Source organism: Ruditapes philippinarum, unplaced genomic scaffold, assembly GCF_026571515.1.
Source record: "Ruditapes philippinarum isolate M1 unplaced genomic scaffold, ASM2657151v2 ctg3180_1_1_1_1, whole genome shotgun sequence".
Classification (NCBI taxonomy): domain Eukaryota; kingdom Metazoa; phylum Mollusca; class Bivalvia; order Venerida; family Veneridae; genus Ruditapes; species Ruditapes philippinarum.
The window spans coordinates 169870-224082 of record NW_026865826.1 but is presented as its reverse complement, the minus strand read 5'-3'; the positions used below and the strand labels follow the sequence as shown (position 1 = coordinate 224082).

Genomic DNA, 54213 nt, shown 5'->3' with positions numbered 1-54213 from the left:
TTCTTACACAAGTTACACCTTTTCAATGAAGACAATACACACCAAAAATCCGATCGCAGAATTTTCGTCAATAAATTAGCTGTAGCCGTCGTCCTTAGTAACGTACCGGAAACAGTTCAAAATGGCATCATGAAACGAAAGTGGGAGCACGTTTTTCTAAGAAAACGGATCATAACTACAAAAATACATGGAATTAAACATTGTTACTTGGCAAAACAGTGACTTAAATAATTTACAAACAATAACAATAGGATTTATAATCACAGGTAACGAGTGAAAGTGACAATTCCCCTCAGAAGTTAGATTGAGCTGCACATCGTGAAATGGAGGATAAACAAGGAAAACATGTTGGATAAAAAGGATAGATAAAATCTGGCTCATAACCCGTATACATGGGTTGGTGTTTTGATTTCTAGTAAAACACAGCTCATTATAAGTTTTATGGCTAGAAAATGTCAACATATCCTCACTATTAAAGATTAGAAGAAAAGTAATTTCTCAAGTTCAAGTCAATTAAGGTAAGGAGTTGAGTTCATGCAGTTCAGTTATGTTACAGTTATAGTTGAAAATTTCAGATCACTACAATATTTGCAAGAATAACATTTTTGACACTATTTCTAGGTCCATACCGTTTATAATTCTAACAGTTTTATTTTGATAATTTTGAAGCTTACTTTTAAAACTTGTTCAGACTCGGGTACCAAGAAGAACATGCATAATCGAGGTGACAGTGTACTAATGCTGAGCATAAATATTTTCTAGTCCTAAAATCTAAAACATTTGCTTGCCTATACAAAAACTTAAGACGTGTAAAGACGTGTATTTACCTTTGTAAGAATACTATTTACAATAGACTCACCTGACAAAGAATCGTCAATATTTAAACCTAGATATTTGACAGATTTTGTGGAGTCAATAATAACAAACAATTTTAAACTTGTTTCAGTTAACGTTTGGAACAAAACATTAGGCATTTAGTCTTTCCTGGATGAAGTGACAATTTGTTATCTACAAGCCAAGATGAATAAAACTCTAGTGTTTGTCCAAGATTTTGAGAAATAATACTTATATTTTTGTTAGCAAAAATTATTGCACTGTCATCGGCATACAGAATAAGCTTACATTATTTATCTATATTAATTCTCATGTCATTTCTATAGCACAAAAAAGAGGACACAGGATGCTACCATGGGGAACCCCACATGTAACAGGCATATAATCTGATAAAATATTATCAACACCAACAGTTTGTTTTCTACCTTTAAGATAATATATAAACCAGTCAGTATTTGAGATACCCATCAATTTCAGTTTTCCATATAAAATATCATGGTCAACAAAATCAAATGCTTTTTGTAGGTTTAACATTACCACGCCTGTATATAAACTTTTTGAATTATTACTTCTGATGTGATCCATATGATGGATAAGAAAAGTGTCAGTGGAATAGGAATTTCTAAAACCTGACTGTATTTCATACAATAAACCATTATCAACTAAAAACGTTTCAAGTTTATAAGAATTAAATCATGTTCCAATGAGTATTAAAAAAACAAATACGACTTGAATACTTTTATACAGACACCAATTCATAAAAGTCACTAGGCTGAAAAGATTCGAAATATATTATTTTCATAGTTTATTTAGAAGGAAGAAGGGATAATAAAGATGTAAGTTAGGTAGTTTATACAGAACTTTATTTTGCTTTTAGGTAGTTTTTATTCTTTTATTATTAACTTTTTGTGTGTGGGCGTGCGTGTGCCTGGTGGAGCGTAAAGCTGATAGAAACACTTTCGAATACAGAGCAATGCCTTGCCACTAACAGGGTTTGAACCCAAACGGCTAATCTTTAGATTACTGGTCCGATGCAAAGACAATCGTCGCTATTCGACCACACACTGTGTATATTTTTTGCAGACTGTAACAATGGGTTTTTTGGAAGATATGGCTGTGAGAATTGCAGCGAAAACTGTAGTGAAACTCATTACAAGGAACAAATGACGTGCAATTTACTCGATGGGGGTTGCTTGGATGGTTGTAAGGCTGGCTGGACAGGTTACCGCTGTGAAAATGGTATACTTTTAATCACTTCCCTGCTTGTTTTTCGAGCAAGTAATCAAAATTTGAAACCACCGCTAAATTTTGTAGTGTTAACGAAAACAATCATTTCATAAATAGAATATATAAAAAGAAGTAAACGAAACTTAGAAAAATTATGAAAGTATATGAATCGAAATTCTTTAGACTCTTTAGTGAATTAATAGTCAAATATCGATAACAAATAAACTAGCGAAGAAATCACCAACCATACAAGCGAAATTGATTGTACTTATAAACACTCATTCCTACATGTCCTATGATAAGCAAGTTATAACCATTACAAGAATGATCACGTCTTATCTGTAATATGCAGGTTTCGTAACCCCTGATCCCCTTCCAAAATTCCATTATTATATTCTCGTGTAGGACACACGCATGGTTTTACTCGAGAACCACATGCCGCTTTTGATGAAATGGCATTAATGTGTTACATTGAAGGTTCCATGATAACCGCCACACGAACACATCTGTGGATGTTTAAAACTCTTAAACATTTTCACCAGTTCATGTTGAATTCTGTAAATGCAAGGGAGCACGGGCGGTAACTTGCACTTTCCATTACCGTTCATGGACAATGCTCAATCAAACCGAACTTGCCAAATTGTCTCTGTTATTTTCGTTTCGGGCGTACTTTAGGGATTCTGTTTTTCTCAATTTTGCTTATTTGGTTATTATGCGTTACTACTTAATCAAAGAACAGAATTTAAATGACATTATCCAAATTCCATGCTATTCACTTATTGTTCTGTGCCCTGTAGATATTTGTATCTATACAAAATATACAAATGAAAATGTGATAATATCTCAATTGAACAAAAATGTTATTTCTGGTTTGGAAAAAGCGCACGGGTGCGGCATTTCATTTTTGGAAAACAAACATATTGTATTTATCACTGGCTCTAGATTGCATGCGTTCTTTATAACTGTGTTCAAAGGAAACAGAAAAAATAATTTAAAAATAATAAAAAAAACATTATGTATGTTTTTTAAGATTTTTCATTGTTTCTCAGGGGGGTGCTAATGACGAACCTTTATAACCGTTATTTGTCTGCCCTTCATCTATTTCCATAATAATATTGAGTTATGTAACTTAAGCCATATCATAGTCCATTTGTTACAGAATGTGACGATGGTAAATGGGGCACAAACTGTACAAATGATTGTGGAAGCTGTTTGTCCTTACCATGTAACCATGTGAATGGAAGTTGTCAAGGCGGGTGTAGTTCTGGGTACAAGTCGACATTAAAATGTGACATAGGTAATGTTAAGATCTAATTATACGTTATTGCGGTTCTTGGTAATATGTTGTATATTTATATTTGATATAATTCTAATAATCATTTCAGCTACAATTATTCGTTCATTACAAACCTTTTACGTAAAAGATAGATCTTACTAGCAAGATAAAGAAAATTAAGATATGTGTCATCTTTGTATCATTCATGTGAAATTCTCATGCCTCATATTCATGTCTTTTTTATCTCAAATGCCATGAGCGGAGATTTGGTGCTTGGGTGTAAAGGATTTGCAGTGTCTATTTCAATAAACAAAAATTGTCATTACAATGGGGGCTTCTTACTAACCATCCATTTTAAGTTACATTTAAGGATGATGCAGTAGTGATAAGAGCTGTTGAAGGTTTAAGTTGAAAACACCATTAAATTTATATTTTCATTTAATATTTTGTTTCTTTTCAGAGTGTGATCCGGCTTATTATCGGATAAAGATTGCATAGAGCAAAATGTAATCGTACATGTTCTGAGAACTGGGGATGCGTTGTGCAATAGCGTATCGGGCACTCCTGCATCAAACGGCTGTCATAGCCGGGTATTGGAGGCTCTATACATTGTGCCAATTGGGTAATGATTTCTTTGTTTAATCAAATGCATGCTACATATTTTCATTTTTTTCTGAATTTGTCAATTGATTTTGGATTTTGAATCATATTAATCAGGTGTAATAAAGGTAAAGTATTTACATCTAAGACAAACAATTTAAAGCCAAGTAATATTTCTATGCTTTATTTAACAAATTAAAGGGGAGCGGTGGCTGTGGTAAGGTGTCTGCCATCTCAACCCAGGAGATCATCGGGTTCGAGCCTACTCCGGGTCACGACAATACGTTTTCCATATGACACCATAACTGGGTGGTTTCCAGAAGCGGACCTCGAAAGTGATTAATATAAGTTGCAAGAACTTGTTTCGCAATCGAGCTTAAATAAATATGTTTAAACCAACAAATTAAAAAATAATTTCAGACATAAGTTTGTAATTGCTGAATACGGCTAATGAATCGGTCATAATTATATTGTATCAGGGACTAATAAGAGTACTTCCGACGGTGCAGATGGTCTGTATAGTTGTAATTGCTGACATCATTTTTTCTTTTTAAGATGGACCTTAAACTTTGAAATTTGCGCTGAAATCATATAAATGCTGCGTACTTTTAATTACGTGGGCTCTTTATGTCAAAAAGTCGTTAAAGTAACAGTTTGTGTAAGTTTAAACTTGGTGAAAGCCAACAGAGTTCTCAATAATAATCATATTACACTGTGGTTTAACGGCCTCACCATTTTTCAGCAGAAACATCCATTGATGTCGCCCCAGCCGGTGTTATATCCTCATTACTAACTGTGTCATGTACTATAACTATTACATATATAAATTATCCCCACCAGTAAAGCTTGATAGTAGACATAGTAGACTTGTACTTTTTTTGTGACGTAAATCCCATTGTAAACATGTAATTCATGAGACAATAGCTAAATATATATTCAAATACAACGTCCGTTAACAGCTATCAGTTTAAATTCTTGCAACAAGCATATGATGTAATGAATGTCATAACGGTAACATTTAAAGTTTAAGACAGAGCTTTATGCATTACAGACCCGAGTAGTAAAGATGATGAAGCATCAAAACTGAAACTAGTTTTGATATGTCTGGGGAGCTTTTGTTTGATTATTGTTGTATACGCAACAGTAATAACGATATTGTTCAAACGTAGGACGACAAAAAGTGGTATGTTATTACATGTATCATTATTTTAAACATAAAAAGAGCTTTCTTTCATGAAGTTAATCTAAATACTTAGTCAGTAATGAATCCTGTAAACACTGTCCATTTTAATGTTAATCAAATATTAATTGTGATGATAACCTGAAATCTTCACTCGTTATTATAATTTAAGTTGTACAGTACAGTTATTATATCACCGATTTTCAACAACAAAAGAACAACAAAATTTACCAAATGTTTTACTTATCTATAAGAGACACATGTTGACATGTAATATAAGTCATTTGTTAAAATTCAAATAAGTTAATTTTTTAATTATTTTTTTAAGAAAATGACGAAACTGGTGGGGCTTTTAATCGACCTTTAAGGTAAGCACATTATGTCTCTCTGTCTCCTATAAGTTCACTTTTGTATAGTTTTTGTTCTTATCGGTTTTAACTCTAACTAATGGATATACCTTCACCAAACTGGACTTGCTTTATCGTTTTCAAAACTGAAACTACTTAAATGCTGTACAGTCATTTTCGAATTTAAGTTTCCTTGTGACTGATGGGTGCCTTTAAGTGTCGAAGCATCAGAATTGCAGCCACCGTTTATCCCTGCGTGATCGTAAGAGGCGACAAAATTGGTGCAGACCGCTGGAGTATGTGCGCCTCTTACCTCCAGCAGGTGAGGTGGTTTTGACCTCTGATGTTGCTTTAAGTTAGTAACATCCGAAATTAACTAAATCATATTTCCTGTTTCTGCACTATATGGCATAATTTGTGTTGGTGCGGCGTAGTAAAACAAAACAATCAAATTCATGATCGAGTCTTCCATTTTTATCGTTTGTCCCAATCAACTAACTTTATTATTCATTATAATTTTCGGTATTTTTCTGTGGATATATCTTAAATTATACAGAACAGCATTTTATCTGTTATTCAAAGCTTTCTTATTTATTACATAACGATTTTTGTAATTATATATTTTTCAGCATATATGCATGTACAGAGGATACCTTTCAAGCAACAATTGCAGCAACATCTGCAGCAAAAGGAACTGATCCATCTGTATACAATAGAGAATCCAATCTCTACAAAAATATTTTTCCCAAAACAGAAAACGACGAAGAGACATACGACGCTGTCGAACTAGAATGATCAGTTAATGTTAACCTGTAACAAACTGAAAATGAAAGTGATTTGTTATAGCCACCATTTATAGCCATTATTGATTAGACTCTATACTTACGGCTGACTAACTTTGAATCTTCATCTTGATAACCCCAAATCCGTAATGAAAAGTCCGGAACACAGAAGATGTGCTTTTTAGAAAAACATAATCCCTAAAAAAACGCCCAAAACGACAAAATGTAAATGTTGCAGGCTCCGTTTGATTGAGCGTGTTTATGGGCGGTACTGGAAAATGCAAGTTACGGTCACCGCTCACTAGCACCGGCTTAATCAGAATTTAACATTTAAACACGAAATTGGTGTAAATTTGAATTTAGAAACATTCGCATATGTGTTCATACGACGGGAAGCCACTCTTATAAACATTAAATATGGCATGCATCAAAAAAGAATATTTTACAATCAATAACTTGTATTGCATTGTAAAATATACATGTATATCTTTAAGTATCAAGTGGTGGGTTGATAAATTTTCCTTTCAGTACTTTACTATTACCGTATGTGACTGTCTATGCAAGTTATTATTGTAAGTAAATATGTCTTCTTCTCAGCTAATACTGCATTATCTTTTACGTTTCCACAATCCTGTCGGCATCGTTATGTTCATATTGTAAATACACCAGCAGAAAAATTTTATTAACTCATCGAGACCTATCATTGTTAATATCTTATCATGTTTTTGCTACTGAGACCACGAACAATTCTTGCATGGTGAACTATGGACAGGTTTTTAAAGATATTTCGACCATCGTAAAAAAGTTGTCTTTGCATATCCCATAACATGTTTAAATTCTTAAATGGCCTTTTTTATTCTATTCTTCATCAATGTCCATTGCCTGGTAGGACATGTGCGTTATCATCTTGATCTATATTGGTTGAAAAGGCCTATAACTTATGGCATCAGAGGGATAAAAGTTAGGTCAACTGATGACTATCCCATAAGATTGTAAACTTAGTTTTCAGCTCTTTACTTTTTATGCATAAAAATTATTATCATTATTAAATTTTTAATTTTTGTTCAATAATGAATGTATATATGTTTTGATTTTGTCTTTGTTACTTTAACGTTTTAGATAATGCATTCTGATTGTTGCCCTCACGTTACCAGTACATACATGATGAAATCTGTTATGATTTAGTTTAGTCAATGTGAAATATAAGAAGAGCTACTAACTTTAAAGAATATGGTCAGACTGAACTGGTAATAAAGGTTTAAAGTCTAGGTTCCAGCACGTGGAGGATTAAAACGAAGCGAACACTTTATCATTTCAGTTGAAGTCACATTTACCATTATTGCCGCCTCAACAATATTATACTTTATTGACTACAATGCTTGATCTTGTTCTCACAGTGGCGCAATCTTTCATATTTGTCCTGTTAGGCACTGCTTAAGAATTATCAAGTGTATTTGCAAATTTATATTCTTAACATATATAATATATAATTTGTCTTTGAAACCATTATTTGTTTGTTTGAATAATCTCTACATAGATTTACCTTCTAAAACTAACGTGTTCAAGAAAGAAGCTGTATGGAATATAGTTACCATTGTAGATCTGCACTTATTTTTTGGATACAGGCGTAGAAAAAGTCAATAAATGAATGAACACTAGAGTAGATTTATATTTATTTTATTTCATTTAAATAAAAAGTTCAATACGCAAAGAGAAATCGCTTGCTTGTCTTTTTTACCTTAAGCAGGTAAAGCATCGTGCCTCCAGATTCATTATAATTATCGTGATTTTTTTTTGAAATGTATTTAAATATATACTATGCTCTTCCTTGAGTAGAATATTTTAATCACAGAAATTCATTGAAATTTATGTAATTCTTACTGAATATGTCAAATGAGAATAAAAGAACAAATAAACTACGTATGGGAAGCTACGTTACTTGTTACAAGTCAAATAAAGTTGGTCGTTTCTTTTAAAAACAGTTTTTTTAATGACACTTGTCTATATATTTATATTGTGGCAACCTATAGTGTGTAGACTTTAAAACATAACATATCTACTTTGTGTGAAGTCAAAACATGTTTATTTTATAATTGTAGCAATTATCAATATCAAATTTGAGCAGAGTATATCTTTAGAAATAAACTAGTGTCAACAGAAGAAAAAAAGTAATTTGCACATTGGAAACGGCACTTACAATATACAAAAAATAACCTAATGTAGGTCGGAATATCCAAAGATAATTCTTTATGTATCAGTCAAGCAGTAGAAATATTGTGATAAATGTTGCAAAATCAGTCATTGGTTGCATATAACATGTAAATTAAGGTTGAAAATCAATTTTTTGCTGATCGTTCTCAATATTCGCATTTTGATTAAAACCATATCAGCAGCGGTTTGACAAATCAAACATTTATTTGATGAAAGCAAATTTAGTTTCAATGAAATGATTAAATATAATTCCTTGCATTAATGTCAATGAACATTGTTTTTGGATATGCACACAATTATCAATCAATTTAAATTGAAATTCTTTAAACAAATGATGTTTATGTTACAAATAAGAAATTATGTATAGCAACTTATTGGTATTATTAATATAAAGTTATGTAGTAACAAGAAAAATCATTTAACATGCATAGCATATGTATTAATATTAATATGATACTTAATAGGCAATTAAAAAATATAACCATCTATATTACCATTAAATTGTCTTGAAATATTTATTTTAAAAAAAATAAAGTATTAATACACCAATAACAGAAAAGAAAACAAAAAACATAATTCCGTAAATATGTAAAGTTTAAATCGTAAGTTTCTAAATATCCGAACGGAAGAACAAGATAAGAGGTGAATCTCATTTATAAACAGACTAAACAAATGTTTGTGTACATATATTTTTAAGGACATGTTAACAAGAGAGCCATGATGGCCTGGATCGCTTACGTGAGCTATGTTCAATGCTTGAAATAGTCACAATTGTTATTTTTCTATTTTAAAGTCACTTATGAGGTCAGATTAGGTTTGTCATTTTTACCCAAACTACATAATTTTTAACTATCTGTAGATGTCTGCTTTTGGCATTATCATTTCAAACAATAAGACTGTGTATTTACTTTGTAAGTCTATATTAACTATGTGACAACCGGGCCAAAACTAATTTTGACCCCAGGAACTCCTCGTAAACGACCACAAGGTAATATGTGCAAAATATCTAAACTCTGGACATTTTACCTTTTTTTAGAGAAGAAAATTTTCAAGACATTTTGCTATAGACTAAGTGACCTCCATGGCGTTGCAATTTTGACTGTACATGACTTATATATAATTTTGAAGCAATGTACTAGGCAATGCTACATGTCCAATATTTATGCTCTTCGTATTGTAGCTTAATAGTAAATTTTAATGTATTTTCTTAAGCATAAGTCTTTAGAAATTTAAATTACCCCAAATGCAAAAATGTTATCCCCTGGGACATAGCTTTTTAGCTCACGAGAGCCGAAGGCTCAGGGTGAGCTATTAGTATCAAAGGGGATACTCCGGCGTCCGTCATCCGTCGTCATGCGTCAACAATCGCCTTCTTCTCTGAAACTGCTGGGCAAATTTACCTAAAATTTGGTCTGTAGCATCCTTGTGCCAGTCACACTTGAATTTGCTCATGTCATTTCAATTCGCCCCTTTAAGGGGTCAACAGAGCTAAAAATAGAAAAACCTTTAAACATCTTCTACTACAGAACTAAAAAATGGATGATCACCAAACTTTGCCTGTAGCATTCTTGGGTAGTTTTTTATCAAGTTTGCTCATATTAATTTTATTTGCCCCTTTAAGGGGTCTCTAGGACTAAAAATAGAAAAACCTTTAAACATATTCTACAGAACTAATTGATGGATGATCACCAAACTTTGTCTGAAGCAATCTTGGGAAGTCTTTTATCAAATTTGCTCATATTAATTTGATTGGCCCCTTTTAGGGGCCGCTATAGCTAAAAATAGAAATACCTTTAAACGTCTACTTCTACAGAACTAATTGATGGATGATCACCAAACTTTGTCTGTAGCATTCTTAGGTAGTCTTTTATCAAGTTGCTCATATTAATTTCATTGGCCCCTTTTAGGGGTCTCTAGAGCTAAAACTAGAAAAACCTTTAGACATCTTCTTCAACAGAACTAATTGATAGATGATAATCAAACTTTGTCTGTAGCATTCTTGGGTAGTCTTTTATCAAGTTTGCTCATATTAATTTGATTGGCCCCTTGTAGGGGCCGCTAAAGCTAAAAATAGAAATACCTTTAAATGTCTTCTTCTACAGCACTAATTGGTGGATGATCACCAAACTTTGTCTGTAGCATTCTTACGTAGTCTTTTATTAAGTTTGCTCATGTTAATTTGAATGGCCCCTTTTAGGGGCCTCTAAAGCTAAAAAAGAAAATCTTTAAACATCTCCTTCTGCAGAACTAATCGATGGATTATCACCAAACTTTGTCTGTAGCGTTCTTGGGTAGTCTTTTATCAAGTTTGCTCATATGAATTGATTGGCACCTTTTTGGGGCCTCCAAAGCTAAAATTGTAAAAACCGTTAAACATCATTTCCTACTGAAATCACCAAACTTTGTCTGTTGCATTCTTAGGTAGTCTTTTATCAAGTTTGTTCAAATTAATTTGAGTGGCCCCTTTAAGGGGCCCCTAAACCTAAAAATAGAAAAACCTTGAACATAATCTCATACTGAAATATTTGATGGATGATCACCAAACTTTGTCTGTAGCATTCTAGGTAGTCTTTTATCAAGTTTGCTCATATTAATTTGATTGGCCCTGTTTAAGCTTAGAAAGCTTAAATACCCCAGGTCATGGCATTTCTTCAAATTATAGTTTAAAGATATTCTATGCTCAAATTTAATATTAGAAAATATTGACAATGGATGCACAGTCTCTTTATAAATATAAAATAAACGTGTTTTGACTTCACACAAAGTATATATGTTATGTTTTAAACTATTCACACTTTATGTGGTCACAGTATAAATACAGCATAATGATAGTGTCATTAAAAAACTGTTTTTTTTATTTATATAGAAAAGACCAACTTTACTTGACCTATAATAGGATATGCAGCTTCCGATACATAGTTTATTCTTTCTTTTATCCAAATTAGACATTTCCAGTTAGAATTTCACAAATTTCAATAAATTTCTATGATCATAATGAAAGGGAAACAACTCATATTGGAATGTATGTTAAAAGATATCCAATGGCTTGGAGAAAGTCTTAATGCCATGACCTGTTTATGATGTGTAAATATCTTTCAGCTCTAGAATTTCGACATCATATTGTATCATTGTCAGTTGTAGGTCATTAACCAGTAAAAAAATTGGCCTAAAGAAACATTACATTTGTTTAACAAAGATGAGTTTGTATGCTCATTTTTTTTATTGAATGTCGTTAAAAATTGTAATTATTTCATTTTTTGTTGAATTGGATTTAAACTTGGAGAAAGCACATTTCAATAAATTTTGGAACATACTGTTGAAACTGAGTTTCATGTGCATAATTGAATTTTGGCATCACTTGAGCTGTTTTGGATATTTTTGAAACCATTGCACATACTTTCTTGTTTTTGATGTACAAAGAGTCAGAGACTTGTAATTTGAACCAGGAATGTAATTTCTGATGCGAATTGAATTAAGATATCGACTGACTACTTTTGAAATTATCATTTGATATTGTTTGACCTACTTTGTCGTTTTTGATGTACCTGCTGGAATTTGGACAATGGGTTAAAATTCTGATCCTGAATTGAGTTTTGATATGAACTGGCCTACTTTTGATATATTTAATGTCACTTTACCTACTTTTTTGTCTTTTATGTACAGACTTGAAATTTGGACCAGGGGTTTAATTTGTGTAATTTCTGACCTACTTTTGATATTTTTGATATAATTTGACCTTCATTTTTGTGTTTTTTTTACATACATTTTGAAATTTGGATTATGGGTGTGATTTCTGATGCTGAATTGAATTTTAATATCAACTGGCCTACTTTTCATATTTTTTACAATGTTTGACATATTGTCTTTTTTGAGGTACAGTTATGTTACCATACAGAATGTATAAAAAATTTGTTGTCCCAAACTGTAAACTTCAAACATCTACACCTTACATGTTTTGCATGTGACATTTTGTGTTCTCATTTAAAAAAGTGATAAAAAAACATTGTCCAGTCAAAATTAATCCTGCTCTAGTGGTCATTTATTTTGCATTTATTCTACATAGTCTCATAGGAACCCACTTGCAACATACATATTTTTAACAAAGCCTTTCCAAAATATTAGGGCAAAATATTTCAATTTATATACAGTGAATAGTGAATAATGAAACAATGGGTTAGATGAGTGATCTTGGGCCATCTTAGTGGCCCTAGTTTATTATGCAAAAATAAAGCTTAAACATTATCAGTGTTGTGAAAGTATATTACTAGAGGGGCAAGTTAAAGTTGAGCTGAACTTGCTGAAAGAGCTGGACGTCATTGTAACTATATAAGTCTATGTAAATTACGTAAGTGACCCCAAGTCGGGCAATTATTAACCAAAAGTGACATGTCTGATATAACTTTTGTATAGATCCAGTAGGCAATACTTCATGACAATATGAAAATATTGCTGCTCGTATTGGTCGTATTGTAGCTTCGAATAAAAAGTCTTTTCCTATACAGATCTGTAAAAAAATTAGTGACCCTCGGGTAGGGACTACTTTTGACCCAAAGGGCACACATTTTATAATATCTGTAGAGGACTACAAGATGATGCGTCATGTAAAATATCTAAACTCTCAGGATTGGACTTTCAGAGAAGAAGATTTGTACTGTTCGTGTAGTTGTCATAGATTCTTCCATCAATGTTTATTAACGTTTTGTTGATAGAAACATTTCTTTTCTATGTATTGGCATACGTCGCACAATCTTCAATATGACGCTTTACTACTTCATAGCAGAACTTAAACTGATCCTGAAAACCGAAAACAATATGTGTTAAAAGACTATAAGATTATACATAAAAGATGTGATATTTAAACAATAAATCTTAACATGTTTTAGTTATGTAATCAAAATATCTGTATACAAATTTATAAGTGAAAAATGACGTTGCAAACGTTCAATATTATAAAAAAAACTATATACACGTCACGATTATCCAATGAAAAGCGTCGTTACAAACATGCAGTATTATAATTTGATATGTTACATTGTAACAGAAACAAACATAAATTATTTGACATTTAAACTTCTTTCTCAACTTAGAACCACGTCTACTGTTATAGTTTGTTTGTTATTTCTTTGTTTAAATTATACGTTTATGTGAACAAGCATAAACGGCTTTCGTTGCTACAAATATTAAATATCAATAACAATTGTCACCGTAATAGAAGTTTTTCTACGAATTAATTTTATTTCTAAGAAGAACTTAAATGTTACATATGTTGAAATGATTGGATAAAACATACACATCTAGTGCAACTTACAAAATGTTGTACTATGTGACCTTGGAAACTCCTCAGTTGTTGTATCACCTGTGGAATAGACACTTCATTGTCAAATTTGATTCGCTCGAAAATATTCACCAGGACTACTATCAGGCCGCCTCTTTCATTCGCGTCCCTGAAGATGTTTATAAAGTATAAGTGCATACACATTTGTATTAGTATAAGGGTATAAATTGTATTATCTATATTATGAAAAAAAAAGAGAAGAACACTCGAGGGCAATTGCAACACGAAGTGAATGCATCTGCGTCTGAACATCCTAGCAAAATGCAACATGTTATACCGGTTTCTGTTGGCTTAAGCACACGATTTCATTCTTGAAACTAAATAAATATATAGTGAAATACATATATATTTTTGCAAAGGAAGAATCAATTTTTTAAAACATTTCAAAAATTGAGTTATAGTAGATGAAAACATAAATTTTTGCGTGTGAATTTTGAGAAAAGCAGAAAATGACATGGGAAAGCCTCGTACGTTATTTATTTAAACATCATATGGTACAAAGGAAAAAAATAGAAATAACTGTTTTAGTTTTCAATTTATATAAGGACCACTTTCAGGCCACCTCTTTCATTCACGTCCCTGAAGTTGTTTATAAAGTATAAGTGCATACACGTTTGTATTAGTATAAGGGTATGAATTGTATTATATATATATTGAAAAGAAAGAGCAGAATACTCGAGGGCAATTGCAACAGAAGTGAATGCATCTGCGTATGAACATCCTAGCAAAATGCAACATGATATGCCCGTTACTGTCGGCTTAAGCACACGATTTCATTCTTGAAACTACATGTAAAATAAATATATAGTAAAATACATATATATTTTTGCAAAGGAAGAATCAATTTTTAATACATTTCAAAAATTGAGTTATATGTAGATGAAAACATATATTTTTGCGTGTGAATTTTGAGAGAAGCAGAAAATGACATGGGAAAGCTTCGTACGTTATTCACTTTAACATCATATGGTACAAAGGAAAACAATAGAAATAACTGTTTTATTTTTCAATTTATATATTTTAACAGCAACCTGACTACTGCCACATTGTAATAGTTACCCGCTTTACTGATTTTGATTGGTGAGGGAGATGGGATGGAAAGGGCCGCCAATGATGGGATTGGGCACAAAACGTACACGAATACTGTACAAAATTTAAGATACGTTTAAAAGGGAGTCTACTAGTGTCAATAATAAAAATTAAAGATACACTCACAAGCTTTGTATCAGTGTTCGCTTTGTTTTATCTTCATCTCTAATGATGTTGATTGCCTGTATAAATCGGAGCATATCAAGTGGATCACTCGGATATGCAGAGCTATTATATTCAAGCTGTTTTATGACACGTTCCTTAAATATAGAAACAACAATTATACTATTTCTATCAATTAATATAAAATACATTGTATAAACTATCTAAAATAATATATTACCGTTTAACAAAGAGAAAAAATACCGATATTTGTTATAATCATATATTTGCTTGACGAACCGAGAAAGCGGTCTCTTTAGAATATATTCAACAGTCTTATTCTCTGTTATTTTATACATGTATTTTAATTAGTTATCCTGTCTTTGACTTCATTTGTAAGCGGCCAAAGGCACTTTGAAATCTGCATTGTAAATGAAATGTGTTTTTAATAATTATAAATTATGCGAATCATAACATATCCCTTTATACTAAAGAGCAGTTTTGAGCCAGTTAAATCGTTTGAATTTGAAAGAATATAAAAACAGTTAATTGTTTAACATTTGTTACCATTGTAACGCTATTAAAACTGTTTGATCGCTTGTGTGAGTTTAAAAAGTGTGTTGATGATCGCAAAGCTTGTACGTTTTCTAAATATTAATTCAATACCTGAGAGTTGACCTTAAAAGAGTACCATCTTTCTGTGTAAATACTATCGTATTTTGTCGATATCACCGATATCGTATAAGGACCTATGTTTCGGGGATCCTTGGCAGGTGATAATATCTTACTCTGTAAGTATAATTGAGATGAACTACTAATAAACATATAAATCTTTTATTTTTTAAGTACAAAATATTAAGAATATGAATTATATAAATGGCACAAAAGGACTACTACATATTTGATAAGGATTTGAAGCGTACCTTACAGAAGATTTCTAAACAAAAAATAATTATGATACTTTCACTCAGATTTCACTAAGACCGAAGTAACATAATCATTAATGTCACGAAAATTCATAATCTTATTTAAGTTGTATTTGCTTTTCAAGTACCTCAGATCATGAAAATGTCAACTCACTGCATTACTTATCATTAAAATCTTCACTGACAAAAGCAATTATCCCCTAAATGACATATGATCAAAGTATATATACAATGTCAGTCATGATTAGGCATCAGAATGTACAATGGTATACCTCCCCCTTCATGCCTTTGGATAAAGCAACTATTAGATTAACCTCCTGTTTGTCTACTAACTGCAAGTATTGGACCGAATTGCTGTCAAATGGCAAGAAGATAAAGCTGTTATCTGTCGTGTAACTCTGTTTAATAACAATAATATTTTCAACTTACTTCAAATGCAGATTTATACAAGTATACAACAAAATAATTGTGATGATATTATACATCAATTTAGATTCTAATCAGATGTTCTAACAAACTACTTTTTCACCGTAAAACTTTGGCAAATGTCTCATTTCCTTAATATTTTTCAGTATATGAGTACATGTATATAAACTGTAGGCGATTTTCTGCCCAAATGTCATTGCTGCTCCCATAAAAGATGATAACAAAAAAAAGCTGTAAATTATGCCGCATTTTCATGACTGAATGAATGCATACATTTGGCGACGCGTTCTATTATACTATAATTTTTAAATTTAATATGCGAATTTTAGTATCGACCTTAAGGGGGGGGGGCAAATTTAATATAACGCAGTGTCAGGGAGTATCTAGCCACACAAAGCTTCTAAAGAGGCATTCCATTAGGCATCCTTCAGAAAAGGGGAAATTTACGGGATAAAAAAGAGTGCAAACGAATGACAGATATCCAAATTTTATATGTTAAGAAAATGTATTATTCTTTTACCGGCAAATATAATACTTTGATATCAGAAGGCCTTCCATCTTCATCATCAATTTCTTCATATACTGAAATTTATTGACAAACCATTTTCAGTAGGACAAAACAATATTCTTAACTAAGGATGTTTATAATGTGATGCTGTCATGATAATGCAAAAGAAAAACTTATTTGTAAATTACCTGATCATCAGGTTGGACAAAATTTATTTTTAATCTACTTTTAATTTACTTTTATCCAGAACAATAACTGCGTTTTTATATTGATTGTTGACCGCCAATGATACAAATAAAATATGTATAAAAATGGACAAAATTAAAAAGGAGCAAAGTCATGACAAACAGGGCACAGACACATATATAATACAATTTTATCAAAATATTAGAAAAAGGTAATGTTACCTTCTACTGACTGACTTTCTATTAATGTGTAATCTTTTAAAGCCTATTTAAAATGAAAAAAGAAAGCAATATGACTGTTCATAAGCAAATTCTAACAAAATGATCTTCCTGCATACATAAACATATATGAAACTATGCATGCTTTATAATATAAATAACAATTTGTATCAGAACTAAAAATGAGAAAATAACATAGGACTTCAATGATAATGCATGTTTCATATTTTTACATGTACATTTATATTACTTTTATTACATATCTTTGTTTTTCTCGAAAAAAAATTGTGTCTACGCTTGATTTTTTCCTAAAAACCTACAAACATTTAACCATTTAGGCCAGAAATTCGGTAGGTGGGTCAGTTAACCAAAACACCGCCTTACGTCTATAACATGACAAAAATATTTTTTAACATTTACTTATAGATAAGAAAGGTAGCAAACCTCAAATTGCAACAACAGTTTTGTTTTGTGCGTCACGTCATCTTCTTTAGTAAGCTCAGCATACGCATCAATAAACTCTTCACATTTTACGGGAGGTGACCACAATACCAAAATCTCTAACATGATTTTGTGTAAAAACATGTACTGATTCTAACAAAATGAAACATTTAATACTAGAAAATCAAATGTTACTGCAAATTCCGATTAAAGTTTTTTTAAAAACGCATTTTAAATAGCAGCTAAACTGTCTTTGTAGAGTAAAACATTTATCTTTGTGCTGATCAAAAAAAGTCTTAACCGTTGTATAAGTAAATTTATTAGATATTAATTAAAAATTTGAGGAATAAGAAATGAACACAAAACATTTGGGAAAAAAATGTTCAGAAATTTTCATAACTCAACTGAACAGAATAAAATAAAGTGCTCTTGAAAAGACAGGCGTATTGAGAAACTGAGAAATATGTAAACCTTTGTCTGGACCATATTAACTCTTTGCTCTCTTAAATCTTTCACACATTGAAATATGTCTATAAACCCTTGATCGATGGCCTGATCATATAGCTTGTCTATTGCAATAAATGTCCCAGTACGTCCGACTCCAGCACTGAAATAAAATTATTATATCTTTGTTCTGACTTTTTTTCTTTTATTTAAAGTTGAACGTTGAATATTGCTAAGTCGGTGACAGTGAATCTTTAAATTGTCTCTCTGTTCACTTTCTCTATTGAACTGTCTCAATCAATCAAGCACCCACCGAGTTAGTCTGCAGTTATTAATTTTTGAATGTGTTTCATCTGCTCCTAACAGATCATCTCTTTTATAACGTTCAGGTATGTTAACCTTTACACCTATTTATATTGTATTGATTCAAATTGACTGGATTATGAAGATGTAAATAATGATTTTCCGGTGAAATATTCAGATAGTATTGCTTATTACTAAATTAAATATGTTTTCAGGCAACCAACCTGCAATGAACTAGCCATGGGTGTGATTTTGTTGCGTCATTTTGTCTAACTCTGTGCCAGAACTCCAGCAAGCTTGTCGTTGTTCTTGGTACGTTTTTGTCTGGCCATGCCGTATAGTGGTGTTGAGTGATAACCCTTTCTTTGCCAGGATTATTCTGAAGATATTAAACAGTGCAGTTTGGTAGGTATACATTAATTGTTGCAAGGTGGATAAAGTAATTCAATATCTACATGTATCTCTGTTTGTTTTGAATTTTTAATAAGGAATTTCAAAACGTTGCTTTTGAAAACGCTTGTTTACTGAACAAGGATTTATCTTATTCGGCGTTTTTATACAGTATTAGTCATAGAATATGTTTATATTACAGAAAACATTGTGTAGATTTTATAATATTTCTAACGTAAGAAGACTCTATTATGCTTATTTTTATCCCATAACAACAATGATTTTAAGGACTTTTCGATCGTACACATATTTACCACTAATCTGGTGAATTAAAAAGTTATTGATTTGCTCTGCCTTCTTTATTTAATACCCAGATAAGAACATTAAGGTAGATCTACATCAAGGTAAAACATTGAGCTACTAAGAGTATAGAGTGTGTTTCGAGTGCACGGTATCAAATGATTATCATTTTCGGTCCCAGCAAGTTATGGAAGAATGGCTCCAGAATAATGCTAATTTTCGTAAAAAATTTGAAACTGTATTAAAAAGTAAAATATTTTCAAGTGAACAAAGAAAGTAATTTACACCCAATTACTAGCGGCACTTCAAATCCACCTTTACCAAAGCAATGTCCAAAAATGCAAACAAATGCCCTAACTGCGTTAATCACGCAGTAGAAATATGGCAATAATACTTAAAATCAAGTAAATAACTATTTGAATTATAAACATTCTTACGTATCTTAAAATCTTAGTTAATTTTTTTGAAGGTTAATTTTCTTGAAGGGGTTTGTTCATCTGGAAGCATACAGCTTTAAACGATAAGAATGTTCAATATTAAGTACGTTACCACATTTGAAATTCTCAGACGTCTAACAGTAAAGGTAGAAAAAACATTTTCTGCTTCTGTGTAAATGATGATGTCTCCTATTTGAGAACTGGTGCCCTCTTTTGTCCAATATTGGATGCATTTTATCTGGTCAATGAAGACAGATATATAGATACAACATAATAATTTGTTAGACCCTAACAAACATATTGTTTTGTAAACAAGATGTCCAATATTTTTTTCAAAATAATTGTCACGTATCATTTGCTAATTTCTAAGCTGATAAAATGTCCTTTTAAGTTTTATTAACATTTAAATCTGAAAGACATGAATCTTTAAAAAAATGTTTTATTCCTGCAACTTACTGTCCTTCCCTCCACTAACTTAGTCAGCATAACAATTGTAGAAACATTCTTTTCCCAGATCATTCTCCAAAAATCTTCCAAGGTTTTATCAATTGGGCCTGAAAATCATATTAATGAAAAACATACAATAATACATCATTATCAGAACGTCCGTGCAAACAAAGGATGCTGGTGGTAGCGAACGATTTTATAAAACATTTATTTACAAGAGAGAGAAAAGATACCAATCAAATCATAGGTATCAGTGACCGTCATTCTCATTTATTCATGAATTATTTTATGTAATACGTCAATTCATATTGACTTACCATGTGATGCAATGTAGGCATTGTCTGTTAAATATCCCTGAAAATAATTCCAATATAATGATAAAAATATAGCATAAGAATTTAAACGTTTAAAGATTGAATATTGACATAAAGATATTCCAAAATGATAAATGCATAAAGTTGTTTTTTTTAGAAATATAAAATCTGTATAATGATGCTGCTCAAATAAAAGACATTTTAAAATTGCTTTGATTTACATTTTAACAAGAATGCATGATTTGTTTTTGTCTTACAAGCAAACGTAAATATCAATATCATAACTAACATTTGCGCCATCAATCATATAATAATACCTGTATAAAACTAGCATTTATGTAATCAGAATCTTGTTCATGCGACAAAGTGTCCAATACTACACGAGAATGGTCATCTTAAAATAAAGATATATATAAGATGCATGTATATTATAATATCTTGCATAATACCGCAGTTGAATTGAAACTTCAGAATATGTTACATCTCAAAAAATTATTCAGGTTCAGCAATGATAAAATTGTTTAGATATGTGAAATTACAAACATTTGTATTCCATTTGCAAATATATTCAATTAAATACATATTGAAAAAAATTACATTTCTTATACACACTTTATTACAGAAAAAATGACATTTTTAAACTTAATAAGATCAGCCTCAATTATTTTATTTTGATAATAATTGATATCATAATTTGTTTTATTAAATGTTTGTAACTGACAATACTTACAAGCGTACATTGCTTTGTATCTATTTTTACTCATGTTCCCTCTCTTTTTGGCAACCGTTGTTGAGTACTGAAGTCCACGTGGAATTTTCTAAATTTAACACCAAGAAAGGTTAGTAAGTGGTATTACAACTAGATTACTTTATTTCACAACTCACTTTTCTTTCATTATATCTCTTTCAAATCAGTCGTTGTCAATATGTAATATATATTATGCATACAAAAATGTATATTGATACCAAAATCTTATATATAAAAAAACAAAAAGGAATTTATCACGTTATAAAGTCATAACATTCGTGTTTATATAAAGGTACGATGGCCGTTTAGCTCAGGTGTCTGCCATTCAACCTAGTGATCGTGGGTTCGAGATTTCTACCCGGTATTGGCAATGTTTCTTCATTTGTCAACGGTATCGATTTTTTTTCTGGAGTGGACTCAAAAGTGATAAGTAAATATTATACCCTTCATGTACATTTCTTTAAGTATCGTCATGCCTTTAAACGATGACTCAACTGTCCGGCTGACAAGTATTATGACTGCTTGTGAGGGCGCTATAAATCTTTTCTACGGACCGACAATATTAAGTTGTGTATATACAAAAAGAAGGTTTTACATCAACATTGTATCTTCTTTCTTGTACAGTTTTCAGTACATTTTCCTAAAAATGTTTGATTATATATTACATTTGAACTAAATGAGATATGATTATTTTGTTCTAGCAATATTTGGAGAGAGCATACGCTAAACTGTCTGGTGAAGAACTCATCGTCTGCTAAACAAGAAGTCACGTATTCTTTTAACTGTGATAGGAACACGCTATTTTCTGTTGTCCTCATTTGGGCGACTTTGCCAATATTATAGTATCCCTCAACATCATCTGTTTTAATTGTATTTGTTTTTCTTAGAGATTCATCTGAAATATTACAGATACTTGTATGACCTTATTTCTACAAGGGAAACCATCTTGTCGCTTGTTGGTGATTCTAATACCCCAACTTTCTACCCATAACTTAATCAAAATACATAGAAAATTCTAAGGACTGTTTCGAAAATAAAACTATCAGTCTAAGTTATTTAAACTTACCCGAAATATATATTTGTATTAAACATGTTTTGCACACTAAAAAGTGCATAATGATTTATATAGAAACATCAAAATAACATACCATGTAACGATGATCTCTTGCCTGAGTTATTTTTCCCGCATCTTTCCTCTGTATTTGAGTCTTCTTGTTCAGTATTTAAGTGTTGTTCTTTCAATGGTTGACTTAGAAAACAAGAAAGAACAAATATAATACTCATAAGCATGTTTTAAATGAATAAAAATTATAGCAACACTAGCATCATTTATAAAAGCATACAATCCCGTGAATATTATGATAAACAATATAAAACTTTACATCAAATTACGAGGCAATGATGATATTAATTACTGTATGTAATATTATATTTCATATTGTTTAATTAATATTTTTTCAATCCAGCATGCATAAGTAAGAAACCAACTCCATAAAGTGTAAATAAACTGTAACTGGCAAATACAAACGCAGTCGGTAGAACAGTGTGCTCAATTATCGTCAATGCTTGACAGTTAAACAAGAGCCTGGATAATGTAGAAATTTCCATGTTCAAAAAGGGCCACGATTCTGTGAAAATCTATATTAAAGATAGGCCTTGGACGGTAACCTTCTATCATTCTCTTTTATAAGTTTGTGAAGTTTCAAATCTATTACTTTCAGTCGTGTTGGAGATACAAAAGCTTAACCAATGTGTGAGGCTGACGCCGGTGCCTGGGTGAGTACAATAGGTCTCGATAACGTTTGAATAGTGTAGCTAAAAAGACTTTTAAAACACTGTATAATCTTATTTTTTACACACCTTCTTTTATCGTATTCGTAACACATCTTTTATGGATTTAATATGGTAAAATGAATAGACGTTTCGGAACAATATATTTAGTTGTTATATTTAGTAGGAAATGTTCAGGTGTAAATGCATTCGCAACACATTTAATCTTACAAACACCTTATGGTACTTCGGAAAAAAATATAATAATGTAGACAAAGAAATATTCTTATAATGACATACATGTTTATCCAATATAACTTTATACCCTTTCAAAGATTTTTTTTACAGAATGCAACATTGATATTTAAGAAACGATGAATCCAGAAGATTTGTGAGCAAAATCAAAAATGCGCAATGACGCAGATACTGAAGTGTTAAATATAAATAGACATGGTTGACAGTACAATATCCTTGTAAATCTTGACACCACTGCGATATTATGACGAATTAGAAAATTAAATTGTTTCTATACTGTACAAAAACATTTTTAACTGCATAAAATTCTAGAAAAAAAATGGTGATCCCTCGGAAGCATTAAAACAACAGAATTTTACAGACTCGGTTTGTATAAGTTAGTCACAATATCAAGAAATAAAGTACATACTTGGCTGATTGTGTAACATGCACTCTCCGTTTATTAAGTATGACAGCGACGACTAGGATAGCGATTACTACCAATGTAGCGAAAATCCCCCCGACCACAGCGCCAATATAATTCGGATGTTTGGCTGTTTGTTAAATGAAGTAGACAAAAAACTTTATTGAACTTGGATACACGACTATTTATTTAATAGAGTTTAAAATATTATCTTCTTTTAAGATACCGTGACACAAACACGACTTGAAATTGATGAGGATTTCGTTCAATTGATCAGTTATTGATGTGAATTATTGCTATTAACATCGATGGAGAGTTATTTGTACGACATGTCGTATTTCTTGATCCTCGGGACGCTAGTCGAAAACACGAAAAATACAACAAAGTGACAGCTTTGTCGTATTATTATGTATCCGTTTTGGGCCCGCAGAGCAAAAATACGACAAAATGTTGTCTTTTTCGTATTTTCGTCTGAAACCTAGCACAAATCAGCAAACATAGACTTAAAATATGCAACAGAAACACTTCATTTTTTTATATATCTTTGCATATTTACGTAATGCTATGTATCTGTATATAAGAATTTTAGTTATTTCTATCTATATTTGTTTCATAAATTTATTTCTCTGTTCGGAAGTAGGAAGTATCAAATACACTTGCCTTTCATGCACATTGGTCCGCTCCATCCAGGCTTGCAGGAGAAACAAGTCCCGTTTACTTTTTCACAATCTTCTAGGCAATTATCGCTACATTGATCCAAACAATTCTTACCGTATTTACCGTTCCCACATTCTTGTTATGAAATTATGCATATTCTGATAACATTGACGTAATGAAAACAAATATCTAAAAACTATTACAGATTAGTTAGATACAGTCATTTCATGAATGTAAGAATAAAACTTTGTTAGTATCTTAAAATACTTAATATTTTCCCAGTTGAAATGAAATTTCTACAGCGTGTGTCTTTAAAAATATATCATTAATTGCTCCAAACAATCACATTTATTTTTGAAATATTTTATACCCGACCAGTCCGTTTTAAAAGTTTTTTAGTGAGACTTAATATCAATATGATTTTTTTTACTGTTCAAAAACTTGCCGTTCATGCATATTGGTCCGCTCCATCCAGGTTTGCAGGACAAACACGTCCCGTTTACTTTGTCACAATCTTGCAGGCAATTATTGCTACATTGATTCGAACAATTTTTACCGTATTTACCGTTCCCACATTCTTGTTATGAAATTATAGATATTCTGATAAGTAATAACAACAAATATTAAAAAGCTGTTACAGATCTGTTAAATACAGTCTTTTCATGAATGAAAAAAATCTTTGCTAGTATCTTAAAATACTAATTATTTCCCCCGTTTAGATGAAATTCCTAAGGCGTGTGTCTATAAAAAACTTATCATTAATTGCTCCAAATTATAACATTCATTTTTGAGAAACATAATACATGACCAGTCCGTTTTAAAAGTTTTTAGTGAGACTATAATCAATAAGTATTTTTTACTGTTCAAAAACTTGCCTTTCATGCACATTGGTCCGCTCCATCCAGGCTTGCAGGACAAACAAGTCCCGTTTACTTTGTCACAATCTTCCAGGCAATTATCGCTACATTGATCCGAACAATTCTTACCGTATTTACCGTTCCCACATTCTAAGTATGGAATAATACATATTCTGATAAAATGGAAGTAATGAACACAAACATTTAAAAACTATAACTCTGGAGAAAGTGTGATTCTTCGGAAGCATTAATCACAACAAAATTGCACGAAAATTGCAGACTCAGGGGTAATAAAAAATTTGAACATTCCTAACGTCCCCTTAGCACCGGCTTGAGCGGTACTCAATTTTCAACACTTTAAAGTCCAAGACTCAACGATTCCGAAGGACAAGTAAAATGTATTTACACTGACGTGAAATATGGGACGACTAAATACAGTCTATAGATACAGTCATTTCGTGAATGTAAAACGCTTTAATACGAGTATGTTCCAAGCTTAAATGAAATTCCTTGGGCATGTGTCTATCTATTAAATTTATCATTAATTGTTCCAAATTGTCATATTCATTTTGTGTTCAATAATATATGACAAGTGCGGTTTTTAAGTTTTAAAGTGAGGCTTTAAATCAATTAGTATTTTTACTGTTCAAGAACTTACCTTTCATGCACATTGGTCCGCTCCATCCAGGCTTACAGGAGGAACACGTCCCATATTCTTTGTCACAATCTTCCAGGCAATTATTGCTACATTGATTCGAACAATTCTCACCGTATTTACCGTTCCCACATTCTTATTATGAAATTATACATATTCTGATAAAGTGGAAGTAATAAAAACAAATATTACAAAACTATTACAGATTCGTTAGATACTGTCATTTCATGAATGTGAGAAACAACTTTGTTAGTATCTTAAAATACTTAATATTTTCCCAGATTAAATGAAATTGCTATGGCCTGGTCTATGAAATTTACCATTAATTGTGTCAAATTATCATATTCATTATAAGATCATTAATATATTACTAGTTCGCATTTAAAGTTTTAAAGTGAGCCTATACATCAATCGATATTTTTTACTGTTCAAGAACTTGCCTTTCATGCACATTGGTCCGCTCCATCCAGGCTTGCAGGATAAACAAGTCCCGTTTACTTTGTCACAATCTTCTAGGCAATTATTGCTACATTGATTCGAACAATTCTTACCGTATTTACCGTTCCCACATTCTAATTATGAAATTATACATATTCTGATAAAATGGAAGTAATAAAAAACAAATATTAAAAAACTATTACAGATTTGTTAAAAACAGTCATTTCATGAATGTAAAAACACTTTATTAGTCTCTTAAAATATTTAATATTTTCCCATTTCAAATGAAATTTCTAGTGCATGTGTCTAGAAAATCTATCTTTAATTGTTTCAAATTATCATATTTATTTATGAGATCATTAATACCCGACCAGTCCGTTTTAAAGTTTAAAAGAATTACTTATTGTTAATATTTCAAGAAAATTTTACAACAATTTTGCTCATTGACAGAACCGAAATATTTGCATATTTGTCATTGAATGTTACCTGCATATATTCTGACATCACATAGGACAAGATGTGAATACTTCTGCAACAATGTCATTCTGACCTGGTTACCTGCTGTTGAAGTATTACATTCAACATTCATCTTTATTGACTCTTGCTTTGAAACATTCTGTTTATAACAAGTAAGTGGCTCTGGCGGGTAGTAGGCCTTGTTATTATTCATCTCTTTTGGTACGTACTCGATTGATACTTCAAATCCGTTAAAATATTCTGCAAAAGATAATATAATTCATATAACAATATTTTTTCATCTCTTCTATTTGCATACGAAACTTATTTTGCAACATATTTTGTAAAGATGCAATCTTACAAGAATAACATGGAAATTATGTACAAATATATAATGCGATACTTCTTCAACTGCACATTCGATCATATATTAACGAAATTGGCTAGCAAGCAGGGCACTCGTTTTTTAGATGGCGCACGTGAGTCAAAGGCGGCTAAATTTTGACTAAATTAATGAATATGATACAGGTATTTTAAACAATCCTTTTTTATTATAATATATCTGTGTGTATTTCTTACAAATAAATACAATAACGATACATAGTATTTAAAAGTATTTATTATTTTCATTTATTTCCGATTTCGTGTAGGAAATGCGAGCATGTACTCAGTACAAGATAATATTTTACAATTGATTTATATTTCTATTTTTTGTACATAATTAATTTCATTGTTTAAATTCAGACGAAGACGTGTGCTAATCAATACTATGAATTACTTATTTCAATCCCAATATAAGTCCGTCGAGCGCAGAGAAAAATCACAAATCACGAAAAAGAACATAGATAGGCCAACTCCCGGACCTTTTTGTGGAGAGTGGAAATAGCAGGAATATATACATTAAAACATTTAAAAAGGGCCACATATACTGTCAAAATCTTTATATCTAATACCTGCAGGTACTTTAATAATGTCTCTAGAAATAACAAGTTCTCAAGTCATGATATATTTGATGATAGCAATTACTTACTTTTATAACTTTCCTTAGTAAGAAAAGTCATTTTCCACACATTAAAGCTGTAGGGAAACCAGATCTTCCACCAGGTGTTCTCCTTATTATTTGCTGTGACACTACATGATAGAATGTTGCCATCTATCGCCAAAGGTGCATATTGTGCCTTTACTTTGTTGCTCGAATGCTTCACATTCTGGTTTATGGCAAAGTTTCCTTTAACAGTTCGATACAAATATTTGTACATTGTTAAGTAATCGAAAATCACATACAATTAAATGATATCAACAAATGATAGCAACAACAAATGTTATTTTGCTTCATAAATCAGACAAAAGTTATATTATTCAAGCTTAGATGATAGATTCAGCAGTTTGGTCCTTTCCTACATGTAGTAGTATAATGGACTTTAAAAATCTAGTAACTTGAAAACTATGATAACGTATCAACATAGATATCTTGCTGTTAAGTAGCAGCTGCGGTTAAGAGGAACTCTACAGTGCCTTGTTACCCTGCTTGTTTCGACAGCTGGGGAAGAAGATTGGATTTCACAGTCTCTTGCTGTTGTACAGCTGCAAATTTAGTTTAAATTATTACTGCATAATCTCATGTCTATGAAAAAAATTATTGTAAATAAATTCTTAGTTATGCATAAAATTTATTAATTTACTATACTGGCACGATGATCCTAACCAATAAAAATCACACTCAGAGCATGCCCCGGTATCAACATCACATGGGTCGTTATTCAAGCAATGACACGTGAGGTCACATTCCGATCCATATCTATATGAACCATTTACATCTTTGGTACATTGACTATCTAAATACAAGAAATGTACTGTCTCAATAGTATGCCTGAGTGATTATACTTATACAAAGTGATGTGGAACAAATGCGTGTTAAGTCGTCATTAAACTATGGACCTTGTGTCTTCTGGTTGTTGTATTTCATAATTATGATTTAATTATTGTTGTTGTTGTTGTTGTTGTTGTTGCTGCTGTTGCTGCTGCTGCTGCTGCTGTTGTTGTTGTTATTGTTGTTGTTGTTGTTGTTGTTGTTGTTGTTGTTGGTGTTGAAAGGAAACAGTTTAGTTGACATCATTTGTATTGCAATAAAATTGCTGTCAATCTATCGTACTTCTTGTGTACACTCAATTATTTAAACATTTATATGATTCAAATTAGTTTGGCTTTTTATAGTCTTTTCAAATATTCAAAGAGCAATATTCGTAGCAAATAGCTTATTGTCACAAACACATAGTTACATTTTGCAGAAATGTTTTATTTTGAGATATTTTATGATAAAAACTTCAAAGTAATGTATTAAATTGACAGAAGAAATATACTCTATTATTTAATTTTACCCATGAAATATGGTACTATATCAATCAAATATATTTCATATTTTTTGGAAATGAATGTCGGCGGAGTAAAAATCTAATTAATAAAAAACAACTTTTGTTGAATTTTGTTGACTGATAGAAAATGGTCTTACTAAGAAAATAAATCCGAACTCCAATATCTTTAATTCATTCATTACCGCTGTACACACGTTTAAAGAGTTAATTACGTGACGTCACAATGTAGAGCCATAAGAAGAAGAAGAAGAAGAAGAAGAAGAAGCTTTATTCTTTCATAAATCTCACAATACACAATTGACAAAGCCATTATAGCTCATAGTCACATTTTGGTATATACACTTTTGAATTGATATTGGCATTAGTCAACAATAAATCTGTCAGTAAAGTAAACAAGATATATGTGAAAATAGTAAGATGCAAGAAACAGGATACATTACTCTTACAAGATTTAAATGCTTTTGATTTGTAATTACTTCCCTTACATTTCAAAATATCTAATACAAAGAATGTGTCAGACTTTTTCTTAAAAAGTGACTATTTTAAATATTTGTTTTTGTTCATAATTGAATCTTAAATGTTCATCAAGATTGATATAAAATATAAACTAAGTATGAAACATTATTTTGCATCTTCTTATTTTTGGTATTATTTGTATAAACTATTTTCTAACATGTCAGTACGTACTTACGTACGCACGTGCGTGCGTACATACGTACGTATATACATACAATAAATACATTTGTGTACTCACACATGATATTTTTACTTCTAATACATTATTACTATTACTTATTACTATTTTCTATTTACAAATACATGGCGGTGCTGTGTACTTTTTCATTTAACTTTTAAGATAAATATTTAAACGCCGTTTGAGCATATATACAATTTAATTAAAGCCATGATAAAAAATCAACAAATAAATGTTATACTATTCATGAAATTTAACACATACTTGTTAGCTATCTTTCTCTCAGCATGTTGGATTGAAAATATGAATATATATATATATATATATATATATATATATATATATATATATATATATATATATATATATATATATATATATATATATATATATATATATATATATATATATATATATATATATATATATATATATATATATTTCCTATGTATATGCCGCAGTACAACCATGTGCAATCAATAAAATTATTAAAGAATGTAACACTATACTATCTAAATATTATATCTACATCTTCTTATTTCAAATGCTTTGTATACATATACAGATAAATTTCTTATTACTTTAACATTTTCTGATGACAACAATTCTATGGTTTTAAACATGCTTGGTCGAACTCTGTAGTATCTATTTATATATTTATCTCTAATTTTGTCATACATGTTACACTCAAAAAGGAAATGAAATTCGTCTTCTAATTTATTACACGATATGCAAAGTCTATTTTCTCTTACAGTTCTATTCCATCGGCCACATTCTATATTTAATCGATGTGAGGATACTCTCAATCTACATAATGCATTTCTATATTTTTTAACATTAAGTATTTTAAGGTATGGTTGAAAACCAAAACTACATATAGATTTATAAAAAGTAGCTCTTGTTGAGATATCAATCCTACTTTGCCATCCTTGTACAAAAACATCCTTTATTTTTAGCTTAATAATTTGTACAAATATGTTTAAATCTCCTACTCCCTGCGCTAGCCAAACATGATAAAAACCTAGTCTGGATAAAATATTCTTAACACATGAAGCCCAATTTGATTTTTGAGGTTGATTTTCAATGTCATTTAACATCATTTTATATATATAATTTATATATTTATTTTCAGGGCTACTTGTTACTTTCAACCAATATTTTATCATGTACACAATTCTAAGACTATATAGATCAGTTCTTCCAAGATCGCCGTATATAAAATCGTTTTTTTTTTATAAAATATACCGGAAATAATTCCTAATTGACCTGTTTATTGCATAGTACAAGTAGTATTAGTACAGTATGCCAACTAATCTAAAGTTAATGCAATATGTGTACATACATGTATATGCATTTCATTTTTTAATATGTGGTCACACATGAAAGATATTAAAGAAAATCAATAAAATTAATCGTTTTTACCAAGATGACGTTAATTCTTCAACGGGAAATACGTACAGGCAAGTAATCAAATGTAATGCAAAACAATTTCAAGAAGATTTCGTTTTTCCGAATGATGTACAGCCCGGAACGTTGTATCTTACGCCGACAGTTAGAATACAATTTAAGTGCATTCATAATATCAATAGATTTTTTTTGGTGCAATTCTAAAGTCAAACAGCAATAAAAAAATAAAACTTTTTATATCCCGAAATTTGTAAACAATATATCCAAGAAATTTTTAGATACATTAAAATAAATTTGCTTTGATAAGGCAAAACTATTTCCATTATTTTAAATTAAGTGAAGAAGGAAGATATTGCTTCAAACACACTTGTTTGCTACATCACTTATTTAGTATTTTTAAAGGTATTTGTGTAAATAATAAAACATCCTTTAACAATAGTATCATTTTACAAAGAGTTACACATTGAACCGACTTAAAAGATGGGAAAAAGGTTAACCATTTAGATTTATTACAAAGCATACGAATAGTAAATTAAATTCCTCATCATATTTGTGTATTATATTTATTTTGTTAGCGTGGTATACGTTCCACATTTGATATAAAAAAATCTTTAATTTTACCAATGTCATAACATCCTGATGTCCGAATGATATGCAAATATAAATGATGTACACAGTCGAAAAATCTTACCAATACTATCATCATCATCATCATCATCATCATCATCATCATCATCATCATAATCATCATCATCATAATTATTATTATTATAATTATTGTTATTATTATCATTATTATTATTATTATTCACTTCCTGATATCTTGCCATGTTTCTTTCTTCTGACATAATTATGTTAACTGACTTCGTGGAAAACATCACGAACTATTTTTCGGTCGTATTGTTTGAGAAAGGTAATATTTCAAAAGTGTAGTACATTAAAAGTATTGCATTTTAGTAGAAAAGGTTTTGTTACTATTTGATAAAAAATGTAATGGTTCCAAAGTGGAATAGTCTTTAAGCAATTATTTATTAGAGAGAAGTGTGCATGCATGTATAGATCTCTACAAAATAGTAATACTATCATTTTCAATAAGAGTTTACATTTTTTTATATAGTAAAATCGCTATTTATGAAACTATGCTTTTTTAACTTTTTGAGTCACAATCGGTATTTTGTCATCATTCTAGTTATTTAAATGTTATTTCATACAATTAAGTAAAAATACCGGTTGATATAATTTGTTATTTACTTGTTTTCGGGCAAATTTCTGATTTCGTTTGACATTTCTAGTGTTGTATTCTAATTGTAAGTTAAACATGTTTTATCAGTATCAATTTAGCAGTTCAAGCATAAAGATAGAACAGCAGATAGCCCGGAGCCATTCATAAATATATTTAAATAAAAGTTCATTCAAACTATTTTGTCCCTAATATAGTCCAGATAACTTTCAAATTCATATTTGTACTTTATAGAACTGTATGTATCTAGACGCTTTAAATTATTGATTAAACGTAAACAACTTTGATAATAAATATATAAAATTCGTCGTTTTACAATATTTGTAGTCAATCCAAATGTTAAGTTGGTTTTGCCAGTCCGCATTTATCAAGTATAATTTTAATTTGATAGCCCAAATTACATTTATTGTAGAGTTGTTTCGTTCCACATCAACTTGAAGCATGTGATATGTTTTAAAAAAGTGATTTTTCATTGCATGTCAAAAGCTTTATCCAATAATTTATAATCAGTTATTCTATATGAATGCTCATATCGCATTAATATTGTGTTTTATAAAATTATGAACTTTTAGTAAATATTATTGGGTGTATAGCTTTAATTCGGGTATTTCTAGATCATTCCTCGCATTTATCATCATTCTCATCATCATTTTAAAAACAACATAAAACGAACTTTTAGCATATCTTTCTCACTGAATAAGTAGAATTAAAATTCGTATCACATTTGTGAATTCATTTGCATTGTAAGTTGATATTATTTTGATAATGTGTAGTGTTTCTACTATCCAACAACATTTGCTTGGCACTTCATTTATTTTCGTAAAGGTCAGTTGATAAACAGTGGTATCGAACGTATTTGTTAACTTGACATGTGGTGTATTGGTATAAATGCCATACTACTGATCTGAAGGTCTCAGGTTCAATACCTTACCAACACTTCGTTATGAAGATACGCATTTTTTTTTTTTTTTTTTTTGGAATTTACTTGCCAGAATTAATTTGAAATCGTTTTACTACATCTTGTTATAGGATACATTTTAACAAATGGTTTTTGATACAGTTATATTTTTTTATTTCATAACATTTTCTTTAATAAAATGTACAGCGAGTTTAAAATACAATAAAAGTACTACACAGATAGAATACACAAACAAAAAATTAAAAAAAGTTTTGCACAATTTTAGAGGGAAATGACAATTTTGAAATTAAAATAGGATTGAAATCATATGTCTGACCTACGAGTTTACGTCTATATTCTTGACGTACAATACCTTTACCGGCTTCCTAGGAGGGATTACTTAATTTAGACCATTTAACCTCTGATTTCATCAATATATCGATTTACAAGTAGATGGTAACTTTTACGGACTTTACCAATTATAGGGTCAAATGCAAGAGTGCCAGGTCTACATTGTTGGACAATACCCTTACAGGTTTATACAAGTTAAACGTATCATTACTTTTGTTTTTGTTTTTTAAAGTGTATATTTCATTTTGAAACAGATTATTTGAATACTTTTTTATCAATGCCGAATGGCCCCACCTTTGCCTGACGCATCATTGTAGTCCTTAATTTGTACAACCTAATGTTTAAAACATCACATAAAAAGATATAAACTTCTTTTATATTAAATGTGTTGAATCTATTTAATCGTTGTTTTAGAATAATTCATCGACACTACTTCAGCTATTCGTGTTCAACCATTAAGATAAGATAACGGATAGCCTTGGGAATTCCTTGGACAAGATTCAGATCACATTTGATTCATAAATTACGTTACCTATTAAAAATTATTCACATTTGATTTGCATATGTCTATCAATTGATGTGATACATGTTATAAAATGTATTAACATATATTAGCTATCCTCCGGTATCTCGGTGACATATTTTGTATGAGTGATTTATTACTAACCTAGTGTTAAGTACGGTGCCTTTAAGCAGTAAATACCTACAAAAGGAAAATGGTCCGTGCTGTTGTTGTTGAATCTTCAGAATAGACAAAATATGTTTAAGAAAAATATAAAAAAACACTAGTAAACTTTAGCTGAATACCATGTACATGTATGATATTTCGTAGTGAATATACATCAAATGTTATCATTTTACATTTCAAGACAGTCTGTTATCTATTTTCTTCATATTAAATAATCTTTGGAATGTTCAGAGAAATCATGCAAACATCCTGATATTCAAAACTGAAAATCATTTTCTTCTTATGGTCATTTTGAACGACTATTCTGTGCAATGATAAACAATACGTGCTTTCTCAACATCAAACGTGATCTGAACAATATGCATAAAACTTTTGAAAATACGATAGCAATTTCAACAAAAAACAGTTTTGCGAAAATCACAGATTGAATTTGTATAATTTTGTTTATTGAGGACGTCAATAAAAAAAAAAAGCTCTTACGATCGACTTATTTTCTGGTATTCAAATAGCTTTTCAATACATTATATATGATCCAGGGAAAATAAAGATAGCCTACAGAAAAGTCTTATGCTGTCTCCTTTCTTCATTTTCTTTCTTTTTTTACCCCTATTGATATTCTGTTGCTACGAATACATTTGCGTATTTGATTTCCTACTGTATTTCATTTACTGAAAAAGGTGATAAGATGATACCTGGAGCTATAAGACATTAGAACGAGCATTCATAAATTCTAGAGTTTGCTTTGTAATTCAAATATTATTACCTTAAGACTAAAACATGGAGGTTCTACAATGGTCACTTAAACTAGCTCCATCAAACTAGTTAGGACTTAAACGCCGCAAAATTGTAAATGATGTTCGCTCAGTTACTTTATGCCTTTTTTCATGGACAGTTGTAGTGATTGCAATCTCAATGGCCGAAGATGAATATAAAAAAGTATAAATGTTGTATGAATATAAAGACGATTGGTTCTTTTAAAATAAAAATGTTGTGTTCACAACTGCAATATGAATTTCAAGAACATCACAAAAATGGAAATTTGCGATCAGTTCCGGAATGAAATCTCTGTCAATTACATAATTCTCTTATAGCCATTTTTGTTTATGTTAACTGTGACAGATAAATCAACAGGTATCGCATAAGGTTTAAATATGTTTATTTTTATCAGGCGGTTTGAGGGTATTTTGTTATCACAGTGCTTGCTAAAATTAGATGAAAATATCAGCTCAATATTTGTGACAGGGCCTCCCAAAACAAAATTTAATGAATAATCATGCGTAAAAGTACCTTTAAATGGTGCGTTGTTCTCTTCAGTTATCTTGTATTCTTTAAGTTATTCGATTAAAGATGAATACGGTATATTTGTTTGCAATAGTCTGCTTTCTTGCTGTAAAAGTGGATGGACAGGCGGACTTGCCAACGGTAAGTTTGAACAATTCAATATTTATAAAACAAGTCTTATTGTTTCGTTTAATGTAATAGAATAGTTTGAAATTATTGTAAGTTTTACAAAAGTGCATTGTGTATATAATAACATTATGTCATATCTTTAATGTTGCAGGTGTTGGCAGTCGTTCAGGCAAATAGTGCTGTACTTATGAATATCCAGGACACCCAGTTACCGGTATGTTTTGTTTTGTTCTATGTTAGCGTTCTCAATGTGTGTAATGAACTTGTTCTGTTCTGACAATAGATCAGACTTATCGCATTTCGAAATACATAATTGACCTACCAACAGACAGAGCATTGTCAGACTTCACCGATGTTCAGGCTTGTCTGGACTTCCTGTTTTTGTTTGGGGTCCGCCTGGGCTCCTTGCCATTGGTTCTTGTTGCTGGGTCATATGGGGGTTGCGTTCATTGAACGCCGCCTTTCCTTGTTGATCTTGTTTATCATATTTTTTGATAGCTTATATGTTGTATGCAGGCTTAATAAGCTCTGATCCCCTTTCAAAATTTCATTTGATTTACTTTTGTCTATTGTTTGCCCGTTTAGTGCACATGAAATATTTTACTCGGGAACCATACGCCGCTTATCATGGAATGGCACTAACGTTTTTCATTGAAGGTTCCATGATAACCGACGTAAGAACACATCTGCGGATGTGCCTCAATTCAAAATATCACCTTTTCCATGTTTAAAATTTGAATTCTGCTTTAGCCGGTGATACGGGGCTTGGATAGTAGCCTGCATATTCCAGTACTGTCCATGAACAGGCTCAATCAAACCGAGCCTGCAACATTTTCAAATGTACCGTTTTGAACTTTTTAGGGATTCTATTTCATTCTAATCTATACAGATGGTAAAGGCAAATCATTGTCGGTTCGAACATGTTTCCCAAAACAATATTACGATGTGCTCTTAAGCTTTTGAAAACTTGTATACCAAATAGTTCTATCTTAAATAATATGAAAAATTCTTAACAGTCGACCAAAACGTTTATTAAGACAGATGATTTTGCAAACTGCAAAGCAAAATATAAAAAAAATAACGAATAACATATTTTTATCGGAACTATTTGAAATAAATCAAATTTGTTTTTTAATGTTGATTTTGATAATCATGACCAAAAAAAAATTTTAATAATAAAAATCAGGTGCAATTTCTCTCCTGTTTGTATTGATAAACATATCTTTTACAGTCGATTGTTAATCAACTAAATGCTATCAACACTGCTATTAGCACTCTTCAATCAGCGGTAAATGGTTTGCAAGCTTCTGATCGAGAAATTAATGGCAAACTTGATGGAATTGGGAAAACGGCCTCTGACACAAACACTAAAACTAACGAAATTCAAGGAACTGTGAACGACATGAACGGAAAAGTAGACTCTATCCGCAACCTTCTAAATTCGCTGAATGGGAAAACAGACGAGATAAAGACAACAACGGACAAAGTAAATGGTCAAACAAACTCCATACGTACTACTTCTGAAAATATTTCGGGAGACGTGGATAATATCGATCAAACAACTAAGGAAATCGCTTCTTCTACCAGAACCATTGAAGAGACAGTGACTGATACGAATAGAAAAAACGATGGCCTTCTTTTTGCTGTTCGAAGCCTGAGTGGACTGGTTCGATTGACGGATAAAAAGATGGATGAAACGAAACGATATTCTAACAAGAAATGTTAACACTCAAAAATCAACGACCTATGACAAGTTTTTTCTTGAAAACATTTTGTATTCATTTAAAACAAAATCAATGTGTGTATCTTAAATTGATTCCGACCTTTTCAAAAATAAGATATTTAATATATCTATAACCATATATTTTTTTTAGTTTTTCATGCTGGGATAAAACTTTGCATATTAGCTACAGTATGTCTTTGTCAACAACGTGTCAACCTCAACTCTCTCAAGAAAAACAAAAATACAATTATGATTTCACTGTAGCTGTCAATTGCATGATTATAATTCTAAATCTATATATTTAACTACCACTTTTACTTTTTTGCAAATTTTCTTTCTGTAATAAAATATATATCAATAAACACTGAACTGAACTGAACGATCTTTATTTATGTTATGATCCCTAAATAAGCGTTACGGTGGCGGCATGGCTGAGTGGTTAACGCGTCGGACTAGTAATCTAATGATCGCTAGCCGCATGGGTTCAAACCCTGACAGGGGCAAGTCGTTGTTTCCTTGAGCAAGAAACTTAACACTCATTGCTCAGTACTGGTTGGTTCCAGGAACGGATTCGGAAGTGTGTTTAAAAGCTAATAGCTTCCTACACAATCAAACTAAAATAAATTCTGTATAAACCAAATAAGCTTTAAAATTTATTTTCCTTTGGGGAATGAACATTGTTTTGAACTTAAACTATAAACTACCTACGTTTTGCTTCTATTTTGTTTGGTTTTAAATGACGCCGACATGTTTTAATGGGCGTTCGGTGACTTTCCAACTTTAATGGTAGAGGAAGAGATGAAGACTCTCGGTCCAACAACGAATGGGCACTTGACAAGTACCGCAGACGTTCAAGAAGCTAGCTTGACAGCTTCTTTGCATGAAAGAATTTTAATTTCTGGAGGGATTCAAACCAGCTTACCGGTTAATGATAAGTGATTTTATGTAAACAATCTTTACCATTCGCTCACGGCTTGTTCGGTGATAATAGGAAATTGATAAATGAAATTATGGTTTTCCATCCAATTGAATTACCTTGCATTAAAATATTTGGCTTTATACTACAAAATGTATTTATAATATGATACATGTAATAAAAAACTCATCGATTAGATGTTATAAAGTTCACGGGAGAGAGATACTGCAATTTTCATTATCCGCATTCAATGCGACCGGCCAGTTTTACATTTAATATCATGCTTTCAAGGGATTTCCTATTTCCTTAGTTGCTTGAATTTAATGAGCGAAGATATTTTTGTTCTATTTGAAGTTCTTTGCTGCAGAAAATATATTTAAAAAGGATACGCCTATCTCAAATGTTTCAATTGATTCAACTGAAGAAGCCTATAAAGCCTTCCGATATATTTGACTTATAACGAAAGAATTGCCAATTGAATAAAATATTTATATACATCGCAGAATAATTTTTCCTGAAGGCAAAAGGATTACAGCCATAGAATACTTTTACTGGAGAATGAATCGTCATAGAAAATGACTATACGTTTATTGTACAGCGCGAAATGGAAATATTTTTCTAAAATATATAAACATAAAAGATTTATTTCAATAAACACTTAAAGAAAAAGATATCCCGAGGATATACATTTTATTCGTTTCATATACCTTTGCTTGAGACATAAATGTTATTTATACTTTGTGCGAAAATGATATTTAGAATAATGGCCGTATTCATATTGGTTTAATAAGGATGTTTAGTCGGTCGATGGCATATATGGATTGATATTTTACAACCACTGTCAGGTCATGTGGCGACTTTTGAGCTAAATGAACGATGAATCCCTACAGTATTTTAAGCACTAGAACCAATGACATACAGTAAAGGACAGCTTGAAAGCTTTTCAAGACCATCTATTTAAATCTATTTCAATGTCACTGGCGAGTTTCGAAGCTAAAGTGATATATTTGAAGTATTTGATTTATTAGTTTCAAGTATTCCAACTTAAACACTGTATAATCACCGTTAGGATATGTTGCCTGATTTTAAACTTGTCTTTTGACATCATGTGTTCTCGTTTAAGGCTCGTTTAGGCAGTCGCATTCTTTAATTGGGGACCATACTCTGCTTTTAACATGTTTAACGGAATGGAACTTACGTGTCACATTAAAGGTTCAATGTTAACTGCCGTATGAAAACAACTGTGGATGTTTCTAAATTCAAAATTTCACAAATTTTGTGTTTAAATGTTGAATATTCTACTTAAGCTGGTGCTAGAGGGTTAATGGTAATTTGCAGTATCCAAATCCGTCCATGTACAATGTAAATCTAATGTACATATAAATTATATGAAAAAAACATAAGTATGATATTAATAAACCAACTATGCACGTTTTAAATTGTAAGAAAATTGTTTGTTTTCAACTATTTTTTGAATTTGCTTCAGCAGTACAACATGTCAATGTGATTTTATTTTCAAAGAGTGTTTGTTTGTTTGTTAGTTTGGTTGGTCTGTTTGTGAACTTTTTTTACGCCAGCCGATTTAAACACTTTTTTGGTCATATGGTTTGGTTTAATCATATTAATTTAAGCTTGATTGCGAAACAAGTTCTTGCAACTTTTATTTATCACTTTCGAGTCCGCTTCCGGGAACCGACCAGTACAGGTGTCATTTGAAGACATATGGTCGTGACCTGAGTAGGGCTCGAACCCATGATCTCTGCGTTTCGGTCATATCACTGCGTTAGACCCACCTCACCGGCTTTCCTGCATAACCCACCAGTAATTACCAACTTCTCGGCAAGTTACCGACTACTTACCCCCATAATATCTAAATAAGCAGTGAAAGACAAATGACCAAAAGACACAAAGTCCTAGATCAGTTATCAAGTTGAATTTCGCCTCACTTCTTTGTTCTTTTTCTCCAAAAATTTTGTTATGAAAATTAATGCAAATATTATTGGTTGCAGTAAACTCCGCTTATAACGAACTCATCGGGACATTCAAAATCTGTTCCTTATATCTGGAGTTCCGTGTAAGCATATAGCGAATAAATTCCTTGTACCAGGAGTTTTTATAGCGAACATATTTACATATAACGAACTTATTGTTTACCATCGTCCGCCATTTTGAAGAGAATTTGATCAAGACAAATAAGTCATTTATTTAATTTTTGGGCACAATACCCGGGAGCGTTCTTTATGGAAATTGAAAATCCTTTGCTATTTCAGTTTAAGTTTTACTCCCTTTTTTAATTTCTCATAAACTATCATATTTTGTTTCTTAACTCTGTGCTTTTCGTTTTATTTCAGTGATTAAGAATAAACAAGATTTTCGATTTTTCCTTCCTATAATATTGAGTACCTTCTATTGTATTTTAAGGGTGTCTTTTAATCATGATAGATATAGATTTATTTTCATTTCAATCAAGCGTACTTTGTAGTTTTCAAAGGATAGTGCTTGCAAGTATACGTGATTATGTTGAAAACCGATTTTAAATGATCAGTATGTTTTTACTCGAGTAAAACTATTAAAGAATAAATAAAAGAATAAAAGTAATAACCGTTTTATCTTGGTGACAAGAACTCATGCTAAAAATATCGTAAATAGAAAATTATTACGTACTGCTATACAAATTCATAGATGTTTTGAAGAACATACAACAATAACGAGTTTTAATCCGTGCCAATGAAAATGAAAGTTAAAAATGCGGGATCTATTTAGGAATAGCCGATATTTTGGAGTTCGTTATAAACGTGTAACTTTCTGTACTGTTAACTAAATTAGGACTAAGAATTGAGTTCCTTATAAGCGATAACTCCTTATAACCGTATTCGTCATAACCGTATATATTTATATTAAATAAAGAAGGGCGAAATTCGGGCCAAGATAAAATGTTCCTTATAACCGAAAGTTCGCTATAACCGTGTTCGCTATAAGTGAAGTTTACAGTATGTGGTGTTATTTAATTATTTAATCAACATTGTATGTATTCATTCAAAACAGAACATGTTTGGTTGCAGTCTTACATATTTATTGAATTTAATTTGCAATATGTAAATATTCAGAAATAAATCGTAATTTTGAAAATGGCTGGTTCGTAGATGAAATATCTTGGTCAGGTGTATCGTTCAAGTCTATCCAAACAAACATCTGGCCGTTTGAACTGTTTGTCGAGTGATTCTAGCGAAGTTGTTGAACATACTTCGTAACGTGTCCGTTTTCCTGTTTGTTTCAGAGGCCAAACTCTGAATGGAATCAGTTTGCGTCTTGATTTCGTTTGTGGTGTGGCTGGTAGAACCGATTCTTTCTGCAATATGATCAAAGGAAGACCCGATCGATTCCATGCTTTGTTCAATTTGGTTCGTCGTTCCCTTAACAGTATCGGTTTTATCATTGACTGACTGTGCAACTTGCAGGATAGAATCAATGTTTTCATTCATGTGATTTACACTGCTTTGTATTAAGCTGGATTTGGTGTTTGTATCTGTGAACGTACTGCCTAGATCATTTACTTTCTCTAAAATAACCCGTTTGTTGATGCCTGACGCATTGACTGCAATTGTATTTGCTATGTCTGAAATGCTGGAAACTTGCTGTGCAATCGTCTGAAACGTTAAGAAAAAAGTATCTTCAGGAAACATTGAGTTTAACGTAGATATCTATTGTTCCACAATAAAAAGTTATATTTATCTTAATATCATCAACTCGGGGAACAAATTTTAAATGATCAGTTTTGACAATTAATCAAAGTAGTATCATTTTTTTTAAGCGATATGAGTGTACGTATCGTTTAATGTATTGTGCAGTTTATCCTAGACGTGAATAGACTTCCAACTTGATTTCAAATGCAACACATACAGTAACACGAAATTTCCAAGAGAAACAAACATTATATGAAACATGATGTAGACGAAATATAGAAATGTCGCCATAGGCTTTATATTCTGAACATTTTAAACTTTCTCTCCTTATCATTAATTCCGTAATTATCTTTTCACGTGTTTACATTCAAAAGATAAAATAATAAAAAAAACATTTCCTATATGTTCTGTTTTTCTCACTTATGCAAAAAGTGGCATTATACCTTTTTTCAAAATCATCTACATAAAATAATGGAAAATAAAATTTAAGAATAAATTTTGTACAACACTTTTTCAAAAGTTCAAATAATATATGATACTTTTAATTGAAACGAATTCTAAAAGAAATTCAATTCAAGAGATTTTTACTTTCAGTTATTGTAATATTTACAATTTTTGGGTTTGTACAGATGAACCCTAAATTTTGTGGACAGCGAGTAACTTTGTTTAGAGTTTGAAAACAATTCTAAAATGTTCATTAAAATTCAAATACATCTTAAGGTGTACTGTTTCAGTGTTAAATTGGTATACTGACTTGCTGAATCCCGTTAATGATGTTTGTCAGATGATCCTGGTTTTGCCGGGCAGCAGCTAGTAACTGCAAGAGTTCAAAACAATTCAATTACAAAGGTACTGTAAACATAAAAAGGAACATTTAACCCTACCGAAAGAACGCATATTAGATCTATATTGTATAATCCTGCCTGATCGAATCATTCTAACACGCTTCGCACTATTCCACTATCAAACAGATAGGACAATCAAGTGCATTTTGCACGATATATGCACAAAATAAAAACGAACGCTTGACGCCATATGACGTCATTTATAACATGATATATTTTAATTTTACTTGTACTCAAGATTTATATCGATTTCCTAAACAATTGGAAAATATTGTTAAAAGAGACAGGTTGTTGATGAATGGAAACAGTTATTTATAATAAATTATTTTCAGCATAGACATTTACAATTCTTTTACACATTTTTAAGTATTTATTATTAATTCCTTTATGTAGCATATTAAACTTTTATGTCTGTATGTTTTTGCGTATGACTAGTATTTATAATGGTAAAACTTGAAATAAGGTAAGACATAAGTGAAAAGTAAAATACTACCGACAGTTTGTTTTTTACTTCTTGTAGTCTATTTTAGTAAAGGTTCACAACACTGAGGGTCTCATAGAATTATAATAACCATTTAGTCAGGAATTGACTGGGAGGTCAGAATATTGCTATGACGTCCGAAGTACTGTGTGTTTTTCTTATATTATACTGCACATTGTCTTAACAAAATGGCAAAAGTTCACTATAGAAGAAATGCACATTGTTTAAATAATACAATTTTTAGTAAAATATACTGACACTGTTGATAGTGCACGTTTTGTGAACCATTCATCGCAATTACACGTCAATCAAAATGCAATAGCGCCCGTTTAAGCGGTCACTGTACTTTTTTGTTGGACGCTGACGTTATCGTAAATATTATATTATTTAAATACCCGGTGACACTTTTCTGATAAAGAAGGAACACATTTATGTAATGTTCTCGTATTTTACACAATAAAACACCTTTTTGATAATAAATATTGCAGTTTACAGTCATACAGTGATCAAAAGAGAAAAAGAATAGCAAGTAATTGTTGTTTTCAAAAGTGATGCACTTACCATTGTAAAATCCAACATCGGAGGAGGTGGAACATGACTTCCTCCGTAAACATTCTTAAAAAAGAAAAGAAGCACGCAAATTTGTCCGATTTTCATGGCTATTTTTGTTCGATACGTACCAATGTCGAAGAAATTCAACCTGTAAGATTTCGTAAGTAATACTGACTCTTATATTTGTTAATTGATTATACCGTAAGGCTTGAATATTTATTATGCCTGTAAGTAATTTGTAAACTTATTAGCCGAAAGAATATCAAAGAGTTTTAAAACGTAATCTAGATTTTTATCACAATAACGTGTCACAACTGATTTCATTATGTTAATTGTAATATATTTGTTTTCACTTACAAAAACTGCATTATATTATTCATGATCGTTTACAATTATCATATTTTATAAAATTCATATATGCTTCATCGACTTACACTTATATGAGAACAAAAAAAAGAAAGAAAAAGAACATACTAGATATTTGTATTAAATGCGCGTATTTGGATTGAAAAGTATTATCGAGACAAAAAGGAAATCAAAGCAAATCATATAGCTAGAAACACATTAGAAACAAACTTGATTGTAACGACTTGCCAGTCTATAAATTTATGTAACTTGCGAATGGCTGGACTTAGAAGAAGTTCGTTGATACAAAATATAAATAAAATTTTGCTAGCGAAATAAGGATACCTTGCTTAGCAGGTGGTGCTTAAAATGATAAAATGGGCAAATAGTGTAGAATCAGTGAAACTTGTTAGGAAGAGAAATATCATTAGTAACTTAACGACCCTAAAGTAGAAGATCGAATGCACAGGAATTTTAATGTCACTCGCTTAGAAAACTGTTAAGAAAATACGATTTTATATTCGGTTTCTACCTTTTCTTGTTTCTTTTCTTTTTTAATTGTCTATTATTGAGTAAATACAGGTTAATAAATTTCTCAACGATGATCTGGCATTTTGTCAGACACATTTATAGTTCAAGACAATTCATGACTTGCTATTTATCAATAAATTGAAAATAATGCTCTGTAATCGCGTTAAGAATGAAACGTCTTTTGATAAACAACAATTATCAAGAAAGAAACGTTCAATGCTGATAGAAATTCAGAAAATGAATGAAGATACATTGAATGGTAATGTTGAATAAAAACACAATATACCAGATATTAGCAGGGGGTGATTTAATTAATGTAGTTCTCGTTTATTTTCTTGTTTCTAATCTTTAAAAAAAAATATATTTTTGTATTATTCACTTTTTGAGAAAACACAAGGTTGATGTAATCGATAATTTGCCAATATAAAGTATAATTAATTCATGTAACAAATGACAAATCAACCACTCCCAATAGAACTAAATTAATGCTGCGTATTCATGCGCATAACCTATAAATTTGTCCTAAAGGATAACATTATGCGTTGTCAAGATTAAATTAGCGTAAATTTTGATAAAATCAAAACTTAGAATGTACTTACTAGGCAAACGTTTTGTACTCTTATTTAATCATCCTTCAGTTATATCTTTTTGAATAAAATCTATTATACGTACATAGTCTTTTAAATGATATTTAGCTTTATAAATTATATATTTGAACAAGCAAAATGAACCAACAAATGGCATTATGTATTTAAAGCAAAACGATACTTTAATCTTAATTGAATGTTTGTTTAAATTAGAACATTGTTGAACCTGTGAAATGTGCATGAAACAGTTACAAAACATTAATTAAAAAATTCTCTTATTGTTCAGCTACTAGATTGTTATACACATTACACAGTTTACAGATAAGTAATATATTTGAATTAAGAGTAAGACAACCACTGCCATGCACTCTTGCACAATTTAATACCAAATTGTCTAATCTTTGATTTTATACCTAAAAAAGATATTTTACTATGTGCTTGTAAGTGTATATTTCATGTATAAGTGTATAAGTAGCTTTAGGTTTATTTGAATAATTTTTCTTACGCACTGTCAGCTATAGATATAATGCATATATACTCCGAAATAATAAAATATTAGATGAAATGTAATTTCCATTAGGCAAACAAAAATAAAAATAGAAGGACTTGCATGATACGAGCAACGTTTGTCTTTTAACTTTACATTGAGTGCGTATAGGTATATGCCTTTCTATTCACCTCGGCAATGTAGCCTACGTTGAAAGCAAACATTATACAATGTTAATTGTTTCTTTTCCAATTGACTTCTGTTAGCGAACATGTTTAAAGTTTAAATACACAAACAAATTGCTCAATAACGTTTTGATAATATGATCTCATTGCTTAAAACTAGCTTACTATGTGTTACGGTACGTAATTGGATATCATATTCAAATAATGATGCAAAAAATAAACAAAAGCTACGTTACCATCATTGTCCTAAGCTTTAAGAAAATTTTACTGGCTTTTTGATAGATGAATAATCAAACAAATATCTAGTTCTTAATATATATTGCTGTAATTAAAGGATTGTAACATTCCATACCGGAGAACGCTTACGAGTTTTGATTTGTTATAGTTCATATACACATGAAAACTATATACCAAGGGTGTTCAAATATGAATGCAACTAGGCCAATATGTCACTTTGAACCACGTTTTGCACGAACTATGTACATGTATCGCAAAGATGGTTGTGAAAGCTCTCAATTGATACAATGCATGTGTAAATCAGTTCGTTCAGTCTAGCTTTGGCTATAAATCGATTAAGGCTATCTACTCGTGTATACTAATGGTTTGGAAAAGGTCTTCTTTCTCAGACCAAATACGGTCCAATATCAAGAACCGCTGTACCTTGGTATACAGGCGAAAGACATATTTAATGAAATATGTCGTGTTTATGGGAACAATGAATTTGCTTTTTCATCTGTCACACGGTGGTATAAGAAATTTCAAAGTGGTGTTGATTCAGTAAAATTACGCCGTCCTAAAACTGCAACTTTGCCAAAAATGGTTGAAAAAGTTAAGGATTTGATCGCTTTTGATGCAAGTTTTATAATAAATGCAGGAGCCGCTCATACAATTCTCAGACGTGATTTAAAAATGAGAAGGATAAATGCCAGAGGGATACCCCCATCGTACAAAAGAGCAATAACTTGCTCGGGTAAGAATCTCCAAACAATTGTTAAAACAGTTCTCTTAATGCAACAATCGATCTTTTGCAAGAATCATCACTGGCGATAAGACGTGGTTTCACTTTTATGAGCCCAAGCGAAAGATACATAACAAAATATGGGCAACCAAAGTTAGTCAAAGGACTTGAAAAAGGCACCATGAGTGTCAAAAAATATTACATATGTAACTTTTTTTACCAATTCAAATTGCAGTACCAAAGGATGAATCTGTAAATGCCAAGTTTTACGAAGGCAACATCCATCATAAATTAAAGAAATAATTCAAAACCGTCGCCCAGCAACTGGTCTCCGTGGTGTCATGTTGTTGCATGACAGTGCTACGTCACACAAAGCGGCCATTGTACGAGAATATCTTAAACAGGAAACGGTTGTTGAGCTTCCTTGCTCTCCTTATTTGACAGATCTTGCTTCTTGTGACTATTTTTCTACCATGCTGGAAATATCAAACGCGAAAAAATCTCGGTTCGGCTATTGTTCAGTGTCTGGACAGTATACCTCGAAAAGATTATGAAAACGCATTTATAAATTGAATTAAAAGACAAAAACTATGTATATCACATGGTGGTGAATATTTTGAACTTCTGAAAATTGACCCAATTGCATTCATGAATATTTGAACACGCCTTGTAGCTTCTCGTTTGATATATCTATTCGGACAAGATTTTCATTCACTTGCAACATGTTCCGTTAATCAGTATATGAAAATAGACATAAAGATAAATCAAGCTCAAACGATAGAGTACATCTATATAATCAGTTTTCAATATTTAATCAGATCAACAACAGCAATGTAGCATGGTATAACACTGAAAGTTGTCACACATTGAATAAGACTGAGTAATAAATCGCCTACATAGTTATGCTTTTGGGGTAAAATTAATTTTAGGGTTATTGCCCAAAGTGCGTTACGTACAACAAATAATCGAAGATAAGAAATCTATATACTAGTAACACCATCTTCTTTAACCGATAATTTAGAAGTTATTATATTGTTATTCTTCGTAGATACCAAATGACATATTGGCAAGACCAAAAGACAACTATTAAAATCTCTGTCGAAATTTGTTTCTAAATTACTCCCCTTACATATATATGGGATACTAGGCTTTTATTTTGCTTTTCTAATTATTGTTTTATCTTTTATTTTATTTTATTGGTTGTTTTTTTTCCTCGTGAAGTGTTTGTAATATCCTTGCTATTCATATACGGCTGCAATGGTAAAGATTTGAGTTTTCGTGGTAAACAAGAGGATTTTTCAACGGAATTCATATCTCCGCTAACTTTACTACGCATGCATAAATGACCTCTTTCAGAAGACGTCCCCTCAAAAGTTCGTCTATTTGCTGATGATACAGCCCTATACTTACCTTAGCATCAGGTCGGAAACCCTTCAAAAAGACTTGAATCCTTATAAAATGGGAGTTTGATTGATACATGGAGTTCAACCAGTCCAAATATTAGTAATCCACGTCAGAAATAATCATCCTATACCAACTGCTTAATCTCTTAATGGAACTATTCTACTGATGGTAACATCAGTCAAATACTTGCGCGTTGATATATCAAATTATGACGAGCATATAAATAGGTCAACCAAAAAGGCAAACCAAACACTTGGTTTTTTTATTAATATTAAGGTAAGCTCATATACCCTTAAGGTCAAGGCCAAGGCATATAAGACATTTGTTCTACCACAACAAGAATATACAACTGAAGTCTGGTCCCCTACTAGCAAACTCAAATTGAAATATATCATCAGACTGCTAACAGGTTAATGTAATGATGAAACAAAGACGGTTTTCCGTTTTCTCGTCAATTTTATAACCACGACGTTTATTCCAATCCGTATTTGCTTATTGGTCTTGCCTTTAATTTTCAGATCTATCAAACGAACGACGAACTCTGTTTTGCAACGTAAAGGATTTCAACGAGCGGACTATTTTCATTTCCAGCAAGCTTCTAAATCAGGGCTACCGCTATCATAAATTACGGAAACATTTTGCAAATTTTACAATCGTAATTTTGATTTAATTTCAAAATTTGATAGTGATTTAAAAACACTTCTGTGACAAAGGTTAAGATAGCTTGGTATTTATGGCGATGTGATTTACAAACTTTGAAAGATTTTGGGTCATGGTAAGTTTTCTGCTGTTTTTACTAAATCATAAAAGAAATTACGACCCAATTATTTTAAGACATACCGCATGATTGGTGTTCAACCCTTTTACAGTTGGACACAACTCTTTTTTCTTTTGATTACATCTGACGGACCAAATGGGAGACTGTTCTGATAGTCAGTTCTTAAATCCCTTTGGGACTAAATTGCCTTAATGTTCGTCTTCTGTCTTGCTTCGTCGGGCCCTTGTAGGTGATTTTCTTGTTGCTCTGTCTTCTTTTAAGACATTGAGTAATTTTGTTATGGTCATTGGGTTTTCTTTTATATGTTTCTGTATGATCATTATGGTGTTTTACTTATTTTTCCTTTTTGTAACCATAACAACTGTTAGGATTTCACTTGGCGGGGGATCATTTTATATACACCTTCTCGTTTATAGGAACATGGAAGGGCTAAGAGTGAGTTTTGGTGCACCATTAATCCGTTTAAACACCCCAGTAGTACTTATGCTGATGACCGTTCCAAGGCGGTGCCCTTTTGTACCCCAGATGTATGTAATGTTGTTTCATACAGCTTTGGTGACAATTTTGTTTGTGTCCTTGTTGTTTTCTCGTCTACGATAAATATCTTCCCTTTTGCCCCGAGTATGGTTTCTTTAATTTTGACCCCCCTCCTTCCCCGCATATCCTATCCCCTTCCCTAGTGCCCTTTACTTAGTGGGCCTATTAATCATTTATTTATTTTCTTTGATTTTCTTGGTGGTTACTTTTATTTCTTATGTATCATTTTAGAGATTAGCCTGTCCATGCTCTGTCTTGTGCCCTGTCCTTTTTTTTGGAGTCCTCGTGGGCTCGTTGTCACTGGTTCTTCCTGCTGGGTCGTGTGGGGGTTGCGTTTATTGAACGCCGCTTTTCCATGTTGATCTTGTTTATCATATTTTATAAATCAGTTAACTTCTTAGAAAGAGAAAGTATAAGCGACATATTGCGATATTTCGAGGCAATATTTTGACACAGACGTGTTCATTCCTAATCGTTTCAGTAAAAGATTATATTTTACAAATCTATTTGGAAAAGAAAAAGATGAAATGCATTGATAAATATTAAAGGAGCTTCAAATAGCGGCAAAGATGAATATTTTCTTAAACCTTTTTCTTCTCGTGTACTAGATAATATGCTTATGTATGCATGCAAAATTTATCACTTGACACTTTGCCGCATATCATAATTTTAAACAGAAGTTAAGTTTAAATAAGTCCGGATGTACGTTATAGTGTAAATATAACGCTGTAAATACTAACTAATATTAGGAATAACATTATAAAGAAGGATGCTCAAAAGTACTTATGAGTTCGGAAGTACGCAATATTACAAGTGCATTTTGTGAAAATGATAATGTTGAAGTATTGACCAACTTTTGGCCTATGAACGAGAAGTTTTAATGTATTATGTATTGTTTGATAATGATTGCTCCTGCATAACAAAAAATGACACCGTAAGATTTAGATACAGTACAAAGAAACGGATCACTTAGATATTATTGTTATACGAAGGTTAAGCACATGTTAAACAACATGGATTTGGAGGACTATCAGGACTATCGAGTGGCTCAAAATATAAAAGTTATATATCCTCCAATTTTAATCATCTTTGGATTGACCGGAAACATTGCTTCTTTGATAATTCTAGCACAGGTGAAACACAGGAAGACTTCAACTGGTGTAATGTTGATATTTCTTACTTTTACTGACAGTCTTATACTGGTCTTCGTTGTGTTTGTGAAATGGTTACAGTATGCATTTGAAGTAGACGTTCGGAGCTCTTCTAGCGTAACATGTAAAGTACACGTGTATTTTACATACTTTTTAATGCAGCTGTCACCTTGGATTTTAGTAATTCTGACAACTGAACGTATTTGTAGCGTACTATACATTCATAAGGTCAAGCGTATATTTACGAGAAGAAATGTTTTGATTTTATCATTGCTGTGTGTTGTATGTCTAGCCTGTTTGAACAGTCATCTTCTTTATGGATTTACACTAGATTATCATGAAGTATTCAACAAAACAAGCTGTCAAGCTATGAAACATCATGAGCATTTCATGTTCAAAATCTGGCCATGGATTGATTTCGCTTTTGCATTTGCAATTCCATTTTGCGTTTTACTAACTGGAAACATCATTGTTCTAAGGAAAATAAAAAATAGCCGCCACTTTCGGAAATCAAGTGTATTCAAACGCAAAATTGGAAACAGATCAAGGAGAAGCGAGTCTGATTCAATGACGAAAACTGTTTCATACTTTACAAAAGTAGCGATTATTCTCAGTTTGGCTTTTATTGTATGTGTTTCTCCTTTCACGATTTTTGCGATTGGACAGCCGTACTGGTTCCCAATGGAAACTATGACGTCACGGCGGTATGCAAGACTTATGCTTCTTGAAGCCGTTTTGCATTTATTTATGTATATAAACAACGCTATTAACTTTGTTCTTTACATATTGTGTGGCTCCAAGTTTCGGGCAGATTTTGTCAACTGTTTATGCCGTAAAGGTTGTAGGCTTCATAGGTCAACCACTTACTCTTTCAACTCAAGAAGTTCACAGTCTTCTCAACGATCTGAAGTGCTTTAAAAATATATTTTAGTTAGATTCTATATATTATTTTTGTCCAAAATAGATTATATAGTTATATATGTACAAAGTCAAGACGGAAATGTAACTTTAAGTTGTAAAGAACTCAGAATTTATTTGATATTTCGAACAATGTATGAGGAAATGGTTGTTACACAATAAAATAATATATCATTTATTTCTTATTCTCAAGTTGAAAATATTAATTATGGGTTTAGTATAATCAAATACCCAATACTAGTGCTGCATGATTTATATCACAGACACGCTGGATACGGACAGACGTTACAAATGACTGACAGCTCTTTAGCCAAAGCACCACAGTTATCGGGTTTTTGCACGTTTCTTTGTTGAGGTGGCAATATGGGCCAACCCGATGATTATAGAATTTATAGAGATTACAATTATCGCTTGGCATTTAATCTGCATATGAGCCCTGACATGACATTTCCAACATAGTGGTCATATTTTACATTTTACTTTTTTCAAAGATTCTCAAAATGCAATCTTTTCTAAATCATCAAGACAAAATTTATTATCTTTAGACAAAGAAAACTTGATTTATAACACTTTTTAACACTATAAGTGACGTCGTTTTATTCGACGGATTAAAAATGCAACGTGAATAAACTGAATCATCGTTTTGCTTGACATATACTCCTATAAACATGTATCTTAGCATGTAAATTATTAACGTTACTAACGACGAAGCTCACATTTGTATTGTTAAAGAGTACCGTGTCAATCGTAAGCCATCTTAAGTACATGTAACGACTTGTTGCACGAATAGACATATACAAGTATATGGAAAGCCTTGACTGTCTTATTATTATAAACCTGAACGTTGTTATGTCCAAATAGCAATATATTGAGTCAACATTTCCTTATACAAGGTGCACTCATTAATATATAATATATTATGTGGATCCATTTTTATATGTAGTCAACTGAACACTATTTGATGTCAATGTGTCTTTATATGATGTCAATATATCATTATACGATGTGCATTTTTGAATATAGTATGTGGAACTATCCTTATATAAGGTCAAAACACTCAGGTAATGAATGTGCACAGAAATACCAACATTTATGTTTCAAAAAATTGCAAGAATAAATAAAAAATGAGATATCATTTTTTGAATACATTCAAGAATCATCTTATTTCCAAGACATGATATAAACATACAATTAAAATACTGCGTAACTGTGATATCATATCCTCAAAGCAGCACGCTCAAGATTTTTGCTCCAATTTTCATGAAAATTTTAGATCATATATAAAAAATAGCCCTTGCTGTGTTAGTAACGCAGTAGAAATATGGTGAAAAAAAACTGAATGCTCAGTCAAACTTCGGTTATATTCGTCTTCTTTACGAGAAATTGTTCTGGAATAATGGTCGATACAAGGTCATCTGATAGGTTCTAGGACGGCATTATTACCGTGGATAGTCATAAACGTTTTACTCAAAAATGTGCGTACATGTAAATAGAGGATATTTAGTTGTTCTGTAAAAAATGCTATGTTATATCACACAAAGAAGTTAGAGAATTATTTTTCACGAGTGCGTATGGACATGTTGATGGATTGTCACGTCGTTGTGTGATTATATAAATGTACATGTATACCATATTGAAAAAAACAAGAACAAAAAGAAAAACAAAGCAATCAACAATATAATACAGTAGGGGCTATTTTACGTAGATTGTAAGTGTCGTTTGCAATATGTAAACTGCTTCCTTTGTTCACTTCACAATATTGTACTTTTAAATACATTTTCCGAATTGTTATGAAAATAAACATGGATCTTGAGGTATGCTGCTTTAACGATATCATAACATTATGTTTAATAATGAAATTTTAAAGAATTTAATGATTTCAATATCTCAATACTATGTTTTTCGGGGTCATTCAGCACGTAGCTGCAATTTACTGAAATTATCCGATTTAGTCTGAATCACTCAATTGTCATTCAGTTTTACCTGATTATCATCCATTTTCTGCTTCTATCAATAATTTACGATGCCATATTCTCAGAGACCAAAACTGGTATTGCAATAATTATCATGAAACAAGACAAAATTATTTCGGTTTATTTTCTTCCCATTTAATTTTATATAAAGCAGGAATGTATTTCAACAACTTCAAGTGTCTTACTTACATTCACTTAACAGAACAAATGTCTCTTAATTATATTCTCTTATTATTTTATGTCCGTTAAATTATTAAACAATGATACCAACGTAATGTAATATCTTCCTTATTCTATTGACATTAAAGTTTTACATGTTACTATATACATACATATTATTAAAGAGAATTAATACTTGGAAAACAACTTGACATTGGAAATAAAATAACAATCGAAAGACTAAATGAGATAACTGTCTAATTACTTTAAGTAAGTAAGCCCTGATAGTGTTCACTTTTGCAGGGACAATATCACGTGTCGTTTTAACAGATGAAATTAAATTTGTCAACTCATAAATTTCCTTGAATTTTTTTTCTT

The 54213-nt window shown here is 31.2% G+C and overlaps 5 protein-coding genes and 1 long non-coding RNA gene across 6 annotated transcripts; 3 read left to right on the top strand and 3 right to left on the bottom strand.

Annotated features, from left to right (window-relative positions):
* The first annotated feature begins 4964 nt into the window (after positions 1–4964).
* On the top strand, positions 4965–6428 carry LOC132730452 (uncharacterized). Its single transcript, XR_009625761.1, has 3 exons — positions 4965–5120; positions 5446–5485; positions 6094–6428. It is a non-coding gene; the product is annotated as an uncharacterized LOC132730452 (long non-coding RNA).
* Positions 6429–13179: 6751 nt separating this feature from the next.
* On the bottom strand, positions 13180–25684 carry LOC132730450 (receptor-type tyrosine-protein phosphatase alpha-like). Its single transcript, XM_060716376.1, has 19 exons — positions 25672–25684; positions 23506–23629; positions 22220–22320; positions 21794–21966; positions 21054–21141; positions 20641–20717; positions 20327–20363; positions 20019–20116; positions 19675–19800; positions 18660–18814; positions 18160–18295; positions 17692–17841; positions 17251–17293; positions 16856–16917; positions 16182–16307; positions 15650–15772; positions 15008–15141; positions 13766–13901; positions 13180–13251 (listed from the first exon to the last, which is right to left on the bottom strand). The coding sequence occupies exons 1-19, from the start codon at positions 25682–25684 to the stop codon at positions 13180–13182; spliced, it is 1974 nt and encodes a 657-aa protein (XP_060572359.1).
* Positions 25685–25948: 264 nt separating this feature from the next.
* LOC132730445 (protein draper-like) lies at positions 25949–27784 on the bottom strand. The gene is made up of 3 exons (XM_060716371.1): positions 27593–27784; positions 26593–26823; positions 25949–26240 (listed from the first exon to the last, which is right to left on the bottom strand). The coding sequence occupies exons 1-3, from the start codon at positions 27621–27623 to the stop codon at positions 26050–26052; spliced, it is 453 nt and encodes a 150-aa protein (XP_060572354.1). The 5' UTR covers positions 27624–27784; the 3' UTR covers positions 25949–26049.
* Positions 27785–35521: 7737 nt separating this feature from the next.
* LOC132730454 (uncharacterized) lies at positions 35522–37574 on the top strand. The gene is made up of 3 exons (XM_060716380.1): positions 35522–35634; positions 35774–35836; positions 36854–37574. The coding sequence occupies exons 1-3, from the start codon at positions 35560–35562 to the stop codon at positions 37346–37348; spliced, it is 633 nt and encodes a 210-aa protein (XP_060572363.1). The 5' UTR covers positions 35522–35559; the 3' UTR covers positions 37349–37574.
* Positions 37575–41336: 3762 nt separating this feature from the next.
* On the bottom strand, positions 41337–43947 carry LOC132730438 (uncharacterized). Its single transcript, XM_060716363.1, has 3 exons — positions 43832–43947; positions 42699–42761; positions 41337–41908 (listed from the first exon to the last, which is right to left on the bottom strand). Exons 1-3 carry the CDS (start codon positions 43925–43927, stop codon positions 41438–41440), a joined length of 630 nt encoding a protein of 209 aa, XP_060572346.1. The 5' UTR covers positions 43928–43947; the 3' UTR covers positions 41337–41437.
* Positions 43948–50324: 6377 nt separating this feature from the next.
* LOC132730446 (lutropin-choriogonadotropic hormone receptor-like) lies at positions 50325–52833 on the top strand. The gene has a single exon (XM_060716372.1). The coding sequence runs from the start codon at positions 50636–50638 to the stop codon at positions 51701–51703; it is 1068 nt and encodes a 355-aa protein (XP_060572355.1). The 5' UTR covers positions 50325–50635; the 3' UTR covers positions 51704–52833.
* The last annotated feature ends 1380 nt before the right edge of the window (positions 52834–54213 follow it).

What these genes read in the sequence shown, in the direction of transcription:
- LOC132730450 (XM_060716376.1), bottom strand. An exon ending in CAAGAGATCATCGTTACATG is followed by an intron (nt 21,967 to 22,219) that starts GTATGTTATTTT and finishes GTAATATTTCAG; the next exon opens with ATGAATCTCTAAGAAAAACA. An exon ending in CGAACACTGATACAAAGCTT is followed by an intron (nt 13,902 to 15,007) that starts GTGAGTGTATCT and finishes AAACATCTTCAG; the next exon opens with GGACGCGAATGAAAGAGGCG.
- LOC132730445 (XM_060716371.1), bottom strand. Translation starts at nt 27,623, where the DNA reads ATGACTTTTCTTACTAAGGAAAGTTATAAAA. An exon ending in TACTAAGGAAAGTTATAAAA is followed by an intron (nt 26,824 to 27,592) that starts GTAAGTAATTGC and finishes TATCTTTTGCAG; the next exon opens with AATATTTTAACGGATTTGAA. An exon ending in TGATGTCAGAATATATGCAG is followed by an intron (nt 26,241 to 26,592) that starts GTAACATTCAAT and finishes TTTCATAATTAG; the next exon opens with AATGTGGGAACGGTAAATAC.
- LOC132730454 (XM_060716380.1), top strand. Translation starts at nt 35,560, where the DNA reads ATGAATACGGTATATTTGTTTGCAATAGTCTGCTTTCTTGCTGTAAAA. An exon ending in GACAGGCGGACTTGCCAACG is followed by an intron (nt 35,635 to 35,773) that starts GTAAGTTTGAAC and finishes TTAATGTTGCAG; the next exon opens with GTGTTGGCAGTCGTTCAGGC. An exon ending in TCCAGGACACCCAGTTACCG is followed by an intron (nt 35,837 to 36,853) that starts GTATGTTTTGTT and finishes TATCTTTTACAG; the next exon opens with TCGATTGTTAATCAACTAAA.
- LOC132730438 (XM_060716363.1), bottom strand. Translation starts at nt 43,927, where the DNA reads ATGAAAATCGGACAAATTTGCGTGCTTCTTTTCTTTTTTAAGAATGTT. An exon ending in CGATGTTGGATTTTACAATG is followed by an intron (nt 42,762 to 43,831) that starts GTAAGTGCATCA and finishes GAACTCTTGCAG; the next exon opens with TTACTAGCTGCTGCCCGGCA. An exon ending in TCATTAACGGGATTCAGCAA is followed by an intron (nt 41,909 to 42,698) that starts GTCAGTATACCA and finishes TTAACGTTTCAG; the next exon opens with ACGATTGCACAGCAAGTTTC.
- LOC132730446 (XM_060716372.1), top strand. Translation starts at nt 50,636, where the DNA reads ATGTTAAACAACATGGATTTGGAGGACTATCAGGACTATCGAGTGGCT.